At 38.9% G+C, this 72,089-nt stretch overlaps 1 protein-coding gene across 1 annotated transcript; it reads left to right on the forward strand.

Moving 5' to 3' along the window:
- Window positions 1-16,681: 16,681 nt before the first annotated feature.
- LOC136050927 (chondroitin sulfate proteoglycan 4-like) lies at window positions 16,682-55,030 on the forward strand. Its single transcript, XM_065740135.1, has 10 exons — window positions 16,682-16,757; window positions 29,559-29,722; window positions 30,297-33,860; window positions 34,704-35,168; window positions 35,944-36,120; window positions 41,648-41,846; window positions 45,293-45,424; window positions 48,843-49,015; window positions 52,062-52,245; window positions 52,778-55,030. The coding sequence occupies exons 1-10, from the start codon at window positions 16,682-16,684 to the stop codon at window positions 54,826-54,828; spliced, it is 7,185 nt and encodes a 2,394-aa protein (XP_065596207.1). The 3' UTR covers window positions 54,829-55,030.
- The last annotated feature ends 17,059 nt before the right edge of the window (window positions 55,031-72,089 follow it).

The raw sequence follows: 72,089 nt of genomic DNA on the forward strand, positions 1-72,089 counted from the left end.
AAAACAATTTTTAAGAATTTTTGAAATCATTCATCAGAATAGAAGGCCCAGTAATAAGAAACAACAACTTGTCATTGGTGCTTCAGAAAGAACCAAGCCCAGTTCACAATTCCACACTGCAAGTATTTGTGAGACCTCCAATATGATAACCAAGGAGTGTGATTAATGTCGTGTGCCTGTTTATTTTTCCCCTGAGAACCTGAAAGGGTAAAAAAAAGATCACAACTAAACAAAAGCATATCAATAACAGGAAACTGTTGGTGAGAAATACCCCGATCTTCCTGTAAATTCACGTCACCACATTCCCCAGGGACAAAGGTGCGTGAACAGCATGGTAAATAATTATGATTTAATATGAGGCCTTGCAATGCTGTTTACAGTTGAACAACAAAAAGGAATTGTTTCTCAAGGCGCAAAATAAGCAAATAATAGAAACACATATCAATATAATCAGGAAGTGATGATGTTATGTCTGGGTCAGCTGCTGAAAACAGATTGCAATCTATCAAAGTATCAACCTGATATCTCTGTGCAGCCCACAGAGAAACATCAGTGATCTGAGAGAGTCTTCCCCTCTTCTGCATTCCAGCCATGACACTTTGATCAAGTTATGGAGATGCAAAGGTCTGGGTTCTAGCAGAAGAGTCTCTACAGCTATTTGCTGATATTTATGGAATTTGACAGTTGCTTTTGTTGAAAGTATCTGAAAGGATTTCTTGCACTTTGCTTCACAAAACTGAAAATAGAACACTGGAGGAGGAAAGAATGGAAGGAATAGTAGCAGCTGCTCTCTTTCAGGAAGATTATGTTGTTGAATCTAGCCAGGAAATCAGGAGTAATAAAAGAAAAGCTCCTTGCAGAAACACTGCAGTGAATTTCAACAGAGAACACTGAAGCATATTAGTACCTCATTAAAATACATTTTATTGAGATATATAAAAACAAACAAACAAACAAACAGCACATAGGATGTCAGTTTGCAGCAATTTTCCCACATATTTTTTAGGGATGATAAGAAAAATCAGATATGTACAAGCCAAACAGAATAATTTATATTGAGCAGAGGACTAAAATTTACAGCAGAAGACCTAAAGCATTTGAAATTTATTCAGCTCTTACTTACACGTGACTAATACCAGACTGTGATTGTTAGATTTTAAAGTTAAGCAGGGTCAGGTCAAAATCTGAATGCAAAAACATAAGTACTTTTTTTTGATGCTGTCTGAACAAGTGACAGGGTAAACTGCATCTCTGAGAATTCAGGAGTGAAATAAGAAATGACAGTTCTGCTGAGTACCAGCTTCTGGGACTTAGAGACATTCTGTAAAAGTCCTAAGAACAAACTAATATTTGAAGAATTCTACATATGTATATATTTTTATTTTTAACCCTACTATTATCCTCAAAAGCGCTTTGCTTCTTAACACCTATGTAAGTGTCAGCTCCTGTTGAACAAATCTGTGCATGCACAACTGTCAAGAGTTGGGTGCTAGGAAACAAGCAGCAGACTATGCGCAGCTGCCTTGGCTCACAGCATTTTCTTAATCGTACTCACTGCAAATAGAAGCTGATGTTGATTTTGTTTGGCTTGTGCCTGCCTGCCATCCCAAACAGACAATTTTTACACTGTTATCAGGATAATGCCAATCATCTTCGTAGATGCTTACACTTACATCTATGCTCTGCATCACATTTCTTGGAGAGAAGGCTGCCAGCAACAAACAGGTTGTTCTGAAAGTACGTAAGGGAACAATGAACAATAGGAGCTGTTTTATTCTGCTGAGATAAACAAGGACAAATCCCAGCTCACGTGGAAAGAAAAACACAATTTATCAAGATACGTATTGGTGGCTGGTACGTTGCAGATGAGTTTTGGGATCTAGTATAGCACTGTACTAGATGCTGTAGATATACAGTATGTAAAAAAAAAAAAAAAAGGCACTGCCAGGGCTAGATGGAGTTATCTGTATGTTTTAAGTTGATTCTGTAAAGAGCTTCAGAGTGAAAAAGGAGACTATTTCTTTATTTTTAGAAAATTCAAGATGTATAATATAAAAAGTTACCAAATTAAACGTTTCAAACATTTTTTAGAAATGACACACTGAGACACTTCACCAATTTTCCAAATACTGTACTTAGGAAAGGATATTGGTTTAAAAGAAATTAAAGCTGGGTGACAAATGAGCTGCTTTCCCTCTAAAGAAAGTAGGATGCTTTGAAAGTATTGAAGGATACCAAGAGAAATAATCTCTATTATCTCCATACCTCTGATGCATTTATCTTCTCCCTCCCCAGCTGCTTTCCTGTGTGCTCCCAGTCCCAGCCCCAGGGTTTGGTGGAGGACATGGCTGGATAAGAGGAGAAATAGAGGAAGGGAAGCGCTTTCCAGTGCTGGATGGGAAGTAGAGATGGCGTCAGCTACAGAGTTATTTTTGTTTTTTGAGTTCTTAAAAGAATTCTTTCAGTTGATTATTTGTTGTGATCAAAACCCAAAGCTAGAAGGCATGCTTAATGTCAAGCCTAGCTAAATGCAATTGGGATACCTTTAAAGCTGCCTCTTATTCCTCCTGTCAATGAGAAAATTAGCACTGCTGTGGAAAATGAAATGAAACTCATCTGCTTGGTATTTAGGTGAAATTTTTCAACAACCTCATGCACGTAAGGAGGTGAAGTTTGTTTCACCATGGTTGCATTTCTTTTTTTTCACAACAGACTCAAAATATTTTGCCCCCATTTTTTATGCATCCCTCTAAATGAAAACTGGCAGAGTTCATGCTATTCCGCAAGCACGTATTGAAGGGATGGATACATTAGTGACGAATGCTTCATTGACTGTTTAATGATTTTTCAGAAAATCACTAGCAAAGGAGGACTATTTCATGCTAAGCTTTGTTCTCCAGCATTGTAAGAACAATGTGTCTGTCTTGCACGCTTCCATGAATTTCTTAAAACACTTAATGAACATCACCTCTGTATCAAAACAGTCTTGAGAATCATAAAGGCCTCCATATATTTTCAGATTTGCATGTGTAGAAGCCAAGATGAAGAGAAGAGGGAATGAGTCATTGGAAAAATTAGGAATTAATCACATAGATGCTGCCAAATTAATGGTATATGATACCCTAAGATTCTCGTCTTTTACCAAGAGCAGTATGTAATAACTCCTGGAACATACCAAAATACTTTCAGACAAATGTGGTGAAACACACAAAATTGCTGTGTCTGTATCTCAACAAATGCAAATTTGTAAAAATTACTGATAAAATATTGTCTTAGTATTTTGGTATCTCCTCTTTATGTTATTCTTATGGTTGTTTTTTACATGATTTAGTAGTAGTAGTAAAAATAATAACCCCAGCATGCTATGTTTTCCAGTTAGCTCCCTGGATCAAACCTTTATCACCATGGTAACATGTGGTAACACCAACTCAGATGCTCAGATGGGATAAATCAGCATTGCTGCATTCAGTGAAGCAGAACAGAAGCAATTTCTATCTCAGCTGGGCTTGGCGTCCTCTTAGTCTGATGCACAAGTTCTCCTTGGAAAAGCAAATCACTGAAGTGTTCAGATTTTAGTAATTAATTAATGCACCTTTATTCATGAGCACCTTAATGGTCTCCAAAGCAACTCCATTCAAACATCCAGATTTTATTTGCCTGATATTCCTTTGATGGCTGCCACATCAATGCTAGCACATGACTGTCCTCATTAGCTAGTTACCAGTTACCCTTTGATTTCACAAGCAGAAACAACAGATGACTTTGTGATTTCTTTGGCAAAAGATGGCCTTTTACTACAAGTTTTTTCCACTGACAATTAACATATGAGAGAGATATTGAGCAGCCAAAAGACTGTAATTGCTTAGTCTGGCCATCCAAACCATCAGCAGCAAGGGGATATTAAGTTTCAAGATGTCAAGTCCATTGGTTTAAAAGTGTGAGCTCCTAACTCCGTTCTCTCAGCAGGTGAACAGGCTGCCTAGGTTTTGAAAACAACTGACCACACAGCAGTTTGTTTTGAAGCTGGAAGGAGATGGTGGATGCTCAACTCTTTAGGGAGAAAGGATTGGAAGTGCTAAGGAAATCACCACCAGGCTCTGTGTGGTGGTGCTGTCAAAGGAGGTGAATAACAGAGTAAGTACATTTCCCCCTTTATTTCTCTCAGAAACTCATGAAGTTGAACACCCTCTACTATCCATTGGGAGATGCTTTCCTAATTCTAATTATTTTCATTGGGTCATGTGGCTAAAAACTGCAGTGTTTTGTTTTGTGTTTTTGTTTTAAATTCCCCATGTCATATTTGAGGGAAAAATAACTATCTGCAACAAAACACAGTTCAAACGTCAACTATCAAATGACTAATTCTGTTTTGTTTCTTTTCCTTATGAAAAACTGCCTTCACACAAAGGAAGAAAACTGATTGCTTTTTTCAAAATACTCCAGTCTTTAAGAACTACAGAAATCTCTCTTGATCTACCAGCTATTTTATTTTCTGAGCATCAATTTTATAGTCCTGATGTGGAGTCAGAAGTGGGTTGGAAAATATTATGCAGACCCATAAAATGCAGAGCAGTGGTGGGAGGATGGAGGAGAGGGGAGATACTGCTCTCATTGTCATCAGTTTTCAAAGGCTGGAATTTGACTGGATTCAGTGGTGCCACACGAGAATGAGTGAGGAGGGAGTCAGGAAGTCTCCATGGGCCAGCTGTTCCTTTGGAAACACCCACACAACAAGTCAGACTTGAGATGTCCTTGCAGGGATTGTGTTAGATTTGGCTGACCTCTGCCACTGTTAATGGGAAAACTGGGACTAATACTGGGAAAGCAAACCCTTTTCTAGTTTTGGGACATTCTGGTCAATGTCTGCCTCAAAGAAGTCTCACCAACAGCACAAAATTAACCCTGCCAGAAGAAGCAACATTATCTCCAGAAAATTACACAGCTGTGTGCTGTGAACACAGACCTGAGCAGAATGCAGTAGAGATGTATGTCTATTTTCCTTGTATCCTGGGCAAAAAGAGTAAGGAAGCCAAAATAAACCAGACATGCTGTGCCTAAAAGTTAAAGTATTTGAGGAAGAAGCATAACTGGAGTAAGTTGCAATAAAAAGTATTCTTCTACACAAAGAATACCACTATAGAGCCTCAGAAAATGACAGTTCATAGAGATCATAAAGAGGGAACACTCTCCTTGCTTTTGAAGGGGGACAAAGCTGCCACTGTGAACACTGGTATCTGCCTATGAAGCAATCATAAGCTCTCTGAATCACCCCAGCTTTACAGAAAGTACTCAGAGACAGTAAAAATAAATGACTGGTGAAATCTCTTATGTAACCCATTATCTCCTTTTTTCTTTTTGGTATGTAGCCACACATATACCTAGTGCCTGCAAGGCAGATAGGACTGCGTCTACAAACAAGGAAGGAATTCTTTTCCGTTTGCCCATTTTCCCTTTGTACATTTCTAAAATAAAGTTATTTTGTTTTTCCTCATCTGTCAACAAGTTTCTCTTCGTTCTTGACTCTATCCCCTACAATCCTTTCCAGACCTTCCCAGCTCTTAACAGATGTTGGACTGACCACCATCATCTAGGCTCTCTCACTTTGTGAATCTACTCATCTCTGGTTTCTTTTGACTCCTGCAGTGCCTCAGGGACTGGACATATCTTTAAAGCTGCCTCGATGCAATTCAGAGTGTAATTCTGGCATGCAACATTTCTGGCCCTATTTCTGCTCTTACCAGTAACTCAGGTCCACTCCTAAGACTTTGCAGACCAGAGTGCTGGCAGGTTTCCAGGCCTTGCTGTTGCTTCAGCTACCATATCAATAGGCTTCTCCAACTGGAAGGATCATTTGTAAAGCTTAGTGCATCATGGCAAGTTTAGAGAACTGGTTTAAAACAAGTGCACAAGTTTTACTTACTCTGATAGTACTGCTGGTGGGTTGAGCACAGTAGAAAATTGTGGGAAAGTCTTTTCAGATGAGAACTATCATTCTTAAACTACAGAAGAAAAGAAAGCAATCCTCACCCTAGTAGTACACCAAAGAACTAAGCAGCAGGACCACACAGATCTGAGTTGACTAGTAAAAGATAGAAAGAAAAAATAAGTCTCATAATATTTGGTATGTATTTTGCACTTAACGGCACTGCAGATGTGTCCTACCACCATCTCTGATCAGCCAGAGCTTGAGCTCATATTTCTTTTTACACAAGCAGTCCTTGATGAACAAAGATGATTGATTTGGCTATGGCAGATGTCAAGGGAGAAGCTTCTATCCTCAGATGGTCTTTTTGCCATGTATGGTTTTGCACCAAAGTAGTTGAACAATAGCAAGGAAACAAGCTGTCAGCAGTGGTCAATCTAAAGGAGATGCACAGGAATGGTATGTGATCAGACACAGATGACTGCAATACAGAGCCACAGAGTTATCGATTTAGGAGCAGATGCAGTCCCCATCTGAAAGGCAGGATGGGCATGTATTAGTTGTGGGACTACATGCACTACCACTGGGGTGTACAACTATTAGGTTTGTGGGCTGCTTATTCACAAGATAGGGGAGAGATAAAGAGTCCAGTAAATTCTCTATGAGTCTACAGGTGTACTACCTATACTGCTAAAACAGAGTATGTATCATCGGCAACATTTACAGATGGGAAAATCTTTGCTTGTCCGAAAGCACAGCTCATGCTGGTTTGAGAGTATGACTTCCTCTCTCTTTCAGTTCCCTCAGGGACACCAAAACCACTAAAACATTCCTCAGTAGTAACAGTGCAGAGTAACTGGCTCCAGTTCAGTGAGTTTGGACATTGGAGTGGGATACAATAAACAGGCTGGTTCCTTAATGTAATCTCAGAATTGAAATACCACACACTAGAACAAAGTGCTCACACCAGGTTTATTAGAGATCTGCCAGATAAGATGAGTCAAATATGCTTGAAGTGTTAAGAGGTAGCTTTAAACAACCGTTCTTCACCTTCCTAAGGAAATTGAGGGATTAAAAATCAAATCACTCATGTTCTTTTTTCTATAAGGAACTGATCTAGCTGGGAAACACTGGGAAACATGTTTGGATGACAAGTTGGCTGCAGTGACAAAGCTAGGGGAGGACCTGTTTGTCTGTCCTGCTAAAACTCCAGATGTTATGAAGCAGCATTTACTGATGAGCATGTCACCTCAAGACCTGCCTGTTTCTGTGAGTACTTCAGATTTTCTGGATGCTTTTTCTGGGGACTGGCACACCCTTAGTTTAGTACTATTATTTACCTTTACACCCAAGGTTGTACATCACAGAGTTTGCAGCATCTGCTTCATTGAGGATGCTAGTTTTAATTTTCTTTTTGATTTTTTTTCCTCCTCAGCCAAAGTCCTTGATGTAGCTTCCCAGATCCTCTCTCCCAGTGCAATACTTCCAAGCACCTAGGCACCAAACCACCGTGCACAGTATTCAAGTGTTCTCTTCCACGCTCATTTCTGTGGCAAAACCTCCACAGTATATATATAAAATGTAACCATACTAATCATTGTAGAAACATATTCCCAACGTATTCAAAGTATAGATGCAGCTTTATTGTCCACTCTACAACTCAGCTCACCACACCTCATTTCAATCTAACATTTAACTACTTCTTCAGTTGTTTCCAAGCTTTATACCAGAGCATTTCAGCTACTAAGGCAAAGAAATAATGATGAAGAAGAGAAAGAAGAAAGCTGGCAAAAATTCCTCAAGAAAAATCTGCCAGGCAACATGTTCAGATACAGCAGAAATCAAACAACACACTTTTATAAAGATTGTGAAATAAATGATATCTGAATGGTAAGGAATAAAGAGGCACAATAACACACATAACGTATTGTGTAGATTCCAGATTGCTGGAACAAGGCTGCTAAGTCCTACTGTGGCACAAGGCCAACACCAGTCACTGTGTGCTCTCACTCCTCCGATATGGAAAGCATGGCACAAATCCGGCAATTCCTATCAGGCTCTGGCACTGAGTGGCAGATAGCACATAGAGGGAAAGCTGGAGTTTCTGAGTGCTGACAGCCATCTCATGTGTCAGCTGTTGCAGATGTATGGGTATGTGTAGCCTAATTTTTTGTGAGGAGGCTAGGTAAGCTAGTCTTGGTCACCCATGTAGAGAGAGAAAATACTGTTCTCTACAAATACAGTGAGGAATGAGCTCAACACGAAGGGGCTGTTGTCTGTTTTGATTTAAAAGAAGTGTTGGCACAAATAAGTTATCAGCTGTCCTTAAGGAACTTCAATTGAAAATTGGAAGTTTCCAAATCATTAGAATAAATATGTTCAGGGGAAGTTTTTCAAAGGGGGAATTGGGCAAGGACAAAGACGAGACCAAGCCACATGGATGTTTTTAAGACAGAGCTCAATAAATGAAAAACAGAGATTATTACATGAGGTAATGTCTGCAGTAGCTGGGAGTGGGATTTGATGATTCAGGTGGTCCTTTCCATCCCATGTTGTTAAGCACTCACAGCCAACATTATGAGAGGCTCTCATTTTTTTAATGTAAGTGCAAAGAGCAAAGCAGTTAAAATTATGTGAAAATACCTACCAGGAGCCAGAGATAATTTAGCAAGCCCAGCAGCACTTGTGTAATATTGATGCTAGACAGGAATCCAATACAGATGTAAAAGCTACTTCCAACAGAGGGTATTGTTTTACAGGAAGAGACAGTTTTCTGCATAGCAATGGTGTGAACTTACTACAGCTGCAATTTGATAAGTAATTTCAAAAGCAAAGATGTACAAAATGCACTTGCAAGTGCATATTTTAAATAGGCCATAGGATTGAGAACCATGACAGTATAAGAGCAGGATGTCTGTAAATACATCACCCACTTTCAGTGAAGTTAGAAGCAGCACACGCAGAAGTTTAGCCAGAATAACAGTGACACTGAAGGCAGGATTCATTTGGTGAAAGATATGCTACCATTATTCGAAGAAACACATGCATTTGTGTAGGAAATGGGAAAAGCAGGTCAGTATGGATGAGCATGAACAATTTTCCCAGAGAGAAAGAGTCTAACATGAGGTGTCTGAGTTACAAAAATCAATCTGTAACAAAGGGTTACTGATATAATTGCATAAAAAGCCTGCAAATGCCAAAAAGATGAGTAAAACTGTATAAATCAGTGAAGCCAAGTGTATTAGAAAAATAAAACTCAAAAGATGAGCAGTATGAAAATGTCTTAATTTCACTTCTTGCAAATGGACTGCTGCAGTGATTAATGCCTAAGTAGACATCTTATCAGCCATGCCATAAGATGAGATGATATTTTTCACTAAAATCTAAGAACTTAATTTCCTCAGAAGCCCTGAGTGAGTCCTTGTGCTGCTGCCCTTAGAAAGTGCTTCTCTCTTTCAAAACACTGAAGCCAGGAGCATGAAAGTGTAGTCTTCAGCACCATCTATTCTAGTTCTGACTCCTTTAACCTATGTGAAGGCTGAATTCTAGTCTCCTCCCTGTGGTAAGATAAATTACGTGTTTACTGCGGTTGTGTTTCTTTCTTTCTTTTTCTTTTATTTCCTTTGCTGGCCTTCTGACTAACTACAGGGTTGGTTTTTTTTTATTTATTTATTTTTTTTTGATAGACAGAGATGAAGATCTCTCTCTTGACACCCAGTTTTGGCAGATTTTCTCTAGGGAATCTATTGAGGTTGGAAGTTTTATGTAAGTTCTCTTAAAAGAAATTACGTGATTCTTGCATGTGGTTTTGCAGGGAGGAGAGCACTCAACTAAAATACTTAACACAGATCTCTTGGGGCAAATAAATTTCTTTTTAAGGACAGAGTGACAGTTCAGACTTTTGCTGATATGTATGAGAGTAACCACCTGAGCTAAAGACACATATCTCCACTGACTGAAAGTGAACAACCAAGCAAAAATAATACAAATTAGATATCCTGCATCATTCAGCGCCCTTTCCACATCCGTATTAATAATGATAGTTTGATTTCAGTACTAATTCAAACCAATATACTCAGTATATCCTGAAAATGCGTTAATAAGTAGTGACTAGAGAGATGTTGTGCTTATAATTAAAACAAAAAGAAAGCAGTTTTAAACTGCTGTTTTAAAAATAATTATGCTGGGTAGATTTTTATGCCTAATTAATTTGGGATGGTTCCCCAAAACTCAGCTGCCATAACTGAACACACTTTGATAGCACTACCAGAATTCTAAGGATCCTGTTTTGGAAACTTAGGCTTGGGAAGGCTGGGATGATCTAAAGATACAGTATCCAAACATCGTATCTTATTGCCAAGAAGAAAGGCACAAAACTGTGTATCTTCACCATTTCATGTTAACCCTGGCTGGATCTCTGGACTGAAACTGCTAATTGGTCACACTCTGGATCTTGTAATTTCTGCAGAACTCCCAGGAGAGCATTCCCACCCCTTTTGTCACAGGGCTGAAACTGTGCACAGCCACTGCGGTAAATTTGGCACAAGTTAGGATAACACGTAGAGCACCCTGTGTTTGCTAACAGATATCCTATTGGGAATAAAGTGGAGTCCACACTGTGGCAGCCTCATAATTCAAGCTCATGCTTCTTCATGGCTTGTCTCTTCTAAAACTCCTTGGAGTTGGCAGAAAGAGCAGCCTTCATCAGTGTGAAGGAGCAGCCATGATAGTTTATGAACAAATGTGAGGACAATAAATCCTTCACAAAGCCTATAGAAGTGCACAGGTATAAACTGATGTAATTGGGCTTTATTATCCACAAGGTAGAAGGGAAGAGAAGCAGGATGCATAGGCCTTTACCTCATGGAAAACTCCAGAGAGAAAAGACAGTATCTGGCTCCTTATGTGGCCATGATTTTCCTCTTGCTGTGTAACATTACAAAACTGGGGATCTGCTTTGGGTTGACCACATTAACAGCCCAGGGGGACAGTCATTCAGAAGTTTCTTCTCAATGACACACCAACACTTTGTAGGAAAAGGGCACCACTACCCACAAGTGTCAAGTCATCCATTTCTTCTTTTGGGCTTCCAACAGCCAAAATTCTTTCTCTCAGTAGCAGCTGCAGTCTGCTATGCTGAGTCCCTCAGGCTGTGCCACTCTGATTGAAAAAGAGGGATATTTTGGTCTCTTAGATGATCTGTTCCTCAATGCAACTTCAAATCTCTCTAGTATGCCTCATCAAAAATTAGGAGAGGAGTATGAGTTGAACACTCACTCTGCAATGTCTTTGAAGGGGCAGGGACTGTATGGAGAACACGTGAAGAAAGATAAGAAATCTTGGTTTGGGGAAGAGACCACCAAGGTGAAGAAAGACCAACATCAGCCTCTACCTTTGTACAGAGCAGTGTGCCTTGCCTCGCTTTCAGCAATCCCACTAGAAAAAAAATAAACCTTAATTCCGAGTTACTGAATGCTACCTGTTCTGGGTACACACAGAAATTTCTCTTTCAGATACCAAAAACAGAATTTTCAAAATTGGTTTAGAAGTATATATGGACCAGAATCCCACTGTAACTTGTGCTTCTAACTCACCTATGCACTTCTTCAAAACAAATTTTTATTGCAAATAAGTACCCTGACCATCAAGTTAAATAAGAGTTCACACATCCAGCTTGAAAACATACTTGGTCTAACCTTAAAGTACTCAATGAGGGATCACAAGAAGAACATAGATCTTGTAGAGTAGAGTTCTGATTATTTAAATTGTCAGAACAAAAATCTAAAATATATTTTACTTTATTTTGAAAGTAAGGTTGACATTAAATATCCTTTTTTTACTGAAGAAAATAAAGTCCTTATTAACAATGCTCTTTTAGATTTATTCACTTGCTAAATGAATCATTGGAAAACCTGTAATTTAAAGTTTGAACTGAATGAACTCTTTATTTTTCCAAGAAACTGTACCTCAACATTTTCATTTGTAAGGCACTGTTTACTTAAAAAAATGTTACAGAGTTAAGATTATTTTGCAGACTCAGGACTCCCTCTAGTGTCATTACAGACAGATTCTGGGAATCTTCTCCATGGACCGTAGGAATTTTGCGTTTGTTTTTGATGACTACAGAGCATACATCAATAATTTCTTTTTTGCATCTCAGATGTCTAAATGTTTCTGCTCACTGTATTAACTATTCCCTCAGAGGATCCAAGCTAATCTTTGTCATCCAATACAGTGTTAACTTAAAATTACAACATAAATGTGTCATTTTAAAGCAATAAATTTACAGTTGCCACTGTGTTGTCCAAATAGTGTTTATTTCTTCTATATAGTTGGAGTTCTTTTATGTTATCAGTATGTGAAGTCTCCTGACCGCTTGCAGCCAGTGTTCAGTCTTTTCCATTAGAGTTATCAAGACTTTTCTTCTGAGTGTTATTCATGCAGAACAGTGACTTTAACAAAACTTAATCAAATTCTGAAAAGTCTGATATAAGCTTTTTGAAAACATGGACAGTTCTGGCTTCTGAGATTAGTTGAAAGCATATAGGAAGCCTTAGAAAGTCTGGGCCACAGCATCAATTTTCAGAGAGCACTGTTGCTTGAAAACTGAATAGAAACTAACTTCTTGTGTCATCTCTGGTACAGCATGAAATTATTTCTTTTCTTCTCAGTAAAACATTTATCCAATCAGACTCAATAGAAAGAAACTGATTTGTTGAGTATTCCAGAGCTCAGTAATATCACGCATTCTGCTTTGTCACATGCCAGCAAGCAAATCTTCATCATTAATAGGAAAGAATCTGGCTGGATTATTTTTTAACTAGCTGGACAATTTCTTAAGTTTTCACAGAAATACTCAGAACAAAGGTCAAGACTGCTGGGTGTTCAATGTCTTACAGGAACAATTCTACAGAGGAGGAAGAAAAAACAGCAAAGAGAACATTTTTCAGGCTGTATTTCTTCCTTTCTGACTGCATAACCAGCATTTTTGTTTAGGGATCAAGCCTTGTCATGCTTTGAGAACACAAGAAATCCTTGAGAAATGAATGCCAAGGATGATTAAAACAAACAAACAAACAAACAACAACAACAACAAAAAAACCCAGCACCACAGTCTGAGTGAAAAACAATCCTCCCTGGAAATCAAATTAAAATTCAAGTTTCATAGGTTCATAGGTTCATAGTACATTAGGTTGGAAAGGACTGACAAGGTCACCTAGTCCAACCATCCTCCTATCACCATCCCTATCCACTGAACTACTAAATCAAATCCCTTAGCACCTCATCTAAACGCTTCTTGAACAGCGCTAGGGATGGTGCCTCAACCACCTCCCTAGGCAGGCCATTCCAGTGCCTGACCACTCTTTCAGAGAAAAAATGTTTCCTCAGGTCTAATCTAAATCTTCCCCAATGCAACTTGTGGCCATTCCCTCTTGTCTTGCCATTATTTATCAGGGAGAAGAGGCCCACCCCCTCCTCACCACAACCCCCCTTCAGGAAGTGGTAGAGTGCAATAAGGTCTCCTCTGAGCCTCCTCTTCTCCAGACTAAACAATCCCAGCTCCCTCAGCCGCTCCTCATAAGACTTGTGCTCCAGACCCCTCACCAGTTTTGTTGCCCTTCTCTGAACACGCTCCAGGGCCTCAATGTCCTTCTTGTAGTGAGGGGCCCAAAACTGAACACAGTACTCGAGGTGCGGCCGCACCAGAGCTGAGTACAGGGGGATGATGACCTCCCTGCTCCTGCTGGCTACACTATTTCTAATACAGGCCAGGATGCCGTTGGCCTTCCTGGCCACCTGGGCACACTGCCGGCATGTCAGTTTTTAAGACATGTCTACATGTCTTAAAAAATCTAAGTTGTGATGAAAGCAAGTAGGACTCAGATTTGGGAATTTCTGGATGATTGGGATGTGGCTTAAAGATAGAGATTAAGTGGCTTAAAGATATAGATTACTTAGACTCTTGCCAGATGTAACCTATCTCTTCTCAGAAATCTATTTCCTTTTGTTTTGCGTGATCATAAATATGTCATATTTATATATGTCATATATCAAATTTATGATAAAAATCATAAATTCATCTGGATCACAGCAACACAGAATGGCATAAGCTAGAAGGCAACTCTGGAGATTACCTTGTCCAATTACTTTTCTCCACTGAAGGTCACTTGCAGCAGGTTGTTAAGGGGCGAGTTTTAAATACTGACAAGGACAGAGCCTCTCTGGGCAACCTGTTTGCCCAGCATTTGACCATTCTCAGTGTGAGAAAGTTTTCTGTGTTTAAATGGCATTTCAGCTACTTTGGTTTGTTGGCATTGTCTCATCTTTTCTCTGGATACTGGCTCTCTCTTCTGCAGACACTCCCATCATTTCTTTATATGCAGTGATGAGATTCCCACTGAGCCCTCTCTTCTCCAGGCTTAACAACAACAGCTTTGACAGTCACTTCTCACATGTCACAGTGGACTGCCTTTCTTTGGTTGAAAAGTAATTTCAAAATAAGCATAGTAAGAAGATATTACTTTGCTTAAGGGAGATGTTTAGTGACTGCTGAGTTACTCACTAGAATTATAGATAAAAAATTAACTGATTACTTCTGTTTAGCTATATGAGTGTAGCTACCATGTAGAATAGATTTTAAATTTTACTTATTTTAAAATAGACATAAAATATACTGAAATTTCATCCTACATCATAAATCACAAAGTGTTTAAAATAATGTCTGGTTCTAGACTTCTGTATGTATGAGATACTCCCATCTACCTGCCTCCTGCCTCTCAACCAAGTATCTTTCTCAATCCTACCATACTTCTAACATGGTTAGAGAAGGCAAATATTCCTAACTGAAGATATGTTGAGGTGTACTTGTGCAATACATGTCAGTGCAAAGGCAAATTTTTTTTCCCAAGGCTTTCCCTTGGCTGCAAATTTTCACTGCCATACACCTGCACTTCTGCTTTTTCAGGCTTAGACGCATTTAGCAAGTTATTGCATACTGAATCATTTCTTTACCCTTCTTGTTCACATCCCAGATCCTCTTGATGCTTTTTTACAACTCCATCTCAAGGTTTACACAAGTCTTCTTAGAGTGCTGACCTGAAGAGAATGAAATTTTTCAGGTCTCTGCCTTTGAGATCTTGAATGAAGCTGCTAAGCAGCATCTCAGTGAAGATCACTCCTTGTGATTTACCACTAGGCATGGTTCTCACACACTATGTACAGTATTTTAAAATCATGCAGATAGCAAAGCTTGGCAAAGGAAAATCTAGACTAAATGATGGCTACAAACCTCAAAGCAAGAGAAGAACCAGATGACTAACCCAGAAAAGGTATTCATTTCATCACAATTTTTCTTATATCTGCAGCTTCCAAATGTCATCTAGGTTACTTATTCTGCTTATTTAGTGTAAGTTTTCATCTCTCAAATTCCAGTTCTATGTGTAGGGGGAGTAACAAATGAAAAAAAAACAACAACAAAAAAACAACTTACCTGTTGAGACACATTAAGAAGCTCCCTGCAGAGCTGATTAAATCAGAGAAAATTTTATGACTGCGAGGCAAATCTTGGCATGGATAATGTATGTAACTGAGGGTACATCTGCATGTTTGAACTATAATGAGTGACATGTAAAAGTAGCTCAAATATGCTCTTTAAAAAAAATAATTAAACAGAAACATTGTGCTTTCAAGTACAGGGCACCACTGATAAGGCAAAAATGCAGAACTCCCTTTGTTTAGTTAAGGTTCTGTACATGTTTTACATCACCTCACATTATGCTCCTAATATTGTGCTCCTAATATCACACTGTGCTCCTAATATTTACTCTATCTGCTACATATTTATTCTATAAGAAAACATGTTTTATGTCTTCATGCACAGTACTTCTTTATGTAAGTATTATCACTGTAGACACAGACTGTATTTGGTAAAAAAAATAATGATAAAGAATGCAATAGATAAGAAGGCATTTTACTTCACAACTATAAATGGCAATGGTATTTAGAAAAGTCATAGGTATGTAGAGTACTGAAACTTCTTTGTGTTCTTTAAAGAGACTTTAAAGGACTGTGATGTACTGCTTATTATCTGTTGTATGTCCATTTCAAATTTCTATTGGGCAACAAAGCTGGGGAGGGGTCCAGAGTGCGAGTCTTATGAGGAACAACTGAGAGAACTGGGATAGTTCAGTCTGGAGAAAAGGAAGCTCAGGGGAGACCTTATTGCTTTCTAGAACTACCTGAAATTAGATTGTGGTGACGTGGGGGTCGGCCACTTCCCTCTAGTAACTTGTGACAGGACAGGAGGTAATGGCCTAAAGCTGCACCAGCGGTGATACAGGCTGGATGTTAGGAAAAATCTCTTCTTAGAAAGAGTGGTAGCACATTGGAGCGAGCTGCCCAGAGAAGTGGAGGAGTCGCTGCTGCTGGAGATGCTCAAGAAACACGTAGATGTAGCACTGAGGGACATGGTTAGTAGATATGGTGGGGATGGGTTGATGGCTCGGCAGACAACACCGCATTCGGGAGTGCAGACCACCTGTGGCCGCCTCCATATCGAATGATGCTGCGGTAGATAGAGCACGCTGTGAAAGCGGTGAGCAGCGGCTGAATGCCAGAAAACAGTGAACGCGGCAGGGCTGCGCGGGGCCTCCGTAAGCCCTCTGCCGGGCAGCACAGCTGAGGGGAGGGCGGGGAGCTCCGGGGCGGGGTCCGCCGCTCCCCATGGCCGCGTCCCGCTCTGCCCGCTCGGGTGGCGGCATGGCGGGCGGGCTCGGCGACCCGCTGCTGGCCGCGCTGGCGCTGCTGCTGGCCGCCGGCCGAGCGGCTGTCGCAGGTAGGGCTGCCGCCATGGCGGGAGGCGCCGCGGGGCCCCGGGTCGGGAGTGGGAGCGAGAGAGGGAGAGGGCCGAGGCGCCGGGCTTCGGGCGCGGGTGGGTGAGGGCAGCAGCTCGCGATCGGGGGGTTCACCCGGAGTCAGAGCTGTGGCTGAGTCGTGCGCGGGTCCCTGGGAGCGGGAACGTGAGAAAAATCTTTTGTTTTAGTTTTAATTTTTGTAACACTGGGTTAATAGTTGATAGTAGGCTCGTAAGCGTTGAAGTGTTTTTTTTTAGCGTGTGCTTCGCAGTCCCACGTGACGTGAGCAGATTGCTATAACACCTTTGTTTAGAAGTTATGTGCGTCTCAGTGTCTGTGACAGCACTGTGCCTGTTTTCTCTGGATCAGAAAACTAGTTAGGAGCTGTTTCCTAATACAGAATTGTAACTTTCAATTTCTCAGAGATTAATAAAGGCTCATTTGTGCTGTACAGGTGCTGTTCCAGGTTCTGTGGGCCTGCACGTGTGTCAGGGACACATAGAAATGTGTCTTAACTGTCATGGATTTTCGTGAGATCTGACTGTCACTGGAATTCCTGTAGTGATACTGTGTTGTCAGAAGTGCCATGATCTAAAGGTTTTGTCATTTGCTTTGCTGGCAGTAATGTGAGGTCAGCTAGTACAGTTTTGTGCTCAGTGCTCTGTGAAGTTGACAGACCTCTTCATGCCTGCTGCTGCAGTAGTGACCTGCATTTCAGGCATTGCAAGGCAGAGCCACAGCTGGAGGCTGCATTTCCAGATTTCAAGGTAGGCTGTCAAACACTTCCTGCTGCTTCTGCTAATCTAGGTCCAGCAATGTAGGATGCTTCAGCTAAGCTGACTTCATACTTAGTTCTGACAGCTCATGTTGTTCGGCACCTGTACCAGGCCAGGGTGTATTCAATTCAGCACTTGTCTCATACTCATTACTAGTGCAACAACACATCATCAGTAGGGTAAAAACTAACCTGTCTTACAACGGTCTAAACCCAGCTCACGTTCCCTATTAGTGGGTGAACAATCCAACGCTTGGTGAATTCTGCTTCAGAATTGAAATTCAGCACTTGTCTCATACTCCAGCTGCTGTTTATAGCCGTGAGAGACAGATCCTGAGCCCAGACGTTTTATTCAGGAGTGGAAAAACTGCCAAATTCTGTAAGGAAAAGAAGGACTAGCAACTTCTTCTAGGTGGTGAACTGAAATTAGGTGTTAAGTAGTTTGTACAACTTTTTGTTATGTTCCTGTGTTGGAACCAGAACTTATCACCTATGTTTACTTGACATTCAGTGATTTAACTATGGGACTGTCTTTGTCTGGAAATCTGGTGTGTAAAGCATGTGTGGATGTGTATACATTGTAATCTGTAAGAGGCTTACAGACTCTTAGCTTTTGATTTGGCCACATAATCTCACTGTAAATCCTGCAGTGAGAATGTGTGAACCAACACTGAGAATTCACTTCCAAATGAGGGCTTTATTACCTTTAAATGGCATTCATAGCAAATCTGGTAGTTGTTCATTAAGGAGTGTAGTTTTACTCTGTGGTCTGTGGATAGACATTTCCAATACTACCCCAGCAGAACACAGCATTCCTAAGTGTCAGAAAGTCTTCTACTTTCAGGTCATAAGGAAGTGTATTCTCCAAAGTGCAGTTTGATCCTTTCTGGTTTTCTCTGATGAATATTCACAGAAGATACAGTTTTGATCACTACCAGACTTCCCTACTGTTTCTGCAGTATGTGATCTCATTCAAGTGAAACAGAAGACAAACATCTTAATAATGAAATGTGGTTGTATCTTTTAGACATAGTCTCCGCGATGTATTTAGGAAACCTTGCTTAAGAGAAACAGAAGGAAAGAATATCTGTTTGGAATTTAGTCATCAGGCATATTTGGAAGAAGTGCACCTGAATTCTGAGACACTGCAGTTCAGATCCTCACTGTTCTTTTAAAAATCTGGGTTTTAACCGTCTTCCCACCAAAGATTTGTAAGCAAACTGTGATGTTGGGATATTCAGTGATTCTGATGGTGCTTATCAGTCTCTCCTGTTAAGTCCTATCTGTGTTGCAACTAGAACTGAGTTAAAAATACAGTATTTTAAATATGATTCCATCCACTGCAAGATAAAATGAAGAAGACATGAGTGTATTTTAATTGTGAGGATACATTTTCTGGTTTTGTTTGTTTGTTTGTTTTCCAGATTATTATTGGTAATTTCCTTCCAGTCTGATTCAGGTGCAGTTCACTTTTTCATCTCCCCGCTAGAGGGGGAGGAACTGATATTCACTGTAGAAGGTGGGGCTATTGTCAGCATTGGGTTACACCTGCACAAAGGTATTACTCATTTCTTCAAGTCTGTGACTTTTTGGTTAGTACTTTTAAGCCCATTCAGCCTAGTTCTAATGGGCAGACAAACAATTTTTCTATCATGAAGCCATGTTTCAGTCAGGAATGTCAGAAAAATCAGCTACCAATTTGATTCTTTTTCACTGCTAATTAGAAGAAAAAAAAATTAAGAAAGTTTGTGTCAAATATTGCTTTCTCCAGCTTCTAGTCTGAATGAGTTTTGAATAACTTGAGCTGATTGTTTTTACTTCTAGAACATTCTGTTCCTGAGAACTCCATGTAACTATGTCTTACTATGATGCCAATTTCACAGAGTTGTAGGGGTTGGAAGGGACCTCTGGAGATCATCTAGTCCAACACCCTGTTAAAGGAGGCTCCTACAGTAGATTGCACAGGAATGCATCTGTTAGATTTTTAATATCTCCAGAGAAGACTCCATAACCGCTCTGAGCAGCCTGTTCCAGTGTTGTGTCTCCCTGAGAGTAAAGATGTTACATATGAACATGAGGAAAAACTTCTTATATTTCTATTTGTATCCACTGCCCCTTATTTTGGCACTGAAAAGAGCCTGGCCATATCCACTTGACTGTATTAGATATTTATAAGTACTGATAAGATACTGTGTCAGTCTTCTCCAATCTGAAGAGTCCCAGGTCTTTCAGCCTTTCCTCACAAAGGAGGTGCTTTGGGGCCCTTATCACTTTGTGGCCCACTGTACTCTCTCTAGCAGTTCCCTGTCTTTCTGGAACTGAGGAGCCCAGAACTGAGCACAGTATGCCAGATGTGGGCTCACCAGGACCAGGGCTTTTACTATTAGTTTTATGTCTTAAAGAATAGTGGTTTTAATCACTGGTATACTGTAGAGTATTGTTAACAACCCTTCCAAATGTTCAAAAGCTTGTTAGTCATATAGGAATATTCTGCCTGAAATAATAACTTTTTGGCTAGGACACTTTCATATAGCAAACATTTCATTTTATCACATTTTACAGCATCTTTCTCCCACAGCTCAGATATTTACTTCAGGGTTTAAGTTACTTTTAAATACTTAGTTACTTCAAAAGTTTGTTACTTTTAAATAATTGTATGTAATACTGATAGAGACCAGTATCTCTTTATCTGAATTATTTTTATGTACTTCAATATTAGGACTCTTCTGTAGTCATAGTGGTTTCAAATATATGCATGGCAGCCTCAGATTGAAAGGATACAGCTGGATACTAAATTTGGAACAGATACTTGCATCACATGAAGGTGTCAGTTTGGCTCATTGGTTCTAATGAATGGTTCTAGGAAAATATGGTAAAGTTAAAAAAAAAAATCTGTGGAAGTAGAGTCTGTATTTGTAGACATTATTCACTTCAGAGAGGACTGACATCTCTTATCATGGTACAGTTGTTGAAGTCTTGGACCTGGATGAAAAGATCTCTGGTCTCAAAACATCTGGAGAACTTGCTTATTTCTGGGTCAGCTTTAGGCATGTTTATAGCTTAGAGCATGTGCAATAGTTGAGAAATATTCTTTAATTCCTTATTCTGCCCTTTTTTTTTCCCATGGTGAACAGCTGTAAAAAGCTTCTTGCATGTTGTACATGTAATTTCTCTGATTTCCTCAGAACTTTTTTAATGCCTCCACTTGTGCAGACAAAATGAACAAGACATTTAAAAGTTATTAATATCACAATGACTTATTTATATTTGGTATTAATAGAATGAACACTTGCTTCTATCACTCAGATCCTGTCTCAAGGGGGAGTCTACCTATTATGTTTACATCTGAAGTCACATGCTGTTTTTCCTGCAGCTTATGAGAAAGGAGTTGGAACCTGCACACTGTACGACTGACAGTTCATCCTACTTCTAGATGATTAGGAATTTATTACCTCTGTAGTTAAAACTTGCAATTCAGTTACAGAAGAAAAGAAAAGCTGTAAGACACGCTTGTACATCACTGTGCTCTGTTGCATGCATCTGCAGCTGTCCATGCTATTGCTCTCCCTTGCTAGTTCCCAGATTCTGGTTATTTCATCATAGTTACAGCAAAAGCCCTTCAGATCTGAAGGTAATTCTCACTGTTTACCACTTTTGTATCATTGGGAACCACTGATGGCCGTTAATGGGACTCCTTTACTTTCATTATCATGAAATTCTTTCTACCCTGTGGAAACCTGTCTTCATCTTGAGATCCCACAACCCCTCTGTCTCTTGGTGAATCTCAGAAGCCCTAAGTGAGCTCTTGCAGAATATGCTTCATAGTATGACTTTTATATGAAAAGGTCACTGAAACAGGAAAGAGACAAAAACTTATTTGAATTTGTCAGCAGACAAAGGAAAATACTGCCATTCTGAATGATCAGTATTTCTTTGAGCCACCTCTGCTAGCCTGTTTCTGTTCCGTTTAGCTTTCAGTGAGTGAGCTGCAGGGAACTGATCTTTGTTTAAGGAGCCATCTCAGCCAGATAGGGGAAAGTTTATTTATCATAACAACTTGAAGAGGCATCATAGATCTACTGAAGGCAACACCTGACCAGGCACAACTAGTACATGTACCTGTTGTGCTGTGTCTTGAGTATGTTGCTGGGACAGATGCATTACCACTTGGTTTTGGCTTTCTGTTTTTCACAGAGGAAGACACACAGTTTTGTTTTCTTGAAGGGTTGTTGTACAGTTGGAGTGTTATGGGAGAGATGCGTGTAAAACATCTAGCAGCTAGGGACCTTTTCTCTGTTTGGAGCTCCTTGTTATCTGTGTAGAATGTGACAAAAGTACAACATAAAGTAGCAGGTTCAAAAACAGTGAAAAGTGATTTTTTTTTTTTACCCCTTTTATAAAATCCATTGTAGATGGAATTAATATAAAAACCTTACTGAGTTACAGGTGCAGGCCTAAGCCTTTCTTACAGCTTTCTTTGGAAGAGAGTGTAGAAGATATCTGAGCAAGGGAACAGTTGAGATATGCACAGCTTTGGCTGTTTCCAGTCAACACTGGTGACCAAAAGGATCATATATGATGTTTGCATTAAATTACTTCCAGTTAATTACAGTGTATGGAACTGTGATTTCAATATCAGTTCTTCCTTTTATGCTTTCCTGAGAAAGAATGTGCTGTAGTCTGAAAAGTACTGTCAAAAAAATGTGGAAAAAGAAGGAATAAACTTTTTCAGTTACATCTTTAATCTTGATTTTGTTCTTGGATTTATGTGTGTGGCACATGATAGCTGTGTAGAGAGTTTGAGGCTGGTTTCCTGTGGTTTCTGGTTTTTTTTTTTTGCAGGTTGAATAGAGAAACTAAAAGGTAAACTATTCAAAGCGTGGCAACTTGTTGAGTTTTATTATCTCTTTAACAGCAAAGGGAAAGGAAGCTGAATGAAAGGTTAAAATGCTAACCTAATGCTTCCACTAGATAACGATAAAGATTACTTTGCTCTGTTATTCTGTTTGTCCTGGTTTCTTGTGTTTACTTCTAAGAAAGCAGTTGTGGGCAGAGCTGATCAGGAATATTCAGAAAAGTTACTTAGTACTTCTCAAAACTTAAACTTGACATGCAAGTATAATCTGTTATGATGAAAATAATAGAAAAGATCTATAACCTCAGTGTGGTTTTTCTAACCAAAGTTGGAGGTAGACTTTAGAGAAGAGTGAAGAGAGATAAAGAATGCAAATTAGCTGGTAAATCTGATCTTTAAATCGGTGTTCATTTTTTCTGGCTTTATTTATATATGTTGATAGGTGAAGCCAGTGTTCCCTGGCAAGATTGCAGGAACAGCAGAAAGCTGCACAAGGCTGTAGTGGGAGCGGTTCAGATTGGACACTGGGAGAAATATCTTTGTAGTGAGGGTGGTCAAACACTGGAACTGGCTTCCTTGAGAGGTGGTTGGTGCACTATGCCTGTTGGTGTTCAGGAGGCATTTGGATAAAGCCTCTTGGATAATAAGATTTGGATAACAACATCCTTTAACTTCTGGTTAGCCCTGTAGTGATCAGGCAGTTGGACTTATAAGTTCATAAGTTCATAAGGTTGGAAAGGACCTATAAGATCATCTAGTCCAACCATCCTCCTATCACTATCTCTACCCAACTACTAAATTAAGTCCTTTAGCACCTCATCTAAACGCTTCTTGAACAGCGCTAGGGATGGTGCCTCAACCACCTCCCTAGGCAGGCCATTCCAGTGCCTGACCACTCTTTCAGAAAAGAAATGCTTCCTGAGGTCTAATCTAAATCTTCCCTGGCGCAACTTGTGGCCATTCCCTCTCGTCCTGTCATTACTTATCAGGGAGAAGAGGCCTACCCCCTCCTCACCACAACCCCCCTTCAGGAAGTGGTAGAGTGCAATAAGGTCTCCTCTGAGCCTCCTCTTCTCCAGACTAAACAATCTAAACAATCCCAGCTCCCTCAGCCGCTCCTCATAAGACTTGTGCTCCAGGCCCCTCACCAGTTTTGTTGCCCTTCTCTGAACACGCTCCAGGGCCTCAATGTCCTTCTTGTAGTGAGGGGCCCAAAACTGAACACAGTACTCGAGGTGCGGCCGTACCAGAGCTGAGTACAGGGGGATGATCACCTCCCTGCTCCTGCTGGCTACACTATTTCTAATACAGGCCAGGATGCTGTTGGCCTTCTTGGCCACCTGGGCACACTGCCGGCTCATGTTGAGCCGAGCATCAACCAACACCCCCAGGTCCTTTTCCTCTCTACATTCTTCAAGCCATTCTGCCCCAAGCCTATAGCATTGCATGGGGTTATTGTGGCCAAAGTGCAGGACCCGGCACTTGGTCTTATTGAACCTCATCCCATTTTGCTCAGCCCAGCTGTTCAGCCTATCCAAATCCCTCTGAAGGGCCTCCCTACCCTCAGGCAGTTTGACACATCCTCCCAGCTTTGTGTCATCTGCAAACTTACTGAGGGTACACTCAATTCCCTCGTCTAGGTCATCAATAAAGATATTAAACAAGATGGGCCCCAAAACTGACCCTTGGGGGACACCACTCGTAACAGGACGCCAGCTGGACTTAACTCCATTAACCACTACCCTCTGGGCACGGCCCTCCAGCCAGTTCTCCACCCAGAGAAGAGTGAACCTGTCCACACCACGGGCTGCCAGTTTCCTTAGGAGAATACTGTGGGAGACCGTGTCAAAGGCCTTGCTGAAGTCCAGGTAGACTACATCAACAGCCTTTCCCTCATCTACCTGTCTGGTCACCCAGTCATAGAAGGAGATGAGGTTGGACAAGCACGACCTGCCCCTGGTGAACCCGTGCTGGCTGGGTCTGATCCCTTTATTGCCATGCACGTGTCGTGTGATCTCCCTCAATAACATCTGTTCCATAACTTTCCCTGATACCGAGGTCAGGCTGACAGGCCTGTAGTTCCCCGGGTCTTCCTTACGGCCTTTCTTGAAGATGGGAGTCACATCGGCAAGCCTCCAATCTTGTGGGACCTCTCCAGATAACCAGGAATGCTGATAGATGGCAGAAAGTGGCTCGGCAATCACCTCTGCTAGCTCCCTCAGCACCCTTGGGTGGATCCCATCTGGCCCCATGGACTTGTGGGAGTTCAGATGGAGGAGAAGATCTCTGACCGTCTCTGCTTGAATCACAGGGGGTGCATTATGCACCCCGTCCCAGACTTCCAGGTCAGGGCAAGTACCATTTGGATAACTGTCCTGTTTATTAAAGACAGATGTGAAGAAGGCATTGAGAACCTCAGCCTTTTCCTTATCATCTGTGGTTATATTGCCTGCCTCGTTGAGTAAAGGAGGGAAATTTTCCTTAGTTTTTCTCCTGCTGTTAATATATTTGTAAAAGGGTTTCCTGTTCTCCTTTACAGCAGTAGCCAGCCTAATTTCAAGCTGGGCTTTAGCATTTCTAATTTTCTGCCTGCAGATCTTGGCCAGTTCTCTGTAGTCACCCCAAGTAGCCTGACCCATCTTCCAGAGGACATAGACTCTCCTTTTCTCTCGGAGTCTCAACAAAAGATCCCGGTTCATCCACACTGGTCTTTTGCTCCTCCGGCTTGACTTACAGGACTCCGGGACTGCCTGCTCCTGTGCCTTTAAGATTTCCATCTTGAAGAGCATCCAGGCTTCCTGGACCCCTTTACCCTTCAGGAGCAAGTCCCAAGGGACCCTTGCAACAAGTGTCCTGAACAGGTCAAAGTCTGCCCTCTGGAAGTCCAAGGTAATAGTTTTGCTAGTCACTTCATGAGCTTTGTAGCTCCAACCTGTTCAGTTCTGTTCAATTTGATTCTATTCTATATATAGATGTTCACAAAGGGAAGTTATTATTGACCTAGATCTTATCTCCTTCCATCCCTTTTTTTTTCCTTTGGGGTATAGATTGATATTGTAAAATAGATCATCTACCCAAGCAATCCAAAGGAATTGTTCACTCTGTAATATGCTGAACTCACATGTTCCATTATCAAGGGAGCAAATGTCCCCTTTTCTAAAGCTGTGGTGCTACAGTCATAATTTGGTTTCAGCCAGAAATCATTCTAAAATCATCCTTAAAGAGTCTGCTTAAGGGAACTTGATTACTCTGTTGTAATAACATGCTACTTAGTTTGGTGGGTACTGAAGCAGAAAGCATACCAAAGCACAGTAGGTGGTTTTTGCATGAGATCTCATTTGATGCTGGATCAGTGCCTCATATTGAGTTTCCTATCCCACCTTCAGTGGTAGATTGTGACTCTGAAGTGTTCTGTGGGAGGCAAAAGCATTAATTTTGTTTTTTCTTTTTCAGGAAAAACAATTTACATGACAAACTGTTTCTCAGTGTCACACTGAAAAATATTGTCTCTCAGCAACTTCATTTCTAGTTATTCCAAATTGCATTTAGTAATAAATAAATAAGTTTATTTTTTTTGCTTATTTTCTTCCCCTGAAATCCATTGTTTATTTCCCCCAGCATATTTGAGTCTAATGAAAATCTGCTATCTTGAGAAGTTATTTTCAAATTCCAACCATGCTCATCAGTTTTGAAAGAGAAATTCCTGAATGAAATTTGTGGGCTGTATTACCATAATCATAATGAAACTTTCATGGTGTTAAAGTCTGTGAAAGCTTTGGATTTTATTTGTTAATTTCTTATGAACCTCACTGATAAAATTACAGTAAATCTTTTCCTTTCCCCGCCCAAAGGAGTGCTACAATATAAAATAACAAAGTGAGCAGATTGCTTAGAATCTCAGTAGTGTGAGTGGCAGCCTCTCACAGTAGATCCTTCTTGTACTCATATATTTCTGTTCTAATGTTACTGCAGTGACTTGAGGGAAATCAATTTTTGATTAAGATGAATTGTTTCAGAAAGCTAGATTATGCTTCCTGTGACATTCAGGAAGACAGTTTCTCAATGCTTCATTTGCTGAAATGGACATCTGAGGACTTCTCTCCTTTACCTGTGTCATTGCCTCTAAAGCACTATAGAATACTATCAGTCACCTACATTTCTTCTGTAGAAAGTCACTAGTCACTACCATAATATGTGTAACGTAATATAACACTTGTCAGCATTTAACCTATTTTCTATCTCATCGGTGAAAATTACTCTTTGTTTTTACTGGAGCCTTATATCCTGTTTTGTATCCCAGTACTACTTTTTAAGCTATTTTCTTTGTTAACCCCAAAATAATAACATCCCTATATATAACAAACAGCCTTTGTTCTACTGTTGTATGTATTTTGTGGAATATCTGTAAGGTTTATTGGACCTACTTGATGGAAACTACTTTTATGCTAGAAGTCATATGATGTGGAAGAGGTCTTTTTTGTTCAATTTGAAACCAGGTTTTTATGCTTTGTAGTGACTCTTCCTTTGCAAGAAATGTTTGTACTTCAGTAATCTAAAAATCTCTCCTCTTTTTCTGTGGGTATTTAATATAATATGCTATTACTTAGCTTTTGTCTCTGGGGTTTGCAGAAATCCCATTCTTGGGAAAACCACCTAAAATCTCTGTCTACTACAGCAAAATTTTAGCTACAGGTAGTGATTCTTTCATCAAACAGCTGGTTAATGAGGCCTGAGATTTGATACTCTGGAACTTGCAGAATGGAGCCTGGAATCTGAGTTGAAGCTGCACTTTTTCTACTGGTCACTGAAGTGTTAAATTCCTCAGGAGGGCAGTTAATGTAGAAACACAAACAATTAAAGCTAACAACTTCTCTGCAGTTACACTTAATTTTAAAAAGAACTGTATTAAAATGAGAAAGTTGTCTGAAGTGAAGCTGGATGATGCAAACTAAATATTTCACTACTGGTTGTACGGTCTTTAAGTGACTGTGTCCCAGTGCTGCTGAAGATTGTTGATATGTGTAAATAGGCAGGCCTGAAAAAAGCAGGTCAAGGATCAGCTGAGTGGAGGAACCAAAGTTATTACTAAATCTTTTGTAAATACATCAAGAACAAAAATCCTACAGAGGATTTATGTATCCCTTGATTAAGTTGTCAGTATGAAAAGCACTTAGAAAGGGCATGACTATGACAGAGAAGCTAAATAATATGATGCTTACTGCTAACTGGGAAGATTATCAAGCTGAAATCTCTTTTTTTTCTTGTGTGGGGAAAGAGAGGGATTGTTAGCAGAAGAGATCTACTGGAGTTTGTCTTGCAATTTGTGCTGTTCAGTATAATAATAGAGAAGGCAGTTAAGGCAGGGAGCAATCAAATGAGGAAATTCGTTGATGCTACTGTTTGTGAAGGCAGTAGAGATGAGAGAGGAGCATGAAGAACTGAAGGAGGTCTGTACGAAACTGAGTGACGGAGCTACACGGCAGCATGGTTTGTTGATGGCTGTATACAGGAACTGACAGAGTAGGTAGGACTCTTGAGCCTGGAAAAAAAAAAGACAAGAAAATGTGAAAGAATATGTTTCTGCAGTGTGCCAGGGAACCTGCATATATTCTTACCTGAGATGAGAGAGGATGTCTGTGGCAGAGATATATGAGAACTTATTGAAGATGAATACGTTTACATGTACCCAAAGAGAAATTAGATAAGTACTTCAGAGAGAAATACTTTAATAATACAAAAACATACCAGCTAAGACAAGCTCCAGGAAAGATCTGAAAAGGAAAATAATTTGACTCTATGAGAATATTTGAAGGAAGTTTGTTGAAGAATTCCTGCAACAGCAAGGCAGACATGAACTGCTTCAGCTGAGCAATCCAAGCTGCCACGATGTCTCTGGGAAACTTCTGTGATTATGTTGTTCAGCCTGCCTTCAGCGAAGAAGGCCTCACAGACTGCTGATAATTGTAACTCTAGGTATTTTTAGAATAAGTTGTCCTCAGTAGTCTATTCTGTTTAGCTAGCAGGTGTTCTTCCCTTTGGGCTCTGTGTTATGCGCTGGCCACGCTGATACAGTGCTCAGGGGAAAGTACACTGTGTGAGGATTAGGATGATATCAAGAGTTACCTCCCTCCGGATGGTTTCTCACTGCTGTTAATTGTTGGGAACTGCTTAAAGTTGTCTTTCTCTGAGGCTCTCAGCCAATGATAGTGTGCTATTCTCTATACGCTCCTGTCTTGAACACTATAAGAATAAGGCTGTCTGGGTAATAAAGGGGAGCATGATTTAACCACCTTGGTGGATGTCATGTCTCTGTCCGTTTTCTCCTATGACAGAAGTTGTTAAATATACTTGTGCTGTTCTCATGATGTCATTTGGTTGCTGTTGGAGATAAGAGTACTGGGTTGTATTCATTTCTTCTCCAAACTGATGTGGCCACTGAGCTCTTAACCAATTGCAGAATGAATTTGATAGCTATTTCTATATGTGTTGTGATTTAGCCAGCAGTTATCTAAGTGCAACACAACTGTTTGCTCACTTCTACCTCTCCAACTGGGATGCAGGAGAGGATCATAAAAAAACCCAAAAAACCAAAACAAACAAGCAAACAAAAAAAAAAACCAGTAGAATCCATGGGTTGAGATGAAGACGGTTTAATAAGACGGCATCAGAAGGGATGATAATAGTAATAAAAAATATTCTGAACAAGAGATGCACTGTGTAACTGCTCACCCCTCACTGACCAATGCCCAGGTAGTCCTCAAGCAGAGGTTCCTCACCTCAGCCAACTTTCCCCCCAAGTTTACAGTTCAGCATGACACCATATGGTGTGGAGTATGCCTTTTGCCAGTGTAGGTCATCTGAACTGATTCTGTCCCCTTCCAGTGCACTATGCCCACAGTCCTTACTGGCAGGACAGTACGAGGAACTGAAATTTCTGTGGTTTGTGCAGCACTGCTCAGCAAAATCTAAAATATATCAACATTCTTTCTCTCCTAAAGCCAGAACAACAGATCTGCAACCAAGACACATATATAGACAATTCTGTGGAGAGTTAATGCAAGTTTTTTGTATGCATGAGATACAAGTGAGAAGAAGTTTTTATGTGTGTAACTAAATTTTGTGCTTGTTTCTTCTTTCTTGCCTTTCTTTTAGTATCGTTTTATGGTAATAGTTTTGTGGCATTGAAGATGGCAGAAGCATCCTGTCAGACAACCTTACAGTTACGGTTTCTAACAAGCAAGCCACATGGATTGCTCTTTCTTGCAGCTGGGAAGAAAGATTATTGTTTGTTGGAGTTACAGTCAGGAAATCTGCAGGTATGATTTGCAGCTATAGCAAAAAAGATATGTGTAGCCTCTATTGTTGAGTTTTTCTTTAAGCTGTTGTCATTTCTTAAAATTTGTGTTTAAAAAAATGGAAGTGTCACATAATTTAATTGATGATTTCAAAAAATATGTTTCTTACAATGGTAGTTAATAAAAAGCTAGTTACCTAGAAGCCTCTTAGATCTCTAGAGAGTCCTAAGATCAAAATCAGACCTGAGGTTAGATTAGGTAAAATTTCAGATTTAATGATGTTAGCATCTTAGAAAATGCTGAGATCCAAATAATAACTTTTTTGTAAGGCATGTTCTTGAAACAGCATTGTCACCAGGATTCTCACTTGTTGGTTCTAGCAAAACTAGAGAGCTAGAGTCCATTCCCTCTTCTTCAATTAGACAAGTCAAATTTGTGATGTCAAGTGAACCTACACAAATATTTAATGAGACTTTTTTAACAATACGCTTAATATGAAAATCAATGAAAATTAACCTAGCAAAAGTCTGAATGAATATATGATTGTAAGAAATATTACTTTGGATATTAATATGTTTTTAATTTTCTCTTGCAGTTGAGAATTAACTTTGGCATGGGAGAACGAATACTGCATTCTCAGCAAAGATCTCATCTGAATGATTTAGCTTGGCACTTGATTGAACTGCATCATGAACATGATAATATCACATTGTTAATTGATAAAAATGATAGGACTACCGCAAAAGTGCCTGGATCTCTCTGTGAATTAAATATTGATCATGGGTTCTACCTAGGTGGTACTACTGAACTTGACGTTCCTTACTTCGTTGGAGCACTGCCCAGCTTTCGAGGATGTATTGATGATGTGTTATTTAATCAGCTAGACATTCTGATGCCCCTGAGATCTTCTGGCTTTAAAAAAGTCAATGAAGTTTCAATGGGATGCAGCGATGAGTTCTTCGCAGGTGAAGATGAACCCATCAGTTTTTTTAGTTCCAGATCCTATGTTTCTTTCCCGATATGGAATGTTGATGGTGAGGGAATCTTGGAGTATGCATTACAAACCTCAGCTGCACGTGGCTTACTGCTTTATTATCCTGGACAAGAAGGAGATTTCATTGCAATGGAAGTGGAAGATGGATTGATTAAAGCCTATATTGGAAAGCATAAGAGTAAAACTCAGCTTTCCTCTCTTAGGTCAGTCAATGACAGTCATTGGCATTATGTTAAACTGAAATTTACTGCAGAATATTTACAACTGACACTGGATAAAGAAACTGTGAAAAAATCATTTCCTCCCCAAAACAAGCTGTCACTTCTGAATGGGTCTCTCTTTGTAGGTGGTGTAGATGACAGTAAACGATTGGAAGTGATTAAGTTAGACCTAACCTCTGTGTCTGGGAAGTATGCCAGAGGAAGGTCATTCAAGGGTTGCTTAAGAGACATAAAAGTCAATTCAGAAAAGAAATCACTTAAAAATGTTCAAGTAACGAAGGATATTTCAGCTGGATGTGAAACAGAAAATGCTTTTAATACAAATCTTTCTTCAGAGATGGCTGTAAAATATCCTACTGTAAAAGCAGCCCCAACCCTTGCCATTTTGCCTGAAAACTCTGTCCCTCTGGGACAGGAAGATAAAAGCCACCTTTTAGTTCTGAGTAACTTGATTGTTCAAGAAGGTGGACAAGCCTCACTTGAATCTAAACATATTCAAGTCAACTTAGACTTTCAGAAATTAAGGATTAGTCAATCACAAGTTCTTTTTGAAATAAAGGAACCACCATCACATGGTAACTTGAAACTAGGCACTGAACTGGTGCAGGAGGTGAATATGTTTACTTTGCAGGATGTGTGGCGAGAGAAGATTCTGTACATCCATGATGGCTCTGAAGATACTTATGATTATTTTAATTTCTCAATTTCTGCAAACAATAAAAATATTCTGCCTCCGTATTTGCAAACAAATGAGGAGTATATGTTTAGCATTACCATCACTCCAGTAAATGATGCTCCTGAGATCACACTTGCTGAGGGAAACTTGCTTCTTTTAATAGAAAACTCAAAGAAACGTTTGACTACTGACTTGATAAAAGTATTAGATAACGATACAGATCCTCTGGACCTCGGTCTTTCAGTGCTTGGAAATCTTAATGCAAATGCAGGATATTTAGAAAATTCAAAGCATCCTGGAAAGGCTATTACTACTTTTTCTACTGAGGACTTAAGAAGAGGCAATATTTTCTTTGTCCACACAGGTGTCAGGAACTCAAGGATTGTTTTGAGAGCAAATGATGGTGAGAAAGTGAGCAACACCGTTGTGCTACGCGTCATGGCAATTCCTTTGGATTTCAAAGTTGTTAACAACTCAGGAATAAAACTTGTCCAGGGTGCTACAGCTGTAATCACATCCAGTCATCTGACAGTTGAGACAAATGCCAACCCCCAAGAGCTGGAGATACGGTATGATATCACGGATTCACCCCAATTTGGGGAGGTTCAAAGGCAGCATTCAAGTGGGGAATGGAAGCAAATCAACTCTTTCTCTCAGCGCTCCATTCAGCGCAGCCGTGTAAGATACTGTAGCACTTTTAAAGAAATTCAGCTGCAAAATATTACTGACCAATTTAAATTCAAAGTTAGCATAGGAAACAGAATCAGTGAAGAGTACGTGTTTCCAATCCAAGTGAAATGGTTGAGGTACAGTTTATTGAAATATTCTCCTCTAGAAATTGAAAAATCTAAAAAGAAATACTTGAATTCAGATCATCTTTTTGCTGTGCTTGTGGGTCAAGAAATACCTGATGATGAGCTTCATTTTAAATTGCTGTCCCTACCAAAGAGTGGACGAATACTGCTTAATGACCAGTCTTTGAAAAGAGATTCAGTCTTTAGCCAGAAAGATATTGCTGATCAAAAAGTGGCATATGAGTTAGTAAGCAGATATGAAGACAACTGTGATTCATTTAAATTCCTCATCTCTACGAAGTATTTGGAATCAAATGTCTTTGACTTTGAAATCTACATCAAATCAGATTTTAGGAACATAGTTTTAATTAATAATGGCTTAACAGTTACCGAAGGTGAAGGAGAATTAATAACAAGCTCAAAATTATTTGTGCAAACGCTGGATAATAAAACTTTCCAGTATACAGTTTTAAAGTTTCCTAAACATGGGAAATTAAGACTCATTAATTTTTCAGATTCTTTTGAGAGTAACAGCAGTCTCACCACTTTCACTAATGAAGATATAACTGATGGGCACCTTATGTACGTGCATGATGATTCGGAGACAGTGTTTGATGAATTTCTTGTCAGAGCTTCTAATGAAGGATCAAGAGAGTGGGCAAACTTTGATCCTGAAGTAGAACCTCCCTCAGTAGAAATTAGATTCAACATTTCTATCCAGCTGAAGAATGATGAAAAGCCAGTACGTGTTGTTGATAAAGTGTTTAACATTGTGAGAAATGGACAGCGGTTATTAACTTTGGCAGATCTTTGCTATCATGATCCTGATTCTGATTTTGAAGATGGGCAGCTGCTATACACTAGACGTGGCATTTCCAACGGGGATTTGGTGCTAACAAACGATTCATTACACAGACTCTATCAATTCAAACAAGCAGACCTGGAGCAAAAACAAGTCTTATTTTTACACCATGGTGCAGATTTTGGGCGTTTTGTGCTCTTTGTGACAGATGGCAAACACTATACATCTTTCCTTCTAGAAGTTAATGCCACTGATCCTTATGTTAGCTTGGCAAATAATACAGGCCTGTTGGTTCAAAAAGGAAAAGAGGAAGTTGTTACAACAGCTAACCTAAGTGCTATTACAAACCAAGACATCAGAAATGATTATGAGATTACATTTGAAATAACCACTTTTCCAAAATATGGAAGAATATCTGTAAATAGTTTAATGAGAGACTCCTTCACTCAGCTCGATCTGATAAGGGGGTACGTGATCTACAGGCATGATGACAGCAACAACCTTATTGACACATTTAACTTTACAGTCTGTGCTAAAGATGTCCATCTTGATGCTGTTGTGTATGTTCGCATGTATTATGAAAGTCATCAGTGGCCACCAAGGATTGTGAACAATAACAGTCTCTTAGTTGAAGAAGGAAAACCAGTTAAGATCAGTAAAGGAGAACTGCAGGTAAGTTAACTATATTGTTAGTGAACAGTATTGGCCATTTCTCCACTCTAGTAGTAAGTTTTCTTCTCTGCTTTCTCAGCCATTGCAGAATCTGCAGACTATCACCAAAATTTTCTTCTTTTTCTTCTTTAGCTCTTTTGGTTTTCATGTTCTGGAGAGAGTCTGACACTAGCAGGCTTCCATTGCTAGGAAAGAAAACCAGTTATGTTAAACAGAAGGACTGACTGTAGTCTTTGACACTGATAGTTATTGGTGCTTAAGAGAGTTAAGATTTTCACTTGTCACCATTAGTTGTGACTGCTAGTTGTATTTATTTTCATGTATCATTCTGAGCTAACTTGATGGAATATGCCAGGGAAGAAAGAATTTCTTTTCATTAAATTGGTAGCAAGTTCAATAATAATGATCCAAAATTTTAAAAACATAAAAGTCACAAACAGGAGTGTTACCTTGTTTGTTAATACTAGATAATGCTCCCTATTGTCTTCTTGCTGCCTTCTAATAACCACCACGAGGGGGCTGCTGCAGCACACTGCTGCATTGACTGTAAGTCCTTGTTTCTGGCAGGAGTCTGCAGCTCTCAATTAGTTAATTCCTGTGTGTGTTCTTTCAAGATTTACAAAACATATTCAGGGTTGCAATACAATCTCATGTCATCCAATACATGCCTATTTTAATAACTATTGTATATTAAAAATCTGCAGGTATACCTGTACTCCAGGCAAGGACTGGCACTTCATTAGTTAGATGATCCTGAGGCTAGGAGTGACAAATTCAGAACAAGAGAATTAAACATAAATATGATAATTTATTTAAGTAATTCTTGTGTTTTTCCAATTTAAGGTTGCCTATGAAAACAGTTCTCCATCTGAGATCGTGTTCACAGTAAGACAACATCCATTACATGGATATATTCAGAAGTTTTCATCAGAAAGGAGTTATCTTGGTGCTGAGCCGGTTCTGACCTTCACGCAGAAAGATGTTGATGAGGGCAAAGTTCAGTATGTGCAGACAGTTTCTGACCAACTAAGTGACCGTTTTTCTCTGGATGTGACCAATGGTGTCCAAACCATGAACGGAATAGAAATCTCAGTTGACATTATTCCCAGAATGATTTCCTTGAAAGTAAAGAACTTCACAGTAACTGAAGGTGGCTCGAAAGCCCTGGTGGAAGACTATCTACAATTTTCTAGTAGACTCTTTGGAGGACTCAGCTATGAAATTATTTTAGTTGACCAGCCAAAGCATGGGTATTTTGAAGATTTTAACATTCCTGGAATAAAGTTAAACAAATTTACCAAAAAACAGGTAATGCATTTAGATTCATTGTCATGATTAATTCTTTTTCTTTCTGTTGTTAAATGCTAATTTTTGTCTGGAGTGGGAGGATGGTAAGATGCGGAAGTTTGAGCTTTGTTTGGGGCTTGTAACAGAGATAACTGCTTCTGGTCATCTAGTGTCCAGAGGGAGGGTGGCTGGTTTTTTTGGTCAACCGCATCACATCCTTGGGTGCCACTGGTCAAACAAAGCAGTGAGCTATAGACACAAGTGAATGATGAGCCTCTTGCATTTCTGGGTACGTCTTGAGAAGAACTGAAGACTAAATGAAATTATATGTAAACTGAACAAGGAGAATGTGGAAACTTTTTTTTTTTTAAGATTATATATTTGTTCATAGAGAGTAAATACATGTGTGAGAAGCTAATTTTCAGTTTATTTGCTCTAAAAAGGAAAATGATATGATAAGTCACCATCTATTCATACTCAGTTTTTTTCCATTTGTAGCTGCAAGGGAATGTAAATACAGTGAGAATGAATCCCACTATTTTCTCTTCAGGATGAAGAGAAATGCCAAGACTGGCAACTTAAGCTGGCTAGAGGTATAGAGCTGTAAAATTTGCTGTAGTGGGCAAAACAAGAGCAGAGATACAGATCAGATATGACCATAAATAAATTCTTTGGAGTCATAAAAAGCTGAGGCAATTCAGAGCACTTGACTAGATTTACATGGTTTTGTTTTTTTTCTATGTCACATTCATTTTCTTTTAGCATATTTAGTTTTTTAGATTGTTATATTTTTCAGATGGAACAAGAATTAATCTACTATGTTCATGATGGCAGTGAAGAACTAATGGACAATTTTACCGTTATAGTTAATAACACAGAATTACAGAAACAAAGCCTGCCCCAAACAATGTTTGTAACAGTTAATACAATGAACGATGAAGCTCCTGTTATAAAAGCTAACAGAATTCTTCAGGTATGTTTGTCGTAATTTTAAAATGTTGATTTCTAACCTGATATCATTGAATGTACTTTCATAAACAGTTTTGGTTTTGTATCTGTTCGGATATTCAGTACAGTAAGTGTCAGGCATGGAATTTAAATCAAATTGTGCTAATGAAGGTAGGTAGTACGTGGGTAATTTGCATTTAGGATATAGAATGCGGAATGTTTAGGTGATGTCATGAAGAATATTTTCTGCTGCTTTAGTGTAAAAGAATATATTGAGGGCTGCTGAAACTTTATCTTAACCTTAAGCTTATATGAAATCTCTTAGACTAACATACAGCTTTCTGGGGTAGACGCCTATATATCTATATATCTATATATCTCTATATATAGACGCCTAAATACAGCAACACTGCTGTATTGTGGTGTTCTTTGCTAGTATGTCTAAAGGGCTAGTGATGTCAAGAGTGCAAACATTTTACTGTTGCCTTCTGCAGCCTTGGTTCTTGATATTAAATATACTGAAGAGTCAGACCTGCTAAGGTGTAAACTATTTCCTGCTCCTCTCTGAACACCACACAAGGACAGGACAGGAGGAGAGCAGCATTCTCACTTGTGCATTGCTACATATTGGGTGTTTCTGATACAAAAGCAGATTGTTCCCCTTCTGAGGCTTTCTTAGACATTTTAAAGTTTCTAACAGAATAATACAATGCAGTTTGTGAAAATCTAGGCTGGTAGAGGTCAACAAGATATTGTTGCAAATGCTGAAGTTATTACTCTGTGGTACTGTGAAGTGGAAAAAAAAGACATCTCCCCCTACTTTGTCAATTCCTAAAGGAAAGTTTACAACTGCTGACTGATGCTCTCTTTTTTCCCTTACTAGCTGGCTTTTGAACCTTCCACTCTTGAAAAAAGTCACTTCTTCAGTCAGTTCAGTGCCTTTTCAGATCTTTTTCCCTCTCTCCCCTTTTCCCTTTCTCACTTCCCTTCTGTCCTGTCTGTTCTTCCCTCCTTTCTTCCTTCCTTCTACTATTTATTTATTTTATTGTTGCACTCTGTAACAAGAACCAGTTTGTATGTTCCCATATAAACAAAATACCCTCAGTGATTAAAGACTTCTTCCCTGGCATCTGGCAAGTAAATCAGGTGGCTCTGAGAAACACAATTAAATGGGTAACTCGTGGTTAGAGTAGACCAGCAGGAGAGCCTGTTAAGATGGAGAAGACATTTCAAAATAGATTTGAAAGTAGATAATCATCACGTTCATCCATTATATAGATAATCATCCATTGTTCCAATGCTGTGTGTTGTGCATCTAAAAATGTATTTAGTTTCACGTATCTGATTGTGTATTGCCTAGGGAGAATAATTACTGTGGAGATGACCATAGCCTTGGGTTGTGTATATTGCCTTTTCACACAAGACAAGATGGGATTTTTGAGCAGTGATAGTGGTAATACTGTGCATCTTCTCAGTGGTTGCAGCAAGTCTGTGATAAACTGCAGATGCACACAACACAGAGCACCATATCCCTTGCAAATGTTGCTAGTAGAAGGACAAACTGTCTTCACAAGAATTCAAGTAATGGGGTAAAACCTTCCACGGTTAAATTAATCACAAAAGTACTCTATATAGACATCAGCACAGCACATAGTCATGTTTGTTTAGTGGCATACAAGAGATGTGTGCCCTGTTTGGTAGCTTTCTGTGTGCAATATAGGCTTAGAGCTGCATTCTGCTTTGAGAACTAATCCAGTGCAGTGTAGAAAATAGCTTTTTTCTAAAAATGGCTGTTAAGTCCTGGGTTCCCAAGAACAATGATAACACAGCTGAACCTAGCCAAAGTTGATCTTTTTTTGCTGTGCAGGCAGTTTGCATACCCACAGCCACAATATTGCCTTTGTATTATGGTGGTTCTGCTCATCATGCCTAAACTGTTGCTGACAAATAAACTTTGATTTTGTCATGAATAGTTACTAATGTACACACGTACAGTGTGGTGATAGTCAGGTTACATGCTGGGAGAAATACCCTAAAGGTGATCCTTCTTCACATGAACCTTGCATATCCCAAAAGGGTAGGAGAAAAGGGATTTTATCATATGCTGGCTAAATTTGAGGTGAGCTAGGCATTCCTCTGTAGGACAGTACTTGCTGACCTGATGTTCAATATAGCCAAACAGTCTGTGCTCCTCAAGGACATTGCTAGTGATGAATGTTGAAGATAAACTGTGTGTTGCTTTTGAAAAGGCAATAGCTCTTTTACTGTATTTTAAAGTTTGAAAATACACAGAAGTGTAAGACAGGGGATCAGTATTGTGAAAACGAAAATCTAATAGGACCATTTGAATTGACAGAAGCTTGACACCTCAGAAATTTTGGAGTTCTCAGTATGAAGGGAGATGAAAGGAACAATTGTACAATGTAAAAAAGTAGATTTCCAAAGATCTTACAAAGGTAGATTTTACAAAGGTAGCTTTGTGAAGAGCTGAATGATGTGGTCAGTGATGTTAGCTAGTTTTGGCCTTTGTCATGGGACTTGTAGCCAAAGGCATGAAACTCCCATAATCAGAGCATGTTCTGCAAGCTGAATGAGTCTTTCAGCACTGGTTCTCTTATTTCTGGAGCATCCATAAGATATCCCTTATTCAAACAGCAGTGTCTGTTTCTTAGATTGAGGTTATGAATGCAGTGGGAGGAGTTTCAGGCAAACAAACAACCAAATATTTTTATTTATTTGTTTTGTTTCCCCTCTGGCTGAGAATTTATTACACGCTGAGATATTTACACTAACATAACAAATTAGGGAAATTTGACTACAGTGAGAGCTTTAGTAATGCATTCTAGTAATCCTCACATTTACTTTATAACTTTTTTATTAGAACAATAAATGCTGAAGAGATTAATATCAGAAAGATGAGAAGAGATTAGGAACTATACAGTACTGCATAATTTCCTGAAATTTTGGCAGGTTGTATTTTTTTTTAGTGTGTTTATATGTGTTTGTCAGTAGTGATTTGAAATGATTTTATCCTCCTATTGCCACAAGAGGGCCAATTAATTTTTTAAAACAAAATTGGAACGCTGATTTTTTTTTTCTCTAAATCCTTAATTTACCACAGTCTTAAAATATCTTTAAATTTATATATGGATACACAGCACACGAGAAAGAACTGATGAACTGAGTACTTTAAGTGGAGCAGAATAGGCATGGTCATGGGCCTTTTTTTGGACCATGCTTGTGGAACGTGTTAGGCAAGTGCAAGATTTGTGTATTGCTACATTCTAGAAATTCTGATACAATTTTCATGGTATTCCTCAAGGAGGACTTGATTCCAGATGTGGAAAATAAGCTCTACCTGCACAGTATTTGCATTGCTCTGAGTGTCCACTTCCCTACAGCCCTGTTTAGCTCTCATATCTCCTTTCATTACCTGAGGATCACATTACAGGTCATGGAGGACTCAGCATTTACAGTACTTTAAAAAGCATTGTGTGGCAGTGTGCTGGAACAATGGAAATAGACACTGCCTTTTTATAGAAAACCAATCTGAATTTTCCTTTTATTAAGATTTTTTTTAACTGACAGACAATTAGCCTGAATCACACACAATAGTTTTTGTGTATTTCTTTCTAATGTGTTTGTGTGTTCTCTATGTGACATCTTATTTACTGTGCAGAACAATCTGAAACAGTGTTACTCATGGGAAATAAGAGGGTCTTGATAAGAAACCAATGGCACTGATGTACTCATTTGGTGATGCTTAATAAGTCAGCTTTTGCTTAGTGTTCATAGGTGCTCTCTTTCATCAAACTTAGATCTAGCAATTGCATTTCAATTTCAATTGAGAAATTAGCAACTTCTGATTTGCAAGAAGTTTTCCATTACAAAATGTAGCAGGACTTAATTTTTTTTTTTTTTTTTTTTTTTTACTATTTAGAAAACACATATCATTCTATCTTGTCTTTTTTCATTTGGCATGTTTTGTGACAGCCTAGGCTGTAATCTCTGCGCTATTGAAGTGTTGTGGCAAAAATCCTAGAGACTTTAAGAAGACATTCAAGATTTCTTCTGTAGTTTTTAAAAAAGTAAGTTACAGTTAAGGAAAAATCTGATGGATTTTTGTTTCTGGCAGAAGTAAAATGCCTTTTTTTCAGGGATCACATTACCTCTTAAACCACTTGATATAATGTTGCTACCGGACACTTACTGTATGTGCTGAGGCCCTCAGAAGACAAAGAGGAATGGTGCAGCATGTGTTTTGTACCACAAGATAAGTCTTTAGAAGGCTAGGCCTTTTAGCTTATATTCTGTGATACAAACTGCTTGGAAAGAACTGACAGTGGTATACTGAATATAGGGAGGTTTTACTTAACATTGAGATAAATTTGTATATTCTTTGTTTTGTCTGTATTTCTGACTGTATACAGAAAAGATGAAGAGATAGCAGTAGCCTATAATTTTCAGTCAAGGAATTATCTAGCAAGATTCAAATGAAGCCAAGATAACAGTTCTTTCTTCTCAAAAGGAGGATCTGGCAGAATGTGCAGATCTTAAGCTAAAACAAACAAACAAACAAAAACCCAAACAAACAAAAAAAGCATTTTGATTTTCCAGAAGTAAGTAGTAGGTTTTGTACTATCTTCTCAAATACATTGTTTATTTTGTCTGTATGTGTGATTTGCAAAGTGCTAAGCAGCAGTTGGAGGCATGGTTTCCTACCTGTCTCAGCTCTGAGCATCAATGTGGGTTGTTGGTACACTGAAAAAGAGACTAATACAGTTTGTTAAAAAGAAATAGTACAGGTACAAGTCTTCCATTTGCATTAGAGTCCACGTGGTCCTCAGGCCATTTTATTTTTTTCCTTTCTGCTAGTCGAATGTAGATCATGTTGAATGCTGTGCCTGCTGTGAATTACATGGCAATAATATTCATGTGTATGTGTTGGAAGGGAGCTCCTTGACTCAGTTATCAAAATACAGTGTTGTTCTGTTCATAAGAGTTTGGGTAGTGCCTGACAAATAGAGAACTTACTCTTGGGCTGTCTAAAATCCAAACCCATGTAGGGTGTGTTTGTTTGTGTTATTTCATGGTCTTGTTTCTTGAAAACCATGTGCCATGTTTAATCATTACAGTCCGTGATCAGAAATCCAGACAGATAGGAAACTTGTCATAACTGCTAGTGCTGTACAGCATATATCTCTTTCATTTTTATTTTCATTTTTATTTTCATTTTTATTTTCATTTTTATTTTCATTTTTATTTTCATTTTTATTTTCATTTTTATTTTCATTTTTATTTTCATTTTTATTTTCATTTTTATTTTCATTTTTATTTTCATTTTCATTTTCATTTTCATTTTCATTTTCTTTTTATTTTTATTTTTATTTTTATTTTTATTTTTATTTTTATTTTTATTTTTATTTTTATTTTTATTTTTATTTTTATTTTTATTTTTATTTTTATTTTTATTTTTATTTTTTTAGGTTTGTTTGCATGCATTTTTTCTCTTTCTTTCTTTCTTTTTAAACAAATTAAATTTGTTTTTCTAGGTTTGGGTGGGTTCAGTCACAGAAATAACTATTGATGACCTCTGTGCAGAAGATAAGGACTCCTCACCATCAGACCTGATATATTCAATTACGCCGCCTAGCAATGGGCACTTGGCTCTGAAGTCTTCTCCAAATGAGAGCATCCTTAGTTTTACTCAGGCTCATATAATTGAAGGGCAGCTGGTATTTGTACACAATGGTATGTGGTTTCAAAAATACCACCTATTACCAATATACTGATCCTATTCATTGTATTTGTGTTTGTAATCATATGAGAATCTCTTTGTAACGTAACAGAAATCTCAGAGTGCTGGTTATGTGATAGGTGGTCTGACAGCCTAGATGGGAAATGTTCCTTATGACCCCTTACATGAGTGCTCATCATGGAGGCCTGGTGTTCTGTGGGAAAACTTGTCTTCTTACTGAACCTACAGTTCGCAGAAATGTAACAGCCATTTCAGAGATATGCAGTCAATGTTTTTGACCATTGTCATTAAGACTCAGCTAAAAACTTTTTCACAGTGCTGAGTTATTAATGGACTAGCAGTCTCTCAGATACCTGTTATAGTATAGCCATGCTCCTAAGGAGCTCTGGGCAATGAAGTTATGCTTTACATGTGTGATATGAACCTGACTGAAATTCTGCTATAGCCTTTGACTCTTCCACTAGTAGTGAGAGATTGTGTTATTTATTTTTGCTTCATCTACACATTCTTTCTGTAGACAATAAAACAGGGAATCAGAGCAGCCTCCAGGGTCCTTAAGTAGCAGTGCCAAGAAGCCCTGGGAATGAACATCCCTGTGAGGTTCCATTCTGAAGAAGGGATGGGGCTTTTATGGGACAGTAACTGCTGTGTATCTGCTCCAGCTCTGTTATCGTATTGCATCAGCTGAAAGGAGAAGAAAGGAGATGCTAAAGAAGGGTAAACCAGTTGAGTAATGGGGAAGGAGATGAAGGAGGTACAGGATTATAAGAGGTACAGGATTATCTCACCAGCCCCTGGAGTGAGCTGGAATTATTTCTAGGGCTTGCTAGTGTTCACCAGTCACTCCAGATCTCTGCTGTGACTCCATGAGGCTCGATGCAGGTTAAAGTGCTCTGACTTTCAGAGCAGAATCTTGCAGAGTGCATGAATGTTGCTGAAGTTGCTTTAGAAGCAGCTGTTGTTGAGCTGTTGGTGTCCTACTCAAATAATTTGGTCAGGAGGTGAAAGGTCAAAAACATTGCAAAAGTGAGTCCAGATGTTTAAGTTGTTCCAAGGGAAACTTTGATATGTAAAAACCCTGATGGTGTTAGAAGGATGGTAGTTTGAGTGTGAGGAAATGAATTCATTCTGTTCCAGAAGGGGCAAATGCACATCTGTAGCCTTAGGAAATGGATCTTGATTAATAAAAGCAAAAAGAACAGCAAATTCAATTTTTTTCAGTTAGTGGGAATATGGGATGTGCAGTAGATTTGAAATGTAAAATTGCACAGGTCATGCATCAACTCTTGCCACTGCTCTGGCAACATCATGACCTCTAGTGTTTCAGAAAGTACTCTTGACATTTCAATTCTTTTCTTTCTTCAGACTTTCTCCCTTCATCTTGTAAAAAAATCGTTTTCTTTCTTCCTTCATCTTGGCTTGTTATGATCATCTTGCTCCCAGCCTCACCTTAGACCTTCTCATCTCTTGCTGTCAGTGCTTCTTAACCTCCTCTTCAGCTGCTTTGTCCTTTATCTTCAGTTTTCTGCTAAGTGCTGACTTCTTTGGCTCCTCCTGGGAAGTACCCTATTTCACGTTCTCTGCATACAGACTCCTGCTTTTCCTGCTTACTGTGAACCTTTCCAAGGGGAAGAAAGGGCAGCATCTTCTTGGCTGAGACAGTTCTTTCATGCAGTGGCATTGATTGCTCCAGCTGTCATAGGGTTTTTGCATCTGTACATGGCACTAGCTCTCTGTTCTCAGGGTGTTTTGTAGTACAAATGAAATACTACCATGCATTGTTTTTACATCTCTAACATCTATCTTCATAAAAATTTCCCTTCATCTTTGCTCAGTCCTGTGAATTACATTAAGCTGCTTATTCTGTGCTGTGAGTTTGTCTGCCTCTTTGTTCTTATATCCAACCTTTAGATTTTGTCTGTTTTTTAAATGCAAAACTGGGTCAGGCCTTTCCTTTTCTGTACCTCTCTTTCAGTGTAAGAATTCCTTCCCTTTTCTTCTTCCATTTCATTCCAGGGTGCACCCTGCCCAGCTTCTGCAGTATGGAGTCCACCCTTAAGTTTTCCTTAAGGAAGAACTGAACTGGCCTTTTGTCAGCCTTAGTGTTTTCTCAGTGCAGTTTTTACAACTCTCTTTCTGATATCTTTTTTGTCACTTCTGATCAGGTATCTCTTTAAAATTAATTGTAATAAAATAATACCTAAGCAGCACTTCAGGATTTAGTTCTGTTCTTGTCTCTGAAGATGTCTGAGTTTCAGATTATGTCACTCATACAGTTGCTGTGCATTTTCCAAGAAAGCAAATGAAACTAAGCCTTTTTCTCCCAATTTGAAGCAAGTGGTTGATTCCTCAATGCCTTTGAAAATGTGCAACTGCTTGTGTGTTTTTACTGTAAGAAAAGATCAGAGCATAAAAGCTTTTAAAATAAAAAGCAATATTACCCGATTTTCCAGGGCTGCTTCTGTGCCTGGCTGGATATGGAAGCATTGCCTGGGGAAACTGTTTCCTATAGTCTTAGAATCCACATTTGATATTTCTGATACGTTAACTTATTGCTAGGCAAGGATTGTTGATCTTTAAGTGAAAGCACATGGCAACGTTGTACTTTCATGATACATATTCATGTAACAATCTCATAGCAAAATTGGGCAAAGTAAGTAAAAGAACAGTTGTAACTGTTTTGAACAATTAATGTTTTCATTTTTCATTATCTTTTTTGTACCTAATTAAACAATCTGGACAGTCAATTCAAAGCCAGTCTTGGAAAGCACTCTACTAACTGTCGAGTTTAGAAAGCTGCCTTTCTTCAAAAATCTGCTTGGTCTCCTGGAGCGATTTTGCTATTACTTTGTGGTTTAAAACTACACGTGGGTCCTAAGATCAAAGAAAAAAATGAGCATTTATTGTAAGTACACATATCATTTGAAATAATTTAAGCTGTGGCAAGATATCATCTTCAGCAAAACTGAAGGAGGAAAAAGAAACAAAGCAACCTGTGATTTGATTCAATCCTTTAAATATAAATAAAAAATGAAAAAATATTCTAGTAGCTTTTCTCTTAAAATTAACTTTTGTGCCAAAATAGCTTCTTAAATGCTCAGGTCCCTCCTAAGATGTATTAGGAGTAGAAAATTTGGCAGCCACTGTCTCCTCAACTTTAATTGGGTTCTAGGTCTGCTGAAGTTAGTGAAGAAGGGAAGGGGCACTCTGCTTTACAGCTCTGAGATATTTAGCCAGTATTCCTTGAAATGGTCTTCTGTGCATTATGAGCTAATAAAATTCTAGTTTAGATACAGAAATATTAATCAAAAACTGTTCCAGAATGTCTTTGTATTTATTTCAGTGCCACCTACAGCAGAAGCTGTCCAGTGTGTACTATAATTAAAATAAAAAAAAAAAAAGAAAAAAAAACCAGTAAATTTGTTTTTGTTATCTACAGGGGCAATGTCTGGAGGCTTCAACTTTCAGGTAACAGATGGTTTGAACTTTGCACCACGACAGATTTTCAGTATCACAGCTCGGACTCTAGTCATTACCCTTGAAGTGAATGAAGGACTCAGAGTCTTTCCAGGTCTGTTTTTAACAGCTTGTCATGATTTTGTGCACTTGAAAAAATTGCATAGTAATGTATGCAATTATTTGCCAGCTAACTGACTAAAATGTAGGTAAGTGTACTTGAAAACATCCATCTTTGTGCTTTTTTAAAAAACAATGATGTTATCTCGACTGCATTTATTGTTACTATGGTCTTTAAATTTTTGATATGAGTAGTGCTTGGGGTGATGTAATTTGGCAGTAAAACTTACAGGCACCATGTGGCAATAACAGTCAGCCTAAGCTCTGAATATTCCTCGTTGAGAGAAGTTTAGTTTAAAAGCACTATTAATACATTCATAGGGCTAGAGGTGTAATGTGCTGGTGAGAGCATTCAGACTGTCTTAGCTAGTAGTGATTTTTACATGGCCATTACAGAGTGAAGTGTCTGTCTGTTGGATACATAATCTCATCATACTGCTAGTTCACTTTCTTACTGTTTAAACTATTTGAATAGAGTTATGGAGAGCAGCAGGGACTCAAGGATGAATAATAAAGACTGAACAACTTTGGTGTGTATTTGTGCATTTGCAGCTAGTTGGGTGAGCAGCTGAGGAGAGGACTATTTTTAATGAAATCATACTCCTGCAGGAGTTAAGAGGGTCTCACCAGAGCTGTTTCCTGCTTTGCACTGAGAAGGATAATCTCTCCTTGAGTTTTCTTGCATCTTGCTTCTTGTTTGCGCTACCTTTTATTTTTGTTTTTTTTTTTCTGTGAACATGGCCAGAGAGAGACAGGGAGCTAGGAAAGCTCTGTAGGTATTTATCTGTATCTTGGTTTATTAATTCAATACAGAACAGGCAATTCAGTTTCTAAGACTTCAGAAATGTAAGTTGTATAAACAATGGCTTGCAAAAAAAGGTACTTAAACACGGGCAACAAAAAACAGGATTGTAGCAGCACGATCTTCTAGAGTGAGTATAAATGGAATTCAAATAAACCCACTTAAAAATTTATTAATCTGCAGTTTTGGTGTGAAAGGCTGCCTTAGGCACAAAAGTTAATAGGAATTCTGTCTTAAGCCAATGGTAACTGTAAGAAAAGTATGCTTGATACTTCTGTAGAATACTCTCTAGACTTTCTACCAGTTCTGCACTTTGGAAAGTAGAATATTTCTTTCAGCACTGCAAGTTGTATTCATCTAACCTTGCAGCTTTTACTGAATTATTGCTTGCTTTGACTTAGCAAAAATTCTTTTTTGGTGTAAGTATTGTTAGCTTTTTTTGCCTGTTCTCTTCATTATACGTTTTAAAAACATTCTGGAATTTTACAGGTTTCAGTAGCACTTGCTCATTGCGGTATGACAGTTTAAACAGTGATGGTGCCTGACAACCCACACACATAAAAACCATAGCCAGTGCTTTGTTATATTTTATAGCAGTGAGGGAAATGTTAATGTTGAGACAACCTGAAGAATCTTGTGCTGGGAAGCAGGCAAGCTGTGTTTGCACTTCTTTTTGCAGTCTGTTGGTTGGCAGACCGGTCTTCTCCCTGTCAAAGGGTTGGACCACAGCAGAACTGCCACAACTGCCAGGAAAGGTCTTTCATGTCTCAGAAGAAAAGCATTCATCCACTTTCATTATGTGCACTGACCACAGTCAGGTAAAGGTTGTGTTTGAGCAGGATCTCATTTCACAGGAGAGAGTGAGAGACTTCAGTGTCTGTGGCCCTGAATTGTATTTCAGTCTCTACTGTGCAGTGAAGTTCCTTGTGATCAAGTCCTGGCTCCTGAGTGAGGTCAGGTCTTTTGGGAAGGAACGGGGGCTTTGTGAAGAATTGAAGTAATCACAACCATCACTGCAGTGTAACCATGTTTGGGAGTTACCCTGTCTTAAATTTTTATGGTGCCAGGGCCTGATTTTTGATTAATGAGGTTGTTGAGAAGTAACTCTTTATAGATACACGTGGTCTGATGAACTTTTGTTCGCTGTTCTACATTCTTGAGCACATATGCTGTAGACTCAACACATGTTTATGCTTCCCTGTCTGCCTGCACTGCAGAAGAGGAAGACAGATAGTAGAGAGAAGAGGGGAGATTTCTTCAATTAGATAGTGAGAGAATTTTTCTAGCCCTGAGGGACTACTTCACTTTTCTAAGCAACAAGATTGGAAGGTAAAAAGGGGAAAAAAAGCCAGAAGCTCTTTTTGTTCATTTTGTTATAATGATTGTATTTCCAAATAGATGTGTTTTGAACCATAGCACAATTATGTGTAAACAAGTAGAATCCTGTTGTTGTGAACAGCTTGCAAAATATTCCCATTCTTTGGTTTGATTGCTATATTTATCCTTCTGAATATTACAGGAGAAAGATTTTGTGTTATTCCTCTGTAAAAAGAAGGTAGATTTATAGTGGGGACTGTTAATGGAGACCTGAAGGATTTCTGTTGCTACTGTTTGAAATGCTGCATTGACACCTGCAGGAGCATAATGCTCAAGAAAAAACAAGATCAAAAAAGAAAAGAAGAAGTGGGGGCAGGAGGAGCAGGATTATGAAAATATATCGCTCTTCCAAAAGTATCAGTAAACATCAGATTTAGTTTGCTGAGTGCATACCATCAGGAAATAGTGAATCCTAAAACAAAACAACAACAATAACAAAAAAGCCAAAACAAATTTCTTTTCTTTTAGGAAATGTTTAGGTTTGACTTTGTCACATCTGTCAGAAATTGTCTTGGTTTGATTAAATTCCAGGAAGCTGTTTAAGGTCTTTAAGCCAGAAGGTACTGGTTAGTGCAGTTCTGTATATTAAAAGGACCCCTCAGTTGTCCATCCATCTTAATAATACTTTATTTCAGTTTAGACCATTATTTCTGTGTCCTTCCTAATTTGTTTAATCCATTATTTATTTTTCAGTTTCATCTAATAAAAATCATCTTTCTTTTCCTTAAAGTATGGTTTAATCTTCAGATAATAATTGTTTTTGGATATCAGATGTGTTCACTATAAGATTTACTGTGTTAAGACTTCTCAGCCAAATTACTGGGCTTTCTGTGAGCACCTGGGATTACTAAATACATTGCCAATACTGACTTCAGCTACGGTTTGACTTCATTTCTGGACGTGTATTTTAGGGACAGGGCTTCTTATACATGCTCTACTCCTTTGTTCAGATTGCTTTTACAGGAGCTAGTATTTAGCAATTAAATATGCTGAAGAGAACTGCACTTTTTTTCACTTCTGTATAACAAAGATACTTCAGAGTGATGCGTTTTTTAATTACAAATGTTATGGAAGAGTTGTGTTATCAGAAAGTAATCAAAAATAGGGTAAACTTGCAGATCTTATAAAGCATTATTAAAATGCTAAGTAGAGTAAGCAGATGAGAGAGTGGTTTGTAACCTTTTTGAAAAACTGCTGTTGCAAATCTAAGTAACTTTTAATTGATGGCTTTTAGGTTCCAGGAAACCTATTTCACAACATGATCTGAAAGCTGTAACCAACGATGTGACCAATGCAGGAAACAGAACTATAACTTTTATGATTGTAGTTTCCCCCAAACTTGGAAGGCTGATCAGAATAAATTCTGATAATACTACTCAGGAAATCCTCAGTTTTACACAGTCTATGGTAAGCATTTATGTTATAATGGTTATTTCAGCAGTAGATTGTTATTTCAAAGGGCATCCCAATTGTTTTCCTCTTAGTCTGGTTGATTTATATCTGTTTAGTAACCAGACATATGTGACCCATCAACGTGACTTCCGAGATCTGCTGTGTCATTAAATATGTGGCATGTAGTAATGAATGCTAGAGGAGCCTTTTCCTCCCTCTCTTTGAATACTAGCAGAGTCTTGGCAATTTTCACTGTTTTGCTTGTAACAGTATTTTTCAAGAAGAGCTGTTCTGGTGCCATTAAGCAGCAGTCAGAGGTTGGAAGCCTTCAGTTTTTGGCAGTAGGAGTAGCCTTGTGCTGTATGAAAACTCCAAGTATCAGATTCATTTCAGCTGTGCACACTCCTCATGGGTGTCCCCAAGAGGACTTTTATTGACTTGATTGGCTGTGATATTAAGTGTTTAAAGAATCTTAACTGTGACACAGGGTTTCATGCTTGAATGACTAAAACGTGGCAGCTCACGTAACTTGATGGAAAACATTCTGCAGCTGTAAAAAATGGGTTATATCTGTTGCAAACTCTAGCTGTGTGCTCTGTTCTCTTTAAGATATTCTCAGAAAATCTTACCAGGGGAGGTAAAAGGAGCTCAGTCATATGACTTTACTGCAGGAAAAATTAAGAGACAATTTGTTTTTAATCTACATTTACAGATTTAAAAAGAATTAAATGAAGGACTGAGATAACCTATTGGCTGGAAATTGAAACGTGACCAAGAAGACAGAAAAAAGATTGGCATTTATATTCATTAAAATTAAACTTTGAAACAACCCAACCAAGGACTGGTGGAATATATCTCCACCTGAATAATATAAAACAAATTTAAGAAAAGATGCTTCTCTTAAAACTGTGTTATTATCTCATTGTGTTACTGTTCTTATTGCAATTGAGCTGATTTTTTTTCTTAAATTATGAGGAAGGAGAACTGGCTAATGACACCATTCTCTTCAGTTCCTAAAATGGGCATTAAATGAAACAGTTAAGTGTGTCAGAAAATCTTTCAGCTAAAAATGACATTTTAATCTCTTTCCCTACAGACACAATATATACATATGTTTATTGGATGGTGTCATGGAAGAATATGCCACTTTTTCTCTATAAGTTTGGTTCTTACTAATGTATAGCTAACTTTGCTTTGAACTTTACAAAGTTGTGTAAGGATGTGAACTGTAATAATGTGTGTGCTTCTATTCTCTGTTGGAGGTATTTGTGTTGGCCGTTTTCACCTCTAACAAGTAGAGCTAAGTGACTCATTGCAGGTAAAATTAAGGTACCTTAACCAGATCACTATTTATTCTGGCTGAGAATGAGGTATCCTGCTATTAGGGGAAGAAGAGAGATCCAAGATAAACTTACTGTCTTGCAGACTATAGCCACAATATCAATGTCAGGGACAAAATTACATAGATATTGTAGGCATTATATATTTTTCATTGCACAGAGAATAAGAATTTCAATTTCTTGTTTCAAAGCCTGTAAATCTGATTTGAAAAGTATTTTGATGTAGTTTCTTTGTTTATTTTTACTTACTTAACTCTCTGCCGTGGAACTTAGAATTTTGCCTCTGAGAATTAGTTTATTACTAGATTGTAAAAAGAAGTTAGCACTTTTTCAATGATGCTGAAGTCTTCCATGTTCGCTGTGGCTTACTACCTCTTTGCCAAAAAAGGAAAAGAAAAAAAAGTTGCATACCAGTAGAATTTCTCAAGGACAGTTGTGCAACCAATATAGGAAAATTAATATGCATTAAACACGCTAGAATAGCACAGTAGGTTTGAACACAAGAGGTGTGTGTTTTTTTTAATTCTCTGACAGTATGATTGCTTACAAATATTTTCATCTTGCAGCAGTTCATAATTTCTTTATTATATTTGAAGTCATCATAGTGGTAAACAAGTGTTCACCAGTTCCATTTTCTTACCAGTGCAGATATTAGCATGGTTTTGCATTTAAAAATATATAGCTGTAGGAAGATCAACAGTTAATAAACACTGCTGAATTTATCAGCAGCATATTGTGCCTGTTCTTGGTACATTAATTTGCTTTCTTCAACTTGAAGTCCTAGAGGCATGCTTTGAAAAATTGTTTTGAGACAACTTACCATTTTAATATCACTTTTGTGTGCTTTGTCCCATAATAGTTATTAAGAACTAAATAGTATAAGGAAACCATAAACCTGATAGGTTTATCAACTGTAAGGTCAACTGTTTTTGAGGCTGCTGGGAAAACTTGACCCTGAAAGCTTTTACAGGGGATTCAGGATTAGCTCTCTTTGTGGCTACAGGTCAAATTCTGAAGTGCTTCATCCATGATTGCAACAGGGATTTTTTAAATTTTCATACCTTTTAAACATATATCATGGGAACACGTGCTAATAAGTTCCTTCAGGTTGTTTACAAAGCTGCATTAAGTGCACTACAAGTTGCAGACTTTGAAGTAGCACCATCTCAGAGAGGGGTCTCTTTATAATTATTATAAACTAACACAGACAAGCCAGGTAAGTAGTTAACTGGGAAGCTGCCAAGGATTTAGAAGGTAACTGTCTTCTCTCCAGGTCAGTGAATGAATTAACAGGCAAATGTGGAAAGAAATGTAATTTTTGTTATAGTCTTGTGGCTATTAGGAATCCTATTGAACTATTGGTGTATTAAAGTACTAATCTTAAAGTTCTGTTATAGTTCCAGATGAGAATCCTAGTATGAAGATTCTAGCTTTTGCTTTTAGGTCTAAACTAATGCATGGTTGTGTCTAGTACAAAGATTTTTTTCAAGTTTGCTTGTCTGGTAAAAGGAGAGATGTTCAAAGAGAGAAATGCAAGATAATCCCTCAGTAGGAGAGATCTCAATAGGAAGATACTGTATCTACATACGTAGTCATTGTAGATGCACTAATGTACAAAATCCTTTCTTGAACAGTGGTTTTAAGATTGTTTTCTGTCCCTACTCACCTGTATTTAAAATTATTTGCCTTTTTTATCTATGGCTCTTTTCACCCAAAAACAGGTGAATGAAGGCATGATCATGTACGAGCACTCAGATGCAGAGTCAGCTGACTGGAGTGCAGAAGATTTCTTTATATTTACTGTCTCCTCTCCACCATCAGCTCTGGACCCTCAGATGTTTCATATTGTCATTTCATATGAAATTCCCAGACATGATCGGAACAGTCGTCTTCTAGCAAATACAGGTAAAAATAACGTACTGTTTGGCTCTCCACAGTAATAGAGTAGGATCTGTTAGGCTTCCAGTGAACAATTACAAAATATCAAAGGAAAGTTTTTCTTCAGTATCAAATTTTTGGAGTGTTTTAATCACAGGGTGTAGTGTAGAAAGTAGGTAAATTATTGCATCTTCAAAAATGTGATTAACCACCTATCTTCAGTTCTTCCTACTTCCGTAGCAGATATTTTCTGTTTTGCTAGAGATAATGAAAACAACATCTGGAACTTTGAGATACTGATATTTCTTTATGATTAAAGACGATGATCCTTTATGCTCTATAAATCTAGTCAATTATGTGTAGATCTATTTAAGAGTAGTTCTAATATATTTCTATTGATGGCGTATGGAAATCAATTCTTTTTTTTCATGAAAGAAAATTATTTGTTTCCATGTTCTCTTTTTTGGGTATTATCAATTTTTGAAACACATATCTAATTTCTGAAACACTGCTACTTCAAAATACTGAATTTCTAAGACTCTCTTTTCCTTTCTGCTAGGTACGATAGTCCAGGAAGGAGGTAGAATATTAATCAACAAAACAAATCTAGATGCTTCAAATCTATTGTTTAAGCTACCTGAAGTACAGCGCTCCATGTATGAAGTCTGGTATCAAGTCGTGTCTTTACCCCAACATGGCATGATAATTATTGGAGAAAGAAATATTACGAAGGAAAAACCGAATTTCTCACAATATATACTGAACAAATTTGGAATTGTGTACATGCATGATAATTCTGAATCGTTTAAAGACAATTTCACTTTTGCTGTTTGGTTAAACCTAAAGACCAAATCTGCAGCAAAGCCGCGTAGTGAAGTTTTAGAAGAGATGTTTAATATCACTGTTGTTCCAGTGAATGATCAACCACCAGAACTGAAGACTAAAAAGCTGCACCTGAAAGTTCTGCAGGGGGATGTGTCAGTGCTGGGGTCAGAGAATCTGAAAGTTGAAGATCTAGACAACACCCCAGCAGAGCTCAAATATACCGTTGTTAGCAGCCCCAGTAATGGTTATTTAGCAATGAAGAGCAATCTCAGTGCCTCTATACAGGATTTCACACAAGCTGATGTTGACAGTGGAAGAGTTTGGTTTGTACAGGATGGAAGTTCTTCTTCTGGGGTGTTTTATTTCAGTGTGACTGATGGTAAACATCGTCCTTTATACAAACTTTTCAGTCTTGAAGTTGTACCAATAGCTCTTGTCCTTCTCAACCTTACCGATGTTGGACTTCCACAGGGCCAGACATCTGTCACTATTACTAATACACATCTTTCAGCTGTCACAAATGGAAAAAGCACTAATATAGTATATGAAATAACTCAACCCCTCAAATATGGGCACCTGATGATTGAAAATGAGCAGGTTACTAAATTTGAGCAGGCAGATTTGAACTCGGGAAGACTTTCTTACCACTTGTCAAATGTCACTGTATTTGAAGATGTGCTGGAATTTATGATATTCACTGCAGAAAGTAATCTAACAGAACAAGTGCTGACCATCAGAATGAAGCCTTTAGTGCAAGTTATATCTGACATGCAGATTTCAAATCAAGCGGTTTATAAACTCAGAAGCAATGATCTGGATGCCTCTGAGCTAGCTAATTTAACGAACAGTAATCCTAGATTTGAAGTGATAGTGCCCCCAGCTCATGGGAGGATTGTAAAAAAAAGGTTTGTGAATGATGCAGTATTTGAAGATATTCAGACATTCACTCAAACTGACATTGATGGAGGTGTTGTGCTTCTCAGCATAGATACAAATATGACAGGCGTTGATCTGTTAAATGATTCATTCACATTTGTGCTCAGGGCAGATGATGTGCAGCCTGCTGTTGGCCTTTTTGAGTATTCCATAGTGCCATACAGTCCTCCTGTGCAAAATTTTACATCTGAAGTGCCTTTCATAACTAGCATGAGCACTTTAAAAATTCCAACTACTTCAAATGATAGCGTGCCAGTTTCCTCCCATGATGAAGTACCTACAGTAGCACCAAAGAAGACTGTCCCGGGCATGTGGTTGGGTCAGAAATGGTGGGGAAATCAGCTTGAGGAAGGTCCATCACTAAATCCAGCAGTGGGAACAAGGGGATCTGCAGGGACGGAAACCACAGATCAGGTTAATGCTACAAGTTCCAGCGAGCAAGCAGGTGAAAGCAGCAACCCTTGGTACATCATTATACCCCTGGTCCTGGTGTCTGTTTTACTCATTATTGCTGTTATTTCTGTATGCATTTTGCTAATGTGTCAAAAGAAGGAGAAAGCAAAACCACTTGTCAAAAATCAAACCGGTGTCGTCCTCAGCAGTCCAGGTCATTGTCTGGAACGGAGCTTGACTGTACCCACTGTTACAGTGACCCCTCTTCTGAAGGGCGCTGAGGGAAGTACATCCTCCACACTGATGGCAGTAAGACATGAACAGCTGCTTCCTACCATGCTTCCTTCGTCTGTAGAACAGCCTTTGCAAAATAGCTGGTTAAACCTAGATCCTGAAATGATCCAGTATTGTCGAAAAACAAATCCAACTTTGAAGCGCCATCAGTACTGGGTGTAGTTCATGGCCAGCTTTGGTCGTGCCAATAAATGTAATGTGGAAAGGAGAGTGTGCCTTATTGACATACAGTTCATTATCGTGCTTATAATAGGTCAGATGGTGCATTGTTTGTTAGGTGAAACCCAGATAACTGTGAAAGAAAATAAGACTTACTGGTTGCAGTGGCTATAAATTAAGGTTTCCCACCTTGTTAGATGCAGAACTTGTCCTGATAGATTTTTAGTTTACCCTGTGTAACGCAGTATTTTTTATTTTCCATGACAGGAGTAAAGTAAAATGTACTGTCATGGATTATATCTATGTTAACATTATTATTATTTTGAAGAACTGAGTTTGCTGTAAAGATCCTGTGTTCTGGTACTTCTATTTTAAGCACTTGAGACTGTTTTTACAAGTAGTTGTCAAGGTGCTGAGCTTGATAATATCATTTTGACCCAAAGACTATTCAAAGGCCAGTACTAAAGAAACAAAGCTGTCAGTATTTTGCCAACTGTTCATCTGGGTCGGTGAACTCAAAATCTAGAATTCATTTCAGCAATAATTCTAGGACAGTGGAGTACCTTGTTTTGGATGTCTTTTTCTGTCGTTCATTAATTGTGTTTCTGGTATTTACATATTACAGTTGAGGGCAATGTTCATCAGTGAGAAGGACCAAACTAAATCTCTGCTTACTGCTGTGTCCCAAGAGTTAAATACTTTAGCAGCATGCCCAGTCAGAGTCATTTTGAAGCAGTACATTGTTCAGAGCCTGCTGCCAGGTCAGTGTCAGTGGAAAATATGCAGACAACATTTTCAGCTGTTTGAGCTAGTGGAACACTGGTGACAAAAGATATGAAGCCTTCATATGCTCATACTAACATGTTTTTGAGGCCTATTATGCGATTTATATTTGTGATTACCATTTTTCCTTGATGTCTGAGAATATGCTTGAGATCACCCACTACCATCAGTGTAGAAAGCTGGGATTTGAGATGTCCCAAAAGCCCAGTATAGGCCTTTCTAGTTAAAAAAAAAATATATATATATATATAAAGATATATTATATATATATATCTTTACTGCTAGTTTTGAGACTCTCAGCTAGAGAGGTGGTGTTGTCAGCCATTGCATGGACACCTTAGCATCTTTGTGGAGATGCAGTTGTATGTCACCTGCCTTTTCCTGAGACCTTGTTCACTATCATCAAGCAAACAGCAACTTCCCCTCAATCCCAACTGTCAGCATTGCACTGGTACAGGTTTGGGGATGAGCTGCTGGAGAGGAGCTCTGAGGAGAGGGACCTGGGTGTCCTGGTAGATGACAGGCTGGCCATGAGCCAGCAGTGTGCCCTGGTGGCCAAGAAGGCCAATAGGATCCTGGGGTGCATTAAAAAGAGCGTGGCCAGCAGGTAGAGGGAGGTGATCCTCCCCCTCTACTCTGCCCTGGTGAGGCCTTACCTGGAGTATTGTGTCTAGTTCTGGGCTCCCTGGTACAAAAAAGACAGAGATCTCAGAAGAGACCAGCAGAGAGCTACAAAGATGATAAAGGGTGTGGAACACCTCTCTTATGAGGAAAGGCAGAGAGACCTGGGTCTGTTCAGCCTCGAGAAAAAAAGGATCTGATCCATGTCTATAAATAACTAAGGAGCAGGAGGCCAAGGGATGAGGCTGAACTCTTCTCAGCAGTGTGTGGTTGATAGGACAAGGGGAAATGGACACAAAATACATAGTAAGTTCTGCACAAATGTGCATGGGAACTTCTTCCCAGTGCAGTGACGGAGCAGTGGCACAGCTGCACAGAGAGGTGGTGGAGTCTCCTTCTCTGGGGATGTTCAAGACCCACCTGGACGCCTACCTGTGCAACCTGGGCTAGGGAGCTGCTTTGGCAGGGGGCTGGACTCCATGATCTCTGGATGTCCCTTCCAACCCCCACAGTTCTGTGATTCTGTGATTTCCCTTCCTCCAAAGCCATTTAGCCAGTAGCAGGAACTTGATTTTCTCCTATCTACTCCAAGGCTCCACTCCAATAATAAAAAAAACCCCTTATAATCCAGTAGTCTATGACACTTAAAGAAGCATGTCTCACATTTCCCTATCACTGAGATCTTCCTGTCAGCAAAAATAGAGGTGTCTTGCTCTGGTAGCTACCATGGAATGAAGTGATCTGCTTTTAGTGCAGTATCACAGAATCACAGAATTGTATTGCTGCTGGAGTCTTGTGACAAAGTCCATGTTGTAGACCACTGACAAGCTGAATAAAAATGCAGAGATGAAATATGTGCTTAAGAGACTTTTTAAAATATGTATCGTTGTAAACACAGGTAAGCAGGGTTGCTGTATTGTGCCTTAGAGATGCCAGTGCTGGTGATGGTAAAAAAAATGAGCAAAATAATATCAAGTGAACCAAAAAAATAGTCATGCAATTAGAACTTCAGAACTGGATGGACCCTCTGCATATATGTATTTGTATTCTCTGAGCAAGAAACAGTACTTGAAAAATGCATAGAAGGTTGCTGATTTTTTGCTGTCTTTTGTTAGTGTTTGCATAATGAACTAAACTCTTTCTTTGTTTCAGAATTGTTTTTGTCTGACAACATAAGTTTACTTCAAGTAGAACAGGCTGTGTGAGATGTTTTTTAAATGTCGGGCTCAGTTTCTAAAGAGTTGACTTTTTTTTTTTTATAACAAAAACCTACAAGCCTGATTCATCAGTGATGTATGCCAGCACTTAGTTTGCTCTCTCAGTGCTGCTGTAATACAACTGTGCGATAATACTTGCCATACTATGAAACTTTTTGATGCGAAATCTCTATGGAAAAGTATATTGTATCAGTGATTGCTGGGTTTCGTATAAAATGCTCTCTTGTAATATTATAATTGAGTTACATAGGGATTTTACTTTAGTATCATTTACTGAGTCCTATTTAAAAAAAGAGTGCCTTAATGAAATGTAACTTTTTTCAGTGGACAAGGCAGAATAGTCTCTGGCAGAGAATGGTTTACCTTATTCTTATATAGATATAGGTGAGATGAATGATTCTTCTGAATTGGCCATCTCTTCTCGTTGACTCTGAATGAGCTGAAGTGACTGGCTTAGACTAGAAGTCTGACTCTGAGATGGCACAGACTTGCTTAGATGAATCTCATCCTGGGTTATCTAAACAACTGTAAATCAAAAAAGTACCTTGAAAAACAAGTGCTTTGTACTTATGGATTCTTTTTGTGATTCCAAGAACAAATATAGTTCATGGTCAAGATCTGATTTGAGTTTTCTGGTTGTTTCCCTAGCACTGCAGCTGTTTGATTTATTTCATGTAGCTGGGGTTTATGAAGGATTCTTTTTCATAACAAATGTAGTTTTAAACTACAGCATAAAAGTGCCTTGAAAACATACATAAATTCAATAAATTTTTTTCTTTATAATCCACACACTTAAGTTTTGGTGTTTTCTTTAAAGACCAATAATGTACTGCCATGCAGGAACAAACCAGCATCTCACTGCCTGTAGCAATGTTCTAACAGGTAATTTAGATGTTCTTTTTTAAAATAAGGCATATGCAAGGTCTGTGTTCTGTGTGCAGCACTGTGCCTCTAGCACAGTGCCCATGGCTGGAAAAAGAGAGGAACCTCATCACGTGCCCACTTGGCTGTGTTCAGCATGAGCATGAATGTAATGTCAAAATTAATGCATTCATTTCAGGCCAGTGAGCCTCACCTCTGTCCCTGGAAGGCAATGGAACAACTTATTCTGGACACCACTGCCAAGCAATTGGAAGACAAGAAGGTTATCAGGAGTAGTCAGCATAGATTCACCAAGGAGAAATGCTTGACCAACCTGATAGCATTCTATGATGTCCTCAGCAGCTGGGCAGGTGTGGGGTGAGCAGCGGACGTTGTATATTCCTGATTACAAAAGTAAATAATCCTTCTACTCTGTCTGTACCAAAGTGGAATTGTTAAACTGGAGCAAAAAGGATTATTTGAACAATTACGTGATTTAGATTGATAGAATGTTAAACTTACTTTATGCTAAAATGACCTCGGAATTTCAGGATACTAAATTAAGATATTATTACCCTATATTGCACCAAGTGCTTTCTTTGACCTGATTTTTATCTTTTTTTAAATTAGAACATGGATGGTTTGTTGTTGTTTCTGTAGCTTGAGATAAGGAATTCCTTTTCTGAAATGTCAGAAGTTCCGGTGGCAGGAGGGGAGCAGCTTCCCCCAGGCCATGACACAGCATCTTGACAATCAGCAAACACAGAAACCCATAAGCCCCAGCTACAGCTTTCATTGCAACAGCCTGTTAAGACCTGCAAGATCAAATTCAGCTGTGAATCCACTGCAATGTGCTAAGCTACAGGCATACATCCGGCCTGCGCCTTTTTAATTTTTTCAAGCCTGCCCTTTCAACAGTTACACTGAAATACATTCTGTGAATATTTTTAAAACGCTGAAGATAATTGTCTTGGCATATTCAACAGAAACGCTGTTAATTTATCTTCATTTGTTTCAAACAGTCATTTTTGCCAGAGCTTGCCTACCCCAAATCCAGTCCTGGACCAGAATGTTCATTCATTGCAATCTATAGTTTCATATCTGTTTGTAGAGGGACATGGTATGGTGAAATGCTTGCTTTGCATGCTCACTTCCTCATTTCCAGTCTTACTTCTTGGTTATTTTTGTGGTAACGCTTTGTACGTGCTGGTAACTACTACTTAAACATGAAGTTGTTTGCAGACTGAAGTTTTTTAGCTGCATCACGTTTTCAAGGCCACAGAGGGAGAAGAGTGTTGGATCTCTAAGTTCACTGGGGGAAAATGAAGACTGAGCATTGTTATGGCATTTGTCTGAGCATCAGTACTATCTGAAAGACCACAGGCAAAAAGCTCAGTACAAGTGAGTGACGTAATTTATAGTATGTGACCGATCAGACTTGTTACATAGCAATTTTCTTGTATAGTACAGGAAAACACGGCTGAATGAGATTGTAGGCATCATTTAAAAATAATCAGAGATATCATAAGTACACATTTCATATACAAGTTCAAGTATATATAAATGGGGTTAAATAAACAAGTCAGAGAAATGTGTGAAGTTGGTTTCAGGCATGCAGAACCTCCAGGAGAACTGCTTTGCTATCAGGAAGTACTGGGGGAGATGCTGGTTAGTGTAGGAGGAGCCAGGAGGACAGGATGGAGACAAGTTCATTGGGGTATGTGGAAATATATTAAAACCACAGATGGTCATTTACAAGCAGACTTGCTTCTTTGAAAGGCAGAGGTCATGTGTGGGGCTGAGTCTGTGGGAACTACCACGTGCTTGTGACATGCCACATGTCTTGGAGACGTCACCTTTCTGCCAGAGTGAAGGAAACAGCAAGGACTGAGATGACAAATTCTCTTGCCATTCAAAGAGAGAAGCTCAATTAGCCTCTTTTTTTTTTTTTATTTTATTTATTTTTTTTAAACACATTCCTCTGGAGCTGGCAGGAGATTCAGTAGAATTAAACTTGCTATAGCATGAATATACTGAATGTTGACTTAGAAGATGCCTGGCCCTCAAGAACTCTGGTTCATCATATCAAATTACAGAGACCCTTCCTTACATAACCATTGCCCAGCCTTGCTAAGCAGAGTTGGCCAGGGAATAACAGAGATGTTAAAGCCTGTTGGCATGAATATTGCCTTAAAGATAGAGCTGCCGTGTTTCTGCTCTTTTGGTCAAACTGTAGAACGGAACAGGGTGAACTTGCCCGAGGTTCTGACTGAGTGTAATCACAGTGTACTGAGTGTAAACACAGTGTGACTGAGTGTAACAGCTAAGTGTTAAGCTTTCCCTAGGACCTCAGCCCCTGGGAGCAGCCCTCTTCTGAGGGAGGTGCTGGATAGGCTGTGGGGCAGAGCTCTCCTCTGGTTTTGCAGACCTACGCTTTCACCCTGCTGGGGAATTCTCAGATTTACAGCTGTGACCAGAGGTCAGTTCTCTATGAAACCCAGACATACCCAGTTCCTGTGAGAAATTTAACTTCCTTTTTGTGCGTTTCTTTCTTTCTTTCTCTTCTCTTCTTTTTTTTTTTTCTTTTTTTCTTTTGTTTGAAGCAGATTCTGCTGTGACTGACTGCTTTTCAGTGGGAAGTGAAGGGCAGCTGGGGCTGGAAGTGGGCTTTGGTGTCCCTAGTGCCACCCAGCTGGATACACTGACAGCACAAGCCTAAGAAATTCCAAAGATGGGTCTAGCAAGTACCTCATGGAAGTGTTTTTATATGTGTGATTTTTCACATGCTTAGGGCAGACACACAAGTGTCCTGTGTGCTTTGGAAAGCACGAGTGTTTGAAAGGCACACAGCTACATAGCCAACTGGGGGCTGGCTGGCTGGAAGTGACCTCGCTGGGTTCTCAGTTTGGAGAGATGTGTCATGGAGGTGTAGCAGGAGTGAGAGCACCCAGATGCTGCTTCCTGTTAGCCATAGACAGTGACAGGAGGAACACCTAGCGAGCGCTTTCGTGCAGAGGTAAATCACAAAAAGGACATAGATGTCATCACACCTGCTTACTTGTCACTGTCTAACAGAGAGTGACCCATGCAAAGGCCTCAGCACTGCACACAGGTGGGCTGCTGCTATGCCCAGTTGGCTGGAGGCTATCCTCACACTGCTGGCCCTTGGGCATGCCTTGGTCTGGGGCCAGGACTGGCAATTCAGCATCAAAGTGACCTGAGTTTCTCATCATTCTGCCAAGTTTAACCACCAGTGCAGCAGTGACAGTGGGACTAGGCAGCAGTATCACATTCCCAAATCTCTTAACAGACCTATTCCTGCCAGTGGCCATATAAGTGCAGCAGCTGGAGAGGAAGCAAAGTCTTGGCCCTCTGCTCTGACCAACACCTTGACAGCGTTAACAAAGGAAGCAAACTGTCACTGTATTTCCAAATCTCTGCCAGGTAAGAATGCTTTTCCATACATTTATTGTCTGGGGCACTGATATATTATTAAGGAAATCTGAGTTTAAATCTTCTTCCTTTCTGACTGGGAAAGGTGTGACCCCCACCTCCTGCAAACTATCAGATTTTGTTTTTAATATGTTATATACAGCCACTGACTCCCAGAATGATGGTGTCTGAGTGTTCAAGTCTGCTCTGACAAAGGCACTGCATAAATTTTCTTCTCCAGAGAACTGCCCTTAGATGTTAATGACAGGGGCTTTTCTACCTATTGTTTTACAGCTTTTGATGTTTTTGTTTTCTGTTTTCAGATAAACAGTCTCACAGAAATCATATCATGACAGTCTCAAGCAAAGCGATTTTTCTGACATTTTACTGTTAAGCAGCAGCTAACCAACAGACATGTTTTCCCATTGCTTTTGCGACAATGCTTACTTTGTTTTCCAGTTTTAATGAGTTACATGCAGCTATGCCTGCTTCTTTCTTGACATGTTGTTTTCCCATTGCTGCACCAGCTCCTAATGTTATTTTAACACCTAGTAAAAGAGCTCAGCTGGCAGCAGATGTGAAGCTACCCCAGCAGATCCTCTCTCTCAGATGTGTACAATACAAAACCACACTGTTTCGTGTAATCCATGCTGGTTTTGAGCTGCCTTGGGCCCACCTTAAAAGAAAATATGAATGTATTTTGGCCTGTTTTTTAAAAATGCAAGAGACAGTCTTCTCAGACACTGCTTGGCCTTGCTGCGGTTCTATCTTAATAGAAACTGGTTTGCTGAGTGTAGAAATAATATTAAAAGGTGCTAGTTTTAACTAGAAAATCCTTATTGACTCACTGTCAGTTTTGTCAGGTTCGAGTATGTCAGAACCTGTTTCCATATTAATCCAGAAGTGATAGAAACAGCTGTATGTCTGAGCTACAGATAAACTGGGGACAACATTGCTAAGCACAGAGAGGGAAAGAAAGGCCCTTCATCAAGCATATTGAGAACAATATTTAACAGGAAAGCTGACAGCTCAAATATTTTATGCACAGTACATAGCCACCTTTTGCATACGATAACAATTGTTTGAGATGTGACCACATGTACTGGGAGAAGGCGGCACAAAAAGTGTATTAGTACATTGTCAACTCCTCTTCATTGAATTTAGTGGGATCTCAAGGGTTTCCCATTTTCTCATCTGTGCTGATATGCCTTTTTATTTTATTTCTTTTGTTTGATATCTAACTAAAACCACTGGCAATCTGACACTGTAGCTAAGAATATCCGTGTTCCCCTTTCTTTGTGAAAAAGGTAGGCTTATCCTTACAGGGAATCACTGGAAGAGGATGAACAGCAAGACAGATGAGGCCTAACTTCCCATGGAGCTGTGTTTTAGCACTCTCTTCCTCAGGTTCACCTCAAGCTCCTTCACATGTATCTTCCACAGTTTTATTGCGTCTGTCTGATACAGAGCTGTGTGCCTTAAAAACCAGCCAAAACATCTATGCTCTGGTCAGATGGCTGCTCCCTCTTCAAACAGAGAAGTTATAAGATTGTGGCTATCTTTCCCTCACCAGGAGGTACTAAATTTGGCTTATTTCCTCTTTTCAGCTGCCAGCTTTCACAGAACTTGTAAGAATGTGAAGTCTGACAGACCATGCATCCCTTCTGTAGTTGGATGTAGTTGGCTGTATCACTGACTTTGGAGGTGGGAGGAAGGCAGATGGCATAGTTGCACAGGGGTTGTTCCCTTACACAACCAGGCTAAAAGGGAGGAACAATTTGGGAGTACAAAGAATTTTTCAAGTGTTGCATATGTTGAAAGACTGGGTTGTGCAATTCAGCTACATGGGCACAATCTGCTAAAATTATGTTTAGTAGATAGCTAAAGAACAAAGAATAATGTTTTAAAATGTGCTTTATGTCTGTCAAAAATGAACTCTGTTGCCATGCTTTTACAGTTCCTCCTCACTTTATGGTTATACTCTCAGGATGTTTTTGTTTATTTTGTTTTCTCCTCCTTTTCTTTTGGCACCCTTTTTCTTTTGCTGCACTTCAGTAGTAATGACAGACTACATTTCTGAAAAACTTATAACCACAATATCTGAAGGAAGACTGTGAAGTCAGATTAAAGTTTGCTCCTGGAAAGCAGTGATACAGATAAGAAAGTGCAGATGGTTACAGATGAGAGCGGAAAACCTGGTCTGCAATGCTACTTGTTAGATCAAGGACAAGGGCAACTCTTGGTCTTATGAGCAGAAGAACATCCAAGTGGCTTAAAGATCAAGTGTTATCCCAATGCTGTGTTAAGGGGAGCAGAAAGGGGCAGTTTTCCTGCTGCTGATGTGCATGTTTGGAAAAGCAGTATAAGTAGGAAATAAACCTAAACCAAAGTGATTTGGTGGGGGGATATACTTGAAGAAATGAAACCTATGTCTCTGAAGAGAAGACTAGTAATTGTGTTATTCTTCACAGGAAAAAATGTCTGAGGTCTGACTTGGGGATGCCCTAGGCAATTATAGTTCTGGAGCAGAGATTTCTAACAGCAGGTTATGCTACCAAAATAAATAAATTAAAAAATAGAAATAAAAATAAAAATCCAGGGTGAAATTTGAAGCTGACTGTGAATAAATTAAGAGTAGAAATAATGGGAATCAAACAAAAGTGCCTCTGTGGTTAAATAGGGTAAAAAAAATAATGCCAGATGCCCAGCAAAGACATCCTGCCCACCTCATAAGTCTGGGGAAAGGAAAGTTAAAAAGTTGGCATGTCATGCCCAAACACATCCCTCCTCCCTGACCTGCACTTTCTTCCATCCTGATGATCTTCAGCCTATGTATCCAGGGATGATGGAAACTGCGTATCTGAATGTATAGATGAAATGTATCTGAAGAGATTGGTTAAACCTGCATTCATTAGGTTCTTGCCTAACTCACACCTTGCTCTGACAGGCTAGCTCTTGCCTGAAGTTCTCCTGAAATCATAAAAGAGCTGCAGTGCACTCCTTACATCTTTGATTTTATATACATATTTTGCTAGAGATTTGGTGACTACCTGGAGTTGCCTTTGGTTTTAAGTGTTGGCCCCAGTGCACCCAGTCATTGTCATCCCAGAAGTTTTTCTCCATCTAGTGAGACTTTAATTTGAAGATTAAAGGTTTGGAAGGAAAAAGCAGAAGGGAAAGGGTTGCCTAATACTAGCATAGGATTTTGTTAATTGATACTTGCACTGAAAATGTCAAGTCACTTTCAAGTTGCAGCCTGTGCATTGTGCCCAAGTCCAGCATGGTGTACTTCTACTTCTGCCCTGTCTGGATGCACACCTATGCAGAAGAAATTTATATTACTTTTCAAAAGGACATTGGCATTTATTCCTGAAAGAGCTTATTTATTATTAGTAGTATTGGTATTGATATTATTATTATATTACCTTAGAGACTGAGGCAAGGAAATTTCAGTGGCACAGGAGGAAAAAGTAGCTCTTTTGTTCTGGATTTTCACAGCATGTATGCAGCTCATTTTCTTGGGAAACTGAGAATAGCACACACTGTTTCTCACTTCAGGCTCAAATTCCAAAAAGGCTTATAATCAGCAGCCGTCTGTTTGCTGTTTTAGTGTCCCAGATGAAATGAACATGGTGGCCTGAGCTGTGTGTCCAGAGAACAGGTGTTCATATAATTGAAAATTACCACAGTAATTGGTAAAAAGGCCATAATCTCTGGGGTATATGCAGTCTACGTAACCTTTCCATAATGAAAGAGGTTAATTTAATTTTTTTAGACCATTAAACTATGGAGGATTTCTGTTTGATTTGTTCAGTTTGCAAACAGAAGTGACTCAAGAGTCCCTTATGCCGTCTTTTCAGTATTGCCATATTTCTAATATTGAGTCTCATATGACAGGTGCTGTGTGCCTGTCCTGGCATTCCTAGCCTGGAAATAAAAGCACTTGCCACATTAAAAGAGACAAAATACAACTGAAACATTTTTTTAAAAAGTTCACATATTCTACCTCATTGCTGTTTTTAACTGTGTTAGCTAAACTGTATGGGTAAAAACAAAGAGACAGTTCTTCTAAAGCTTAAATCACAAATAAAGAGCAAAAAAATATTTTTAGCAGGAACAGATTTATAGTGGGTTTTCTACATTTTCTCAGAGTAGAATTTAAATTAGATCAGAAATTCAGTAGTCTTCACTTTTCAGAGTCATTTGACAATAATACTGTTTCCAGAAGAAACCTGTTTGCAGTTCAATTATAAGGATATGCAACTCCAACTGGGCTATTTTTCAACATATTGAAGAGCTTGGATTGCACAGAACTGCCTACTTTGGCATACATAGTTGGAGCACAGTATTTATATTTTGAGGGGAAAGAACCTGAAAATGTTTCAAATCTGACCTTTAGCTTGAAAATGTGAAAGGTAGACTGACTTTCCTCTCTCAGCATCACAGCAAATATTGAATGACATGCTTGTGGTTAGCTCTGTCTGCGATCCCTCCATCTGACACCTATCCTTTTAGTTACCCAGAAAATAATGGTGACTTGCTTTTATAGAGAAATATAAGCTTCTATTTCATTTATGCTTATTTCAGTTGAAGTTGACGCACTAATGTTCTTTTTAAACAAAAGGAATGCTTTCATTCAAGGACTCAAGCTTAGCAGTACGCAGGAGCAAACTCAGATTCTGTCCATATACTCCTCACATATATAGTTCAATATAAAAGCCGAACTTTTTTGCAGTTAAAACACGGTGGATGGAATATCTACCTCATTGGTTCCTCTGTGAACACTTGCTCTGAAAGGAAATAGATGGTAAATGCAAGTTACATAGGAAGATCTAGATGTTAGAAATTCTGACTTCTAACAGTTACTGATTCAGTCCATGTCTTCTGATGAAGTGCATCAGTGTAGGAACCATTTACTCACATCTTCAAGGCCTAAATATGAAGGTATCAACAATCAATGTCTTAAGAAATGAAGATGCCAAAAAATAGAAACTGAGTAAATGCTTGTTATCTCTTTGCCTACATATTTTCATCTCTGTGCAAGAATCTTCAACTTCACCTCCACTAAACTGTCACAAGCATTGTAGATTAGCTTTCGTAAAAGGCCTTCTGAGATCTTTATTTTTTATAATGTGATGAAAATCAGCCATATTGTCTTGAGAAAGAGGGAGATAATGGAAAATGAGTTGCTGTTACACATGAGAGTGAAAGCAAAGGTTCATGCAAGAGGGACTTTCACAGGGACTGGGAGGCAAAGGCAGGTATGGAGGCACAGCTGCTTGGCCTATGCAGCTCTGAAGAGGAGCACACCACTGTGCCACACACATGGTCCCAAAGCCTGTGGCAGCACTTTCCCTCTCCTTTCCCACTGCAAAGGGAAGGGCCCATTTATGACACCAAAGCTCTGTAGGGTTGCACACTGCACATCTGCTCATGCCTTTCTGCTTTTCTTGTATTGTTCATCCTCCTCAGAATAGGCAGCTCGCTCTTTCTTTCCAACCCTTGGTTCATTCCACAGAGCCCTCATTTATTCGGTCCTCCATGTATCCTGCTACTGCTACTTCTGTGACAGATTTTATTTATCAAAGCATTGTATAGTCTTAAAGACACTTTATTGTTCAGATTTTTTATATTAAGGGAGAATTTCTGAACACAGGATTGAAGTTTCTTCATGGGCTTTTAAACTCAATTAGATGCATATAAATGAAAGCAACTGGAGGAAGAAGATACCCGCACTACTCTCAATCTGTCTTTGCAATTCTCTGCAATGCCACTTTCCTTGCAGTAAATCTGTCCTCTATTCACAACATACAACCACACTATGGGCTCAACACGCTTTCTTTCAGTGCACTCAAGGAAAATGCTGCTTGATTTCACGAATCAGCAAAAAGTCAGTGCCTGATTGTCAGTCCTGTGGAGACAAAAGAGCAGTTGAAATTTGCCTGAATAATGCTTGTGTGACCTTGCCTGTGATGTGGCTATTCTGGAGAATGACTAACATTCAGGTTTTCTTAGTAACTCCATTATGTCAACATTTCCTGCTTGCAATAGTCATGGGTTTTTCTTGCATTGAAATGAGCTGAGTTGAGCAATGTGGCCTCTTGCTGGGCAGCCTGGAAAGAGAAGGCTACAAACTGCACAGCAGAGTCCACTGCTGTGAATTCCCTCCATCTTCCACCCACATGGTGTTTTGTTTTCCTGGTTGTTCCACAGGCACTTCTTCTTCACAATTTTATTTTTCCATTACCTGAAGTGGGGTTAAAGAACAAAAGGGAAACAAAGAGGGGAAATAAATGAGAGTGGAAATGATCATGACAAGACATTTTCCCAGCTGCTTAAATAACCCCCACAGAGTGAGGTATTCCTTTTCTGTTTTTAAAGTTCTAAATCTTATTTATTTCTGCAGGACCCTTGTTGACTTAGATGAAACAGATAATGATCAAAAAGGACTGTAGTCATGCTATTCCCTGTTTCTGAAACTCACACCTTTTTGCTGTGTTCTGATACAAAACAGGTTGTTAAAGAAGTATTTGCCACAACTACGCCTGAAAAGCTGAACAGCAAAATTTGAAAACCCAGTAACCATTCTGCCAGTTTTAGTATGAATGGTTCATTTGTACATGCAGTCCACTAGTGAAAAATCATCAGAACTGGCTTCACAGGTTTATGCTGCTGTTTACTGCATTTGTTCTCTCTTGCCATCCAGGAAAAATGAGTTGTACTTTTCATTCCAAAAGCACAAGCACATGTCAATGCTTCTATTTTTCTTTTCCAAAGTTAAGTTCCATTTTCCTTTGTTAGCTGCCCAGAAAGCTGTGTGCTGAGGCTTTCAAGTTCAGCATATGCTGTTATCTGTTCAGGTGTTCCAGTAGTGGAGAAAGAGAGCCTCATCATTTGCGTCAGTTTCAGATGGAAAATGGAAAAGCTTAATTGAACCCAATTTTAGGTTAGGAGATCTGCAGAAAGCATGGTAGTACAGATAGGATCTAACTTGCATTACTAAGAATCTCTGGAGTAGATTTCAGATCCATAGTATATCATTCATAGTCACTAGTTCTTATAGTCAAAATCTGAAGACAACCATTATAGAAATTAGGTAAGCTTGGCTTAGTGGTTGCACCTATGCAAGTAAATCAAATGTGGCATAGATCTTTACCTGGCACAGGAGCCATTTCTTTTAGGAGAGCCTACATCCTATTAATCCTTGCCTCCCCAAGTTTGATGACAACAGTTGGGTCACTTCCCTGGGAAAGGTCGCTAGCCTAGGAAACTGACTAGGAAATCTGACTATCTAGGAAATTTGGGGAGTTAGCTTGTTGTCTTGGACCAAAACTCTTCTGGGGATGATTCTGGTGGTCTAACAACACTGAGTGCCAATGGCAAGGAACAACCTATGGCACTGGCCTAACTAGCAAAGTGTTTGCCTTGTGCTTCTGTGCAGTATTAGGCTGTAGTATGCAGATAGCGCAACAGGAGAAAAAAAACCCTTCACATAACTTTTTCAGCAAACCTTAGTTCCTTGACTCAGTATTCAAGTAAGAATATAAGCTGCAAATTCTTAGGCCTCTCTGGGAAGTACCTTTCTCCTCTGCAGTGGAAGACTACACTGGAAGAGGTTTTGACACAGAAACAGCAGGGCCCTGTGGCTCACAGCTGTATGATCTGCTTGTATGGTATTGTCAAGGCCCAGCAAACAATAGCCCCATCTCCTTCTGGCATACGAATTCCCCAGGGAGATGTCCCCTTATAAAATTAGGCAATGACTTCATTTATTGAAAAAAAAAAAAAAAGAGAAAGAGAGAAACAGAAAAAAGACTGTTCACATAGCAAAAGACACAAACAAAATGCTTAAACAGGGCTGCAAGTGATAGAGAATGTCTTACTTCAATGCCCCATGCTAGCTAACTCCACAAAAAATGCATGTGTTCCCACGTATTGTTTAGTTTCCCTTTTGAAGATGTTGAACTAAATGCTTATTTTTCAAACACATGCAATTCTTGCACAGTTCAAGAAGGAAGTGGCTTTTGCCCTTTTACATTTGAGAAATAAGCCCAATTGTCAAGTATGTTCTAAACAATGAAAGAAAGAGAGAGAAATCAGAGGGGTTATCATGACCTGAGGAGCAAGGAAGACAAGAAGAGACTTGTGCTCTGTATCACAACAAATATGCTAAAGAAAATGAGTCCTCTAAAATGATTTGGGTATTTTTTGAATAGAAAAAAAAATCAAAACAGCTGAGTCACTGAAAATAAACAGAAATTTGAGATTATGACCACAGACATCCAATGTCTGACAAAAAATGCTGAGTAAGGTTGAAAAGATTCCTCTGCTTGCAAACAGGAACTGCTTACTATCCTTTCTTTGCCCTGATATATTTTTAAATGAAATGTCATAATCCTTGGGGTCAGTTGTTCATCTGACAAAATAGATTTCAGATCTTATCAGTTGCCACATACCACAAGCGCTGCTAATGCTGTCTGTGTTAAATTCATCTTCCTAGCAAGGTGTTAATTCATCTGTCCCCCTCCACCCCAAACCACCACCAAAACAAAAAAAAAACCAAACATTTACAGTGAACTACAACTTCCAGAGTAATTGTGCTCAGGCAGAAAAAGAAACAAAAAACAGATAGAGTTCCTGTAGAAACAAAGAGGTTGATCTTTCAGTTGCACAGAGCTGAACTGACTGATCAGGTACATCTGTAGTATGAACTAACGTGGTAATAGAAATGAGGGCCTATGCTTGAAAATGAATAACATCAAAGACAATTCTCCACATCTGGGGAATTAAGATTATGTCACTTAAGTGGAAAAAGCATGACTGACATATATACAGTTTCTGGCCCTATACTGGCCCATTCTGTCCCTAGTCATTAAATGTAGAAGTTTAAAAGTATTGTTTAAATAGTCAGAGCTAATACTGCAGATATCACATTGTTTGAGAGTGATCATGATTTTAAAAGATACATCTGGGCAGCTGGGAATAGAGGTCTCAATGATGTAAAATTATTTAATGGAACTGAATGAATTATTCATTGTGTATAATCCATCTGACCAATATGGGAATTCCTCTGCTTATAAATTATTCATTTCTTTTTTTTTTAATTAAAATTATTATTCAGTGTGCTTTCACATTTATCAAGGCTTAGGTTTTTGCTGTGCATATATTGGGTATGTCAAAAGGTGTAAACAAAAGATCTTTTATGTTACACTGGCTGCCTAAATTTATTTTTCTTTCTTCTACTTGTTATAATATTTCGAGTTAGTGTGAACAAAAAAACCCCATGAGTTCCAAACTGAAAGAAAGAAGTGAGCGAGCATGAAAGTTCCTTGTCCAGACGTTAGGTCATGAGTGTTTGCACTGTTTTATGCATTAACAGCTAAAACATGAGGAAGGAATCAATTTCCATATGCAGCTTTCTATGTTGAGCAATGTTTAACTAAAGCACAGTGCAACACTTCCTGCTACTCTGCAGTTGCAGTAGTATTGAAATAGTGGGTAAGTAACTTCCTTGGCTCCTTGTATAAAACTGACACTGCTTTTGGAGCGAATCAAGTGTTTATTAAGTTCTGTCTGAGATAGTACAATTTGATCCTACTAGATTTTCTGATTTGCAGACCTCCCATATCATTCCAAGTGGACTTGCAACTCATTAAGAGAAAATCCAAACCTGCTGCCCATTGGCTTGCTTTTCTGTTTATGAATCTCACAGAAGAGTCCACTGATTGTAAATTTAAAATGGTAAAAAAGGCAACAGTACTGGAAAATGCTTTTAAATGATATCTGTGGTTTCATCTGCAGAAAACACTTGCTCATTTGCAGGATACTGTATCTGAATTACTGAAAATGAGGAAAGGAATGCGCATTGTCATATACCTGTAAAGCCAAAGTGCTAATTCTAGAAGGCTGAGATATTCAAACACTGAATGATACGGGGAGAATTTATCTTCCTTGATGTTCAAAAAAAAACAAACTAGGCCAAACCAACAACATTCATTCATTCCAAATACCACTGTAAACCATACTCTGAATTAATGCACTAAAGAAAATCATGGTCAAAAATGAAAACATTTGCTGTTGTTGCTGGGCAGTCCAGAATCTTACATACAACTTTATGCATCTGTGCTCCCCTGAGACAATTCTCATTTCAGCTCAGTAATCTGATTAATCCATTATCTGCACTTAGCTTTTATCTAGACAGAATGGCATATTGATTTTCAAGCAGTACACAAATAGACAAAGGAGTGTAATCTGAACGTAAGTATGCCCAGCCATCACATTTATTCCTAAGATCCACAAGGCCTTTCCTAATCTAGATGTGTTTCCTTCTGAGTAAACAGTCTCTTTTAT

The sequence above is a fragment of the Cyrtonyx montezumae genome, unplaced genomic scaffold (genome assembly GCF_038088225.1).
Source record: "Cyrtonyx montezumae isolate F1298 unplaced genomic scaffold, pur_monq_1.0 scaffold_25, whole genome shotgun sequence".
NCBI classification, from domain to species: Eukaryota; Metazoa; Chordata; class Aves; order Galliformes; family Odontophoridae; genus Cyrtonyx; species Cyrtonyx montezumae.

Excerpts from the sequence above, each read along its gene's own strand:
- LOC136050927 (XM_065740135.1), top strand. The coding sequence starts at position 16,682 with ATGGCGGGCGGGCTCGGCGACCCGCTGCTGGCCGCGCTGGCGCTGCTG. Across the intron at positions 41,847-45,292 it reads GCTGGTATTTGTACACAATG|GGGCAATGTCTGGAGGCTTC; the intron begins GTATGTGGTTTC and ends TGTTATCTACAG. Across the intron at positions 45,425-48,842 it reads AGGACTCAGAGTCTTTCCAG|GTTCCAGGAAACCTATTTCA; the intron begins GTCTGTTTTTAA and ends GATGGCTTTTAG.